This window comes from Brachionichthys hirsutus, chromosome 12, assembly GCF_040956055.1.
Source record: "Brachionichthys hirsutus isolate HB-005 chromosome 12, CSIRO-AGI_Bhir_v1, whole genome shotgun sequence".
Lineage (NCBI taxonomy): Eukaryota > Metazoa > Chordata > Actinopteri > Lophiiformes > Brachionichthyidae > Brachionichthys > Brachionichthys hirsutus.
The window spans coordinates 9,043,728-9,101,844 of NC_090908.1; the positions used below are offsets into that span (position 1 = coordinate 9,043,728).

The window sequence follows — 58,117 nt, forward strand, 5'->3', positions numbered from 1 at the left end:
AAGTGAAGGTTGGGTGTGTGTGGTGGTGTGTATGTTCGGATGTGTGGAAATGTTCAATCTCAGAAGCTTGTTTTAGTGCATATTTCCCTGGTAAAAGACTTAGATCACTTTATTCTACAGTTTGCATTAAACATGTTCCTGTGTGTGTGTGAGTGTGTGTGTATCTCCCACTCCTATAATTACATTGATTGGTATCAGATGAAACCCCACACAGAGTTGATCTCTAGATGTGCCCTTTGTGTAAGCAACATCTCACTGCTAGATTGATAGAGCATCGGAGGAGCGTTCACACAAATGGAAGATCATTATCGTGTCGGGTTACCCCTAAATTCTCTATCTGTGTGTCTTTTTTTTTTGTTATCTTTCCCTCAGTCCTTTCGTTTTTCCTCAATTCATTAATAATTTCCCCTCCCTTGTTGCTTATGCCTCTGCGCTGTCCCACTCGGATCTCATTTTTTATAAAATCTCACCCCTCCTATTTGCGTTATGGCTCTCTCCTCATTTGTTTTTCTCTGCAAGTCAACACACACACACATGCATGTAGAGGAAATGCACGACAAGTAAGAATAGCAGACAACCAGCACTCTGCACTGTAGGAGACAAGAGATAGCAAGATGAGGATTTATCTAGCAGATACCCAGAAGTGACTGCAGTGCAACACTTTGGATCCATTTACAGCAGCAACCCTTCATTAATGCTTTGTGTGGGGCTGTTTGTGTAAATCTCGGTGCACTTAACAGTCATTGGAGGTGGAGACACAACTCATTGCCAGTCGGGACGATGTTGCATTCCACAGACAATATTTCTCTCTCGGAGGGACACGTGGAAAAATACACCGATGCTAACCTGGCCACACACTCCCATGGACACACACACACACACACTGACTGACAAAGACAGACACATGCAGCCACATGCACACAGATGTCGACAGGCAACTATATTTACACCAATGCTCCAATAAATCTATCTGCTCACTTGTCTATTTTCTCTGGCTTCGCCCAGGCAACGCTGGAAGCCTGAGTGGAGAGCGGAGGAGAGGAGAGGAACAGTAGCGCAGACAGGAGAGCACAAGTACCCCATGGCAACTTCCTCCTCTTTGGCCTAGCCCTCCATATATAAAACACAACTACTGGCCCGAGTCTGCTGCACACCACCATGCAACAAATTCCTGGAAAATATGAACTTGTGTCAACTTGTACAACTCAAACTAATACAGGCCCACGTTTCTGCCTTCCCTCATCGTTTCATTTCTTCGTAAGTGCCTGAAAGGAAAGCCTCTATTTTAGCTCAGCGAGAATCAATCAAAGACAGAGTGGAAAAAAGCCGCGAAAAATCATCACTTTAATGAAACCCTAACTCGACCCTGCACATGTATTAAAGGAAAAATTTAAAACATGTGACAACTCACATAATGACTGGAAGAATTCTAGAACAGGAGTGATGCAATATGCTATTAAATGCCTGTAAATATGCCATTTCTGCATCAGTTTTGATAGATTGAACCTGAGCCGCAGGATATGGAATTGAGTGTTGGTTGATTTAACCGAAGGCTCATATGAATTTAAAAATGAAAGCATAATGACAAAAATACTGGATGTGGATATTCATGTCTTTTCCTTGACACTGGAAGTCAAATAAAATAATGTTCAACTGAAAATGCCAAAATGAATTACATGATATATTTGTGCAGAAAGAAAGACATAGAAATAACAACATGAGTGTTTTACTTTTTTATTTGGATAGTGTTGAATGTTTGTCAAAAACATTACCTTAAATGCTAAATGGAAAAAATAAAATAAAATGAGTTCTGAAAAAGGCAAACATAAAGAGCGTAATGTAACGTGACCGAAACCTGACATGTCTTCAACTGGATGACCAATCAATAACTTCTGTTCATTTTTTCTTTGTTTGACAATAGTACACGCTCGTTGGCCAGAAACGGGTTACTTTATGTATTATATTTACATTCTGTTGTTTCCCACCAAATCAGCTCAAATGAAAATAAAAAAAAAGAATTATATAACATGGAACAGGCTTAAATAGGCATTTTTAAACCTAGACATTAAAATCAAGCTCCCCTCACTTATGTCACACAAAATGCAATTCGACAATGCAACTTTTTCGTGAGTCATTCTTGCATATATTTGTAGAAGATACAGCTACATCAACCACCATGAGGTCTTATTTTAACACAAACAACCGGAACTGAAAATCATTAGAACCACCACTGCACCAGAAACAGAGGCGATGTTGGTTTGATACCGTCATTGATATCGCCAGTTCATAAGCTATATGTTTGTGATGAAAAGTGCCATTAATAATTGAACACGTATGACTGCACACACTCACTGCAACAAAATGTAGGGCCTTTTGGTTCTTTCAAAAGGATGCAAACTTCTTTATTTAAACAGGTGAGGGATTTCTTCTCGAAATTGACTTTTATTTCGGAAGTGTAAACACAGATAGCATCCAGTGACTCAACACCTAAGTGACCGGTACATGGGTATTTTTCTTTGGAATTAAATGTGCATTTGTCAAAGGCTGTACACACACGGATTGTTGAATTATATGGCGTTTGGGAGAGATTGCACGCGCAGCCGTTCTGTTTCTTTCACTGAAATAATCAAATTTGTTGATCCTTTGATGAGATAACTCATAACTCCTGGGATAAAATGAAAAACTGGCTGATGACTCTGCACCTACAAAAAACAGTTTCCACTTGTCAATGTGGTCATTGATTTTGGCCCTGCAAAAAAAAGAAAACTTCCGTACAGCAGATGTTCTCTGCTGGCCTTCTCCAAATCAAGCCATTTGCCTGATATATAAACACTAACGACTCAAGGTGGATGATTCTGACACCTGTAAAGTAAGACAAAATCCCACCTGAACATCAACTCAAAGGCAGCCGCAACAGCCAAGTAGAGGCAATGAAGCAGTATAGATTAATAACATCATAAAATCTGATCGTAAATGAGATGTTGAACGTAAATAAGGTTTCCTGTGAGGGCAAACACAAATAATAAAAATCTTGTCTGCCTCATGCAGAGACAGAGCGCCAAAGAGCAGCAGCGTGCTTTAATAGCCAGACAGCGACTTAAAGATATACACAAGGTGATGTCGGTCGAAGGATGCGGTGAAAACTGGCCAACCTGCAAACGCATATACGAAACACTTTCTCTCACACTTGCACACATTCAGTATCAAAAGAAAGCTAATATCCAAAGTGCATTATTACATTAGCCCTGTGTATCATAACAGATGAGCAACAACACACATTATATACATTGTCTTTATACCAAACAACACCAGGTGAACAAAGGCTTCTCTTTTGGGTTAGCAGAAAGAGGCAATCCCAAAAAGGTTTTCTCTTGATGAGCTTATTGAGAGAGCCCCCGGCAGCCGTCGTATCCAAAGTGCTACTGGAAGAGATGGAAGTGAGTCGTCTTGTCATTGTGTCCGTCTATAAATAAAGGTTTTTGCTTTCAGACTCGGTCCACTCCAGCAAAACATGGTGTTGACAGCATTCTTTGAACATGAAAATGGGATGCCCTTTATCTTTCTTTGCATTTCTCGTGCAATATTTGAAACTGCCGTCTTTAGATTTGGAGTGCCTGATGAGTCAAACTTCAGGGTTACGGTTGCTGAGAGACTGATTGATCTTATTATATATATATATATATATATATTTTAAAGATTTAGGGGTGGTGAAGTGATGAAGATATTCCTTTTATACCTACTGAATACTGCAGTGTTCTTAGACTGGACAAAAGTGTGGCCTGTCAATACCAGTGAAAAACACTCCCATAAACAGCAACTGGCTGATCACAGTCAAGCAGCCGTAAGAGAAGGCACAGCAAATGTATTAAGCTTCAGGCTTCTTGACATGTTGGAAAAAAGTTAAACAGAGTATTCACGGTGGTATTTTTAAAAACGCAAGTGAAAATAAGTGTAAATCAAACACTGTGTGTGTCTTACCATGCGCAATTATAAATATGAGCTACACAGAACTGTAACACAATTCAGAGTAACTTCCATGGCCAGGGAGCATATCTAAGACAACCATCCATTTGTTGTAACCAAGACAGATCGAGACTACTTTTTCCAATTATCTTGAGGTGTAATTTTCAGGTGAGCAGCAGCTGCTAAAATCAACCACTGATGGTTGTAACTGAAAAGTAGACCTCACTACTATTCAAAACTTTCATTTAGTGCTTCAAGACAAGCTGATGCCTGAAACCATTTGGCTCGAGGGATCATTTCTATGTTCACAGGTCTTCCATCGTTGGGTCTGACCCATAATTTAGGTATCAGAGAAAATCCAGCGGCTCTGCTCTACGACTGGGCGCAAAGGTGACCGCCATGCAAAGGTCCCTTTCTCTCATTGAGATTGAAAATGTCACATTCTTTGGTCCTTTTTTCATGTACAAAAAAAAAAAAATACAATAAAAGCAATTAAAATAGAAATATACTGTAGGTAGTTCACAAGGAAACATTTCTCAATTTGACTTTTTCAGTCCCACTTCCCATTTCTCCTTTCTGAGTTCATGTGATCTGTTGAACCGCTTGAATCAAACCAAAACTACCAGAACAGGGACCAGTAACATTTCTGGAACCATTGTGTGACCGTGAAAAGAAAATGAACACCACGGAAGTCCAAACGTTATCCTTCTGCAACTAAAGCGAAAACCCATCAATAACAGAAATAATTACAATAATTAAGTCCTGTCGACCGCTCTCCACCTCAGTTCGTCAGTGACAGAGACTGAGCTCTTTTCGGACCAAGCATTTCTTGCACTGGACCACACAACACCAGTGGAAACGACAGAGACAGTTCTCCTCGAACATCACCGTTTCCTGCCGGTAGCCTCGCTCACAGCACAGCAGGTCACAGCCACTGATGTCCATGGCTGTGCTGTTGCAAATGCGCCCCCGTGTCCCAAGGGAACCAGTTTTCCGATTTGCTAGGCAGAAATCGGGCGACTCATCAGAGTAGATCAGATCCTGCTTGTCCGGGGGCTTTATGTTTTGGCCGACGGGGATCAGGGTCTTGCCGTCGTTGCCGCCCATTACTTTGAAGGCGCCATTGAAGCGTTCGAGCAAGCGATCGCCTACCTCACGGAAATGAGGCATCTTTTTCCAGCATGTGCGCAAGGTGCATGAGCCAGAGAGTCCGTGGCACTTGCACTCTGTCCTCATGTACATTTTCACAGCCTGTGAGGGGGGGGGTAGAGGAAAGGGGTGGGAGGTTTTAGGGTGTCGGGTAAGAGAGGAGAGGTGAAGAAGGGCAACAGATGATAGAAGTAAAAAAGAGAGAGAGTTGATCAAACACAAAATAGGACAAAGGGAGCTCTTAAACTCTGAAGTGAATGAGAAACACTTCTGACAAACAAGTTCTCTAAAGAAGTAATTTATTATTGTTTTCTCCTGATATATTGCAGACGAAGTCAATGGATCTCGCTGTCACTCACTCACTCACTCACACACACACACACACACACACACACACACACACACACACACACACACTGATAGATAGGCAAGATAAAAGCAGACGCTATTCAGAAGGAATTTAACTCCATAACCCCCCCCCCCCCCTCTCTCTCTCCTCACCGCCTCTGGCCTTCCTACATCTAACAAGCCTTGACAACAGATCATTCACTTATACTGCACATAATTAACTCATCACACACGCACACACTCGCACACACACACTTGCAAATTGTATATTAGTACGCACGCACGCATGCATGCACAAAGAGACATTTGCACGCATCATAGCACACTTATTTCTCAATGTCTGGGCATTTGAAGGCAAGCCCTGTCCTTTGTTGTTCCTTCGCTAATGCTACAATTGGACTTTACCCAAAATCCTCCCCTCCCCTCTACCTGCCTTTGACCCCGACTAACGTGAACTTTGTGACTCCCGTGGTTTGCTTGTGCATGCGTCATCATTTCTGCAAGTGGCTGTAACAACAGACCAGCAGGAGGGCTGAACGTAAATGTGATCTGGTCGGTTTACCACATTCAGGTAAGCGGCTGACATCAAAGGTTGCTACTTTATCCCCTCTCTTTTGGTCGCATGCTGGCTTTTCAAGGCGCATACTTTCATATACGCAACAAAGATGGAACGTCAAACTTCTACAAGGACTGGAGAAATGTTAGAAGATACCTGCCTCGGAGGCTCGAAAACAAAATGTGTGGCACGCTCTTGTTTTTGTGTTTCAGAAACCCGATTCTTGTAAGAATATCAGCTTACGCCCGCTACACAAATATGGCTGCAGGCGATGTTTTCGTGTTCTTGGAATGATGGAACATTCCAGAGGACAAGGAGCACCTTTGCTGCTAAAACCTTCTAGCGAAACACGTTTAGGAGTAGCTGAGATGCATGTGCAGTGCATTGTTGCACTGCTATACCCAGCTGCACCCATTAGAGGTATAAAAAACGGATTCTCACCAGCCTTCCAGCCTCGTTGTTGTGCAAGTCAATGAGTGTCCTGATGTCACTCTTGCCCCGTCTTCTCTTGGCATCCATAAACTGTTTTGACTTTTCATAACCAAACTCCACATCATCTCCGCAGCCCCCCCACTCCCACTTGACTCCGTCCCCAGCAGAGGAGGATGAAGGCGGCCGCGGTGGTGCTCTGTTCCTGGTTGCCTCGCAGCCGCACTGCAGGAGGTCTCCCATGCTGCAGGCTTGTGTCACTGCATGGGTTACACCAGCCGCTGTGACGGCATAAACAAATGCCGTCTCCCGGATATCTGTGGTATAGGGGGGGGGGGAGAGGGCATTACGCTTATTGATTGGTTACTTCGATAGATCATTGCTAAAGGTTTTCCAGAATTTGCAAGAATAAAATAATAATCCTGTTGGAACGGGAATACAGAGCGTACCTCTGACGCAGGCAGAACAGTCTTACACATCTGTGTTTAGCTTGTCAGAAGCATCTGTCTACAAGGTTTTGTGGAATAAGGTTTTTCCGTAAATGGAGCGAAGCCCGTGAGCGACTTCGGGCGGACAACTTGAGATGTACTGCTGCAAACACACATATGCACAAAGCATGTCTGATTCCCCTCCAACATCATCCACACACCTCCCCGGGTTTATTTCAGTTGCAACAATTTCCCATCCATCTTTGCCACTGCTGCTCGTACAAGCGCTGCGTTTCCAGCACCCACCGCATTAGCATTCACCTGCAGTTTTCTTATCACTCCCCAATGCATCCATCCATATAGATATCTGTGGAAGTCGGAACCTAGACTGAAAAATCTAAATATGTTATGCTGCTGTAATAAACGTTTGAAATTTGGAGTTTCTCTGCCAATGTCTCGGCCACCAACAAAACATTTTTTTTTAATCCAGGCCATAGTTTTTGTATAATCCTGTTGACAAACAAAAAAACAACAACAACAGCAGCCAACCGACCATCCAAATGAATAACTGACCGACCAACATGAGAGAAGATAACATCTTCTTGCAGATCCTATTAAAAGCCAGCTACACAAATTGAGCGCAGAGGCAACCTCGTTTCCTGATTTCATGCTAACTAGCTAAATTAAATAAATGAAAGCTAAAAATATATATATATTGGAAGAAAGGGTTTTGAAGAAAATCAGATAGTGACACTTGTGGAGAGAGACCTGTGTACAAATAATAAACATGAGTGCATAGTTAGGACATAGACATAATTCACAGACGCATGGATGCATTCCATAATAATTCAAGGGAATCAATTACAGGTTTGATTTGCAGCTCAGCAAGAACAAATAAAAGAAGAGAAAGAATGTAACTGCAGTTTAATATAGCCCAACACATTCAGACATCTGTTGATCCCTGTGTCGACAAATCGGAAAAAGAGAAAGCACTGCAAGTGAAAGAATTTAGTTTCCATCCATCCATCTAGGCCTCGCGGCTGCCATTAAGGCAGTCTATGTCGAAGCTGCATGGTGGAGGATAAAAGCATCTTTCTGTCAATCCTCATCCATTACTGAGATCTCCAGCGCCACTGGATTTGTGGTGTTGAGAGGATAGTTATTGTTCCCTCTTACATAGACATTCGTAAACATGCTGGTGCATTCATGCACACCACAGCTGCTGCTTTATTTCTGGTGCAGCATTTAACCCTCATGGCTACAGACGAGTCTGACCACAACTGCAAATTGATTATCCATCCCCACCGGTGGCTCAAACTCAAGATGGCTTGTCCTTCGTTATTGCAGCCGTTCTCATTCAATTAACAGCAAAAGAGCAGATATGAATGAACCTCAAGAGACCCACTGGGATGAAATAAGAGAATGCTTGAACATCTTATTCATTCCTTGTCTTTATAAAAATAAAAAAAACAATGTGCAAACTATGATTTAAAAAAATGCCCTCAGCCCACATGAAACTTGTTTTAACCATAAACTTATCATTTTAAGCACATCCAATGAAAAAAAAAGAAATTATGTCCCAAACCTCTTTTTTTTCTATTCCACAAAATTGATTTGTGTCAGCTTATTTGTATTGATGATGCATTCAATGAACATAGACACATTCGTTTATTTAGAAAAGAATTAAGTCTGGCGTGCATAACTGGCTGTTGAGAGTAGTTCCTAACAATTGCAGTTTGTTCCTGTCTATCATTTGCTAAGAATCACCATGACAACCCATTTTGGAAAAATGCACACATACTAACATCTTGCAGAATTGGGGTCTTTTCAGGCAGATCTCTTCCGAGATACAGAAGATGAGACGCTCGGTACGAGTCGAGAAAAAGAACAGCTGCTTAGCTAGTCATTGTATGTTTGTGTGGAGACTAAGCAAAAAGGACTTTTATTCCTAAGAGCTGGAAGGCGGTGAGCGTGCAGTCACCACCACTGACACTGCCAACTCCATATCGCATGATTCAGTGAATGGGATTCATTAGGAGTGGTAAAACACACACTGAATGGGTGGCGTGCGACGAGACCTGCACACCCCAGCATGCCGTGATATCAATACCAGCTGTACACCCAAAGATGTCTCCAATGTAGGTGTGTGTGTGAAAACTATTGTTTTATGTACACTCAAAGCATTTATGGCACAGAACAGTCAGTTTCTTGAACATTTGGTGTGCTATTCTAACACTTAATGAAATTAACTTGAGCCACTTCCACAAGGCACGCCAAGAAAAGTGGGGATTAAGGTCTAACACTTGACTTAGATGAACACCGCAAGTTCAGTTCAAGCTCACGCAATCAGCGATCAGGCAGTAACAAGTTGAATGAGAAGGAAAGAATAAAGAAAGAATACAGCTGGTGAGAATTAAATGTTAAAAAAAAAAAATCAGAATGGTGCCTAAAGGCTTTAAAAGCAGTTTGGAGGAATGAAAAGCATAGGATTTAGATGCATTTGTGTCATTAACTTTTAATTTAAATATCATTATTGAATTTTGTGTTATTGGGACGGAGACTCTTTTTCTGGTGTACAACCCTAAGCCTTTGATATGACTTACAGATAATTAAACCCATATAAATGTCAATCGAATGATCAATTTGATTCATTTTCTATTGATAGGTCAAATGTTAGAGCACCTTGGCAGAAAGGCAGCAGCTACATAATGCCTTCTCTGTTGGTGTCAGTGTAACAGGAACTCTGAGGGAGAACCGAGGCCAAGCCTGACGACTGCTCTGGAACACGTTTTCCCAACATGCACTGCAACTGAGTTTGATCCATGTTAAACTTGCTGAATTGAAAATTACTGGTTAATCTGTTCAGCCTGGCCATGGTCCAGTGGGTCTTTTTTTAAAAAATCTAATTATTTGTTTCGGATTCACTTAATAAATCACTTAAATGTGCAAAAGCACATGTTTGTCTGTATGTAGGTATGAGAATATGTATTGTCAGTTCTCAAACTGTGTCTATCTGTGCTGTATGGCATCCTTGCAGCCCGGCTGAGACCACGCTTTGCTTCTCCGTTTCAGCGGAAAAGGGTTAAGATTTTCGGGAGCGATAACATAGATGAATCAAGATGTGGCATCTCAAAAGCATCCCTGGATCCATTTAAGAGACGTGTGGAAAACATTTTCTATTGCAAATGCTGCAAGAAATCTGCTTGAAACAAATGCTATGTTAACATAGTTTAATTCAAGAGATTACTTTGTGATCTAAATATCACAAAAATTGTTTGCAGATTTGATTTTGCAGGGAGCAACATTTTATTCAACTAAAAAAACACAGACATTCAGAAAGAGAAAGCTAAACAGTCAGGAATAGGAAATAAAGGGAAGGCATAAAGATGTATAGAAATGAGAGGGGGTAATGTTAAGCATTAAAAAGAACCAAAATGTGAATATGTGTTGCATTGTGTTTTCCTTGGAGACATCAACTCCAAACAAATTCTCTGGCATGGGGCGTATTTGGGCCTGTCTTCGTCTGCTTTTTATTCCAGAAGACCTTTGTGCAGGAATTAGCACATATTGTTTTAATACTCTGATTTTTAAGCAATGATCCTGGCAGTACTGGAATATTACAGCTGAAATTAGTTAAACGTGAAATTGCTTTAGTCCAGATGAGAATAGTTAAATATAAACATATTTGTCTATCTCTACTATGAGGCATTAAGGAAGATCGATTACTGATGGCCGGCGGTCATGTCAGGTACTTTTTTTTCAGGACACTGCAATGTTTTCTGTAGCATGTAGTCCGTTCTGTAAGATTTATTCTGGCTGAGGATCATTGCATGCAACACTAAATTAAATATGATGCAGCAGTAGGTCATTCACAATCAGTAAATGTGAGTAGGAGTATGTGAGTATCAGTAAATGCGAAGTATGAGTTAGTAATATTAATGATAATTAGTACAAGATGAATGCAACATTCAAAAATCAATAGGATGCACAAGAACAACTAGTAGTAACACTTGTCTAAAGTTATAATAAAAATAAAATGTGACTTTTATATTCAGCACCAAACTGACTATGCTAATAATGTCAGGAGGAAAAGAGGACATCATTTGATATGTCATATAGATTCTGACAATGAACCTCGCCTAAACTAAAATAGATATTTTAGGCTTTTTCTGTTATGGCGTCTGATTCTTTGTTTGTTTGTTTCATGGTTTTAAAAGAGGATTGTGAACAGTGGCGTGCAGAGCAAAGGATTATTTGCTGCTCATATTGAACACAGCTGCTTGTTAACTGTTGGAACATCACGCTCCTGCTGCAGCATTAGTGTCCCTCTCCATCAGGGTCAGCTATATTCTGGATCGATCATAATCATTTCCAGGTCTGTGCATGTGGATTGAGGATGACAGTCCTAAAGTCCTGTCAGAGCCACAGCCTTTCTTTTTGAAAATGTTATTTGTGCTCCTTAGTGTGGGTCGGTTTTCAAGTGATTAACAAGTTCAATGCCAGAACACACAAGCAAGTATTCAATAGTTTATTACTGTGTAAAATAGATTAAAAAAATTAAATAAATCTATTCTGTATGTATATGCAAATGAATGCAGTGCAAATACCATAATTGGAATCAAGGCCATAATATCTGTACACTTACTGTACTCCTTATTCACTCTCCAGAAGGACACACTCACACACACACACACACAGTACACCAACTATCATGACCTTTCAGTAAAATTGATGGCTTTTATAGCATCATTGTATGCTGGCTATGGCTGCTGCCGTGTTTTCACAATGAGAAGGTTCTGGATTTGATTCTGGTGCATGTCTGTGTAGGTTCCATCTGGGTGCTCTGGCTTCCTCCTACAGCCAAAGAAAATCCAATATAGGTGAGTTAGTGGCTCAAAATCTTCCGTAGGTATGAATGTGGCTGCTTGCCATTCAATATGTTGGCCCTGTTGTGAACTGGCAACCTGTCCTGGCCCCGGAGATAGAGTAAAACACAGAATAATAACGACAGATCAATGGCAAGAAAGATTTAATTCCACATGATGGAACTTTTAAGATGGAAATTAGTTTCCAGTCTTGTGCAGACACGTCCATTAATAGAATAAAGGTGTGAAAGGGCAGTATCTAAGATATGTTGTGAAATGAACAGTGAAAAAACACACGTACACACACACACACACACACCTCTGTCCTTCAGGATCTCTTCTAGTTTGCTCTCGTCTAGCGGCATCATCCAAAAGTCCTTCTGTCAAAAGTGGGTGTGTGTCGTGGCACATGAATGACTGAGTGCTTGGTATTTCAGCAATAAATCTGGAAATGTGTCATATAGCTTATTAGACAAATTAAACCCACACGCACAAACACACACCTGCATGCGTGCAAGTTGTTGCTTTTTTCACTCCACTGACAGATTTACAGACCGTTTCTTATGTGTTAAGCAGCAATGTTACCCTTTAATGTTCTGCAAAGCACAGCAGAGCTTCTGGTTCTATGTAGGAGTCTGAAGTAAGCCTGCAGTTTTAGCTATGCTCCAAATACTGTCTTTATTTGATGTTTCAAAATCAAAATAATTTATCAAATAAATTTAGACCGTATGCAAATAATCTTAACTAAAAATAATTATCCGAAACCCTTTTCAAAGTATGCATTTGAAGAGAGAAAAAAAAAAAAATCTGGCCGCATGATGCATCCACATTAAACGGAATATTTATGTCAAGCTCAGTGTGGTAAATTAATTTTGTGGCCTATTTAAAAGCTGTTTCATGTTGGCAAGAAAAGAGTAGGGGGAAAGTGAATGCCGCAAAACCTCCTAAAATACAAACAATGGCTGACACATTTTCCAAAGCCATCCACTAATAGTCCACCAGATGCTCCTTATCTCTTGCAGTTGTTGTTTTGGTGGGAAAATAAAGTTTGCGAGAAAGTGAGGCAGATCACGTGTTAGAGTTTAATTCAAAACATTTATAAGATATAATTAAAAACAAATGAAAAAGGAGGTGACTCGTGGACAAATATATGGACTGACATGCTCAGACTGCACAACATGTCACAAAAATAAATCATTTCCATATAAAGTCTGGAATAATTGGAAAACATCTATATGACATAAATCACTAAATGGAGGTCAGTGGGGTTAAGTAAACCACTCAGGGAGAGCGAGCAATAAATACTAAAGCACTTTTATTTTGACATTTACTGGCGCTACGTCATGATAAACAGCCATCAAGAGCAAATCAATGTAATTGAGGACAAAGGTTTCAAAACAGAGGAGCACTCCGGCCTCTTATGGACAAGACGGAATATAGGATTAATTAGGAGGCAGTCTTCTGCTGGTAGATTATTGCCCCCGCCTTCCTCTCTCTTCCACTCTCTCTCTCAATCACTGCATTATTTAACTTTCTTCATCTTTCTCTGACAGAGACTGAAGGAAGTGGTTTTAATCATGTATGAAAAAACATAAGCTATATTAAAGTTAAAATGTAAAAGAGAGACAAAGCTTGCAAGAAGCTCAATGACACAGAAATTAGAATTAAAAGTGTCCACAGGGGTTTAACCCTTTAAAGCTAAATGCATCATATTCGATGGCATTAAATTATTTTTTATACTTTTACATAAGTTTGAATTTTTTTTTCTGAGGTATACAATCCGAGACATGCATTCGCATTCTGCTCGCTCCAGAAACTCCAGATGTAAGAAAACTATGTAAATTAAAGTTCATATATGCAAATATCTTTTTTTTTTTTTGACAAATTTGTTAGAAGGTTCAAAAATAAATACTTTGGGTTTTTTTTAAGTAGATTTCTCTGGCAAGTATTTCATGGTTTACATGTTCTATTGATCTAAATCACTAAATTTAATGGATAACAATAAATAAATTAAAGAAAAAAAAGGTTTCAAATTACCCACTGAATCCTGAAGGCTTTCTGGACAAACTGAAGTTAATATACCAAAAATCTAGTTATTTTATAAAGCTCTCATAGACAGTACTAGGCAAAGGGAGAACACAAGCACACAATGAAACAAAAATGCAAACAAATGAAAAATGCAAGAAACTAAATTTGAGAGTATAAAGAACCAAAATGAACCATGTTAAAAGGAGGGTGAGCATAAAGTGCTTTCAATTAACATAACCGATTATACACAGATTGTCTTATGGAATACATTCATGGTATTTACAATATTCACTCAAACTATAGGCTCTATGAAGCGGAGCTTCCCGGAAAGATCAACAACCAAAGCAAAAATCTCATGAGGAGTTTCTGACTGACAATATTCATTAAGCTCAGATGTGCAATTTGACAAGGATGGATCAGAATGACCCGGCTGTGTAATTCCTTACTTAAGCCTTCAGATGTGTCACACCCTGATTGACCAAGAGAGCGAAGAAGCAAGCTGCTCCGGCTGGGTCATCAGTTCGGTCAACAAGTGATCTGATCTCTAATCAACTAAGGTGGTTTTGAAATTGAGATAAGATGAAAATGGAAAGGGAAATAAGGGAAGCACCAAATAGAGGGACTGCTACATCTTTACAAATAGGCACAGACCTTTCCTATGGTAGAGACTGAAAATAAAAATGCATCAGAGGTTGTGTACATTGAGGATGAAGAAGAACATTTATTTTGATTCATCCAATTGCTACTATTGAAAGTTCAGATTAATTTAGTTACGTGCAAAAAACATAAACATGAAAACAAATCTTCTAGAGTCATCTTGTTTTTAATGAAATGCTTAACACATTTTATCTTGTAATGTTGGTTATCCCCTGTTTGTTGTCTAAACGTGCAGAGATAAGGGCTCTCTGTAGTACCCAGTCAAAGAGTCGTCAGAGACAGGCAGCTCTCTTTGAGTCTAATCATACAAGAGTAAAACCAACACAGTAATTGGAGAAGACCCAACGGTGACCCAACATCAGTTATATTACAGACTTCAAAGAGCTGGAGGAAGATGTTAAAAGATCTTAAGAAAGATGTTAAGAGAAAAGAGCAATTTTGGCTGATCTTTTCAAGCATGCCCAGTCTGATGAAGATGAGAGGCAGCCAAGTGTGAATACGTCTAGTCTGAAGCACAACAGATACCCTTGTCTGCTGGACTGCCATCAGACAAGGGCCTTGCATCAATGACCTCAAGCTGGTGGAAGGCCCGTCAGCTGTGGTCATGAGGTCATGTGTTCAAATCCTAAAGTACTGATGGCTGAAAGATGGAACATGACAAGAGCCTCTAGCTCCATCTACCCATGTACATTCAAAGTGGGACCTACGCGCCTGCATTCCACCAACACATTCTGTGTAGAGGCAATTAAAGTGCAATGTGGGGGGTCAGACCAACACACTTGTGATGATTTGATGGTGCATCATGTGGGCAGCCAAAACTGGAAGACTTGAAACCCAGCCAGTAGCCGTTTGAACCCAAGTCAAAGAAGGAGACAACAGAACAATTAGGAGTTCCATACCTTCCGATTACTGGACAACATCAACAGTCATGTAAGCAGGAAGGAAAACCCGTTCAGGTGAAAAGAGGAGAAAGGCAATATCTCTATAGTGGTACCTCTTCCACTTTGCCGTTTTGTGTAAATATAGGATTATTCTGAGGTTTATACCAGCAGCATGTTTCAAAAAAGAGTTGGAATGGGGTCCTCAAAATACAGGGAAAGTTGTGGAACACTTTATTGGAGTATTCCACAAGTGAAGAGGTTACATACGTATCAACCTTCGTCAGTATGAATGTCTTGTTTTTCTACTTTATTCAAATGCATTTAATGTTTAAATGGATTTGCAATATGCATGTGTAATGACATTTTATATTATAATCTCAGTTTTTTGGAATTGGGGTTTTACATGACCTCAGGGTATCGCTCTGTCTTGTCAATAATTTCTATATGGAATTGACATTTTTAAGCTCCAGTAGCTCTATTGATTATACAAACAAGAAATAACATGTCAGTGATCTTGAGCAGGGCCTCCAGGCAAATTTGGGTACATTCAGATAAATCGAGGCAGGGTGTTTCTCTGTCAGGCGACAGAGCTTAGCTTAGCTTAGCAAATGGACTGGATCTGTCAAAAGGTAACAAATCCTTTCTATAAGAACATTTACAATGACAATGACTTGTACGTCTCACTGGGACGCCAAGGCTTGTGTGTTGCTTCATACTGAAAAGAATACAACTTGTATTCAGTTTTGAATGCGGTTCTCAGAAGCCCATTTCCTGAAATGCCAAACTATTACCGGTACTCTACATAAGTGATAACAACATCCATACTGAAATTATAGCAGTGAATTACAGGATACATTTTTTAAATGTCAGATAGTAGTCAACAAACAAAACACACCCATTCCTCTTGTACTCACCTTGCTGCAGTACTTTGCCAAAGTACTTGTTGTGGCTTGTGCAGTTCCACCGGCGGTACCTGAACTGGTACTGGCACTCCCTGACGCCCAGCCTGGCCCCTTTAGCCACCTCGCTGACAATCTCAGGCTGATTCTGGCACAGCTCAGCCTGCTTCCCTGCCAGACGCTTGGCTTTTCTGCAAATGCTGTTGGGATCCATCACTAACGGACTGCCCACTGCCCTGGAAGAATTTAAACAATGTCAGAGAATCAGGCAAACCAGTCAGCAACATGATGACAATGGAAATGTCCCACTTTTTCTTTTTGATGCGCGTCACCTGTTAACTTAATCACACCGTAAACAACGTGGCTGCTCTCATCACAAGCCACAAACCAAATGCAGTTTACTCGGCTTTCCAACTGTGCCCACCGCTTCTCAGCTGTGACGGCAACGCGCTTCATGAATAAACACGTGGGAGACAACAGACCACCGAGTTTCCCCGAGGCATCGTATAAGGCGCTGACGTCAGATTCACAAGTCTGTGTTTTGCTGTTTGGCCTGCTCTTGGGAGAACTGTTTGGTCCTCGCAGTTGGAAGTCTCTTAACAGACAGGCCTTTTGCATTTGATCTTAATGCTAAGCTGATTTTGGTCAACCAGAGGGCAAGGCGTTCTAGATTTCCGGATGATACCTCAGACTTCTCTGGAGATTTTGGACGAGTTGAGAACGTCACCGCTTAAACCACACATTTACTCCTCGAATCAGCACTGCTGAGAAACATTCCCACATTAAACCAATCTAAATTCAAAATGTACATATTATATTACGAGAACAAGTCAAAGGGGGGAAGGGGGGGTCTGAACGTGTGGGCACAATGAATCAAGCTTGCATCGGGTACTTCAAATATAAAAGCATTAAACAGACATCTTGCATTTGATGCATATGGATCCTGGACCTCCACAATAGACTTGGCAGATGAGTGTATATAATAAAGACAGATAGTTTATTCTAACTCTTAATGGGAAAGAGGGAATTGGCTTTGCCATTTAAAAGCACTGCCCGCATTTGTGGCCACTTCAGTGGCATAACAGCAAAGTGGTTTCATGAGATGACTCCATTTCCAATCAGTTCCTCCTCCTCCTCCTCCTCCTCCTCTCCTATCCTCTTCTATCCATCTACCATGCAGTTGTTCCATGTGTGCTGCTAGCATTTCTAACATTTTACATCTCACACAGAATTTCATTTGCACCGTCTCTCTCACGACTCGTCTCCCAAGTTGACTTTTAGTCACCTAATGTGACCAGACGTGATCCACATGAAATTGAAGTCAGAAGGGCGTGCGATGATAGAGAGAGAGAGAGAGTGAAAGCAAAGAGACTACCTCACAGGCTTTCATTCTGCCTTGTCCCTGTTAATCGCACCGCCTGATATCATTCATCTGCATTGAGAGTTTGTTTTAAGAAGCAGAACAAACACTCTTGCCAATCCCCTCTCCTGGCGGTCTGGTACAGAGCCACACACACACACACACATACACACACATCCTCTCACACTTCATTCTTGTCCACATCATGTTTTATTTGAGTGAAACTATTTATATTACAGACTAATGTGTCGTCACATGATGGAATGGATACACCGCTTCCCTTCCTCGGGAGTCTTGTCTCAACTAATAGCATCACGAAAAAGGAAGAAATCTTCTGTTATCCTCCAGAACGCTTGATAATGGGAAGAATGGATTATAGTTATGTTTTTATTTTTTCTAGTAATCTATTCTAATATCTCTGTTTCTCAAGATGACATTGGGAAATGCATTTGAACCTGCAGCGTGAGCCATAATATCTGGTGTTAAGTGTTAATCAGAACTAAAATTAGTATAAATGCTCTCTCACTCACACATACCTCAGGGACACCCGTTGCTGTATTCCTTCTATGATTATTACATGTATCACTATGACAACAACACTGTATTTTCAGCACAAATGCACTTTGCATGAGTCAATGAATGTGTGTTTTCCTCAAGTGTGTGCGTGTCTGTGTGGGAGTCGTTCAGACAATTCATACAGTCAGTCTGTTATGATTATTATAATTAGCAGTTACGGCTATATCACTTAGCAACAACTCAACCACTAGTCATTACCAGCAGCAATTGTGTCATGTGTGTTTATCTGTGTGTGTGGGAGAAAATGAATTTGTGATTATGCGTCAGATTATTTCCATACAATATCGAGTTGGGTTTTGTTTGTAAGAAAAATATGTTGTGTTTGCTCATTTGTGTATTTGAATGTGTGTGTGTGTGCCATGGGCACACTATAGCTGCTGGGTTTTTTTTTTTTTTGTAATGAGAGGTGTAGCCTTGTAAAAAATCATGAATGTACTCGAAGTCCAGGAAGCAAAAAAATAAAAATAATTTGACATTTGCAGAAGAGGTTCTTTATAATTCCTTCTTGAACCAAACCAAAGATATAAAGAGGCATACAGCAATAGCTTCTGGGAGATGGGATGAAACAAGAAACAACCTTTCTGTAAATCTAATGCCGTCATTTTCTGTGGAAATGATGAACCCTGTATTTAGTTAATCTATGATTGGCCAGTAACTGACAAATAATTAATATCAACATTTTATTGTAGGTGAACAGTTGTACAGCAAATGAAAGTTAAAAGAAACAAGAGATAATCAAGAATCAGCAGGACTTAAACCCGAACGTAGGATCATTAGCTCAGCATACGTCAAAACAAAGGGTCTTAACAAGTCAATTATTTTAATAAGAAGACAAGTGTTTAAAGAATTAACACAGATCATATCCATAAATGGATGAATTGCATCAAAACTGAAGAACCAAATCCTTTTGCAATATAAACCACATGGCCATGGCAGGAAGCAGCATCAATACGCACACAGTGCAGACGCAGCAGGTCATTTTGCAGCTGAATGTATGCAGAGGAAGCGGTGCACAAAAATGACCGTTTCCTAAATTCGGCAAGGACTTTTGGGCTATAACTGGAGGCTGTTTTGAGGACTCCACTGGACTGGAATCAGATAATAATGAGAGGAGAATGGTTGGAGAACATTTTTCCAGCAAAAACTGGAGTGAACTGAGGTGGAAGAGCGCATTGCTGGTGATATACCCAAAAATGGGGTGCATCGATTGGATAATAGGATACTTGCATGCACTTAGCATTCTTTCCCTTGTTTGGAGATGGGTACATGAAAGTGTGCCTCCCTGCAAAGTTCAGGAGAACATGGAAAGAGTTCATTGTAGACTCCAGAGAAGTGTCTGTCCAAAAGCTGAAGTATTTTAATAAGAGCCCTTTAAGGAAGTCAATGCATCACCCGGGCATGTCACATCGACATCTATTCATCACCTGACAACAACAAAAAACACACATACAATGTTTGCACAGTCTTTCTCCCCTGGCAGGTCGACTCAAACTGAACCTACTCGCGTAGACTCCGCCTTCGTTCACGTGTCTTTGGTTCACCTCTGCTCCACGTGTGTGCTCGAACTCTGAAATCTGTTGGACTACCGAGTCGTTCGAGAACAGAGGTTCCACTGTACTTGCTTTTGAACTTCAGAGAGTCTAAATTAGTGTTTTCCTTGTTAGCCCAGAGGAGACATTAGCCATGATTTCCAAGAAATAACCAAGTAGACATATTTTTTTTTCAGGAAATCATGGACTGTTTATATTGAAATCTTCAAATTCTTTGAAATCCTGCTTTGAGACACATTTTTCTTTAAAAAAAAGGTTGGGCTGTTTTTTCAACAAGCATTGAACCTCTCCTCTTCTGTGCTTGTGAATGACCGATCATTTAGAAGATGCCCCTTTTGTGCTCAATCACGAGAGCCTCACTTCTTACCAATGAACTTCTTTACCCATGGAGTAATCTCATCATCTTTTTTAAGAATTACAAAACCTTTTTTTTCTCCCCAAAAACTTTTGTCACCTCTACGTCAACTGTCTGGAAGGCTTGGATAGACTGTGGTTTGTGATGTGGCTGCAAATATCTGTGTGTGTGTGTGGGGGGGGGGGGGGGTTCAATTGAAGATATTGGAAATAGATAGCTTAGTCAGTGTTTCCTGGGCTCAAAGCTGGGTCACAAAGAGATTAAACATCGTTGCACAGAGAGACCTCAGGTTTCATTAAGCATCTCACAACACCCTAGATAAAGTGCTGTACTGTACGGAGCCCTTCTTTCTTTTCACTCCGCCCACGAATGAGTGAATTTCATCCCTCCTTAATCCCTCAAGTATGCCGGAGATGAAGACAGTCACGACAAGCGCTACTCTGAAATGCCAGAATGAGAGAGGAACAGAAGGTCAAAGAGAGACTGATAAACAGAGGGCGTCTAAGGGTAGGAAAAAGATGGAGAAAAACTTCTGTGTAAGATGAGGAGACAAAACTAAAACACATGCATCTGACTCCAACGAAATCAAAATCATGTGTGAATACAAGTCAGTTAGAAATAAACTAAAGAAGGATTTACAAAGCAATATATATATATGTTTTTGTAATTAGCAAAATATAGATTTTGCATCAGTAGTGGGCTGCATGTCAATGTACTTCAAAAGCAATTTCAGTTTTGCTTAAAAAAGGTTTAAGGTGCTGCCAAGAAAACAATAAAATAAATCTGTTCAAATGTCTAAATTAGAAAAAGCAAAACTTCAGCATATGAACAGTTTTAGAAATGTGATGAGGATAAACATTTGCAGACAGACGGACAGATGGAGAGAGCAATAGATATATCCCCGGGTATCATACGGTAGGGATAGCAAAGCGATAAAGCAAGGACAAAGGGATGAAAATAAATGTGAAATGCATCTGGCATCCCAGACAAAGATGATGGAGGATGGATGGGAACAAACTGAAGAACTTGCAGTGGCACCATATTTCCACTCACAGTAAATCACAATCTTGAATGATGCTGTGTTGGCAGTTTTAGCCAATACAATCCCAAACTTCACATTTAACCAAAAAGGCACAACTTCCTATTTATGTGCTCTTTAAAGAACACAATTTCACATATGCAATTATTGGATCATTGATAGGTTTAACCAGAATACGATATAAAATAAGGGATTTTGAAAAAGGCCGGGAAGAGAAAAAGGAGGAAAAGAGTCAAATGACACCTAATCAGGTATTAACATTCATTTTAAACAGCCTTTTACTCACTTACTTGCAATATGGGGGGAAACAAATAAAAAAAATACTCACTCTTACTTCACCCCCAAACTCCAAAAGGCATTAAAATGTGTAAGACTGCATGTTAACATTAAGGATAGGTTAGCTTACAATGTTTCAACCTAACATCTGTCTGTTCCAATAACTATGTAGCCCCTTTCTGTTGAATCTAGAGAGACATTTTGACGTGCTTTAGCCATTCGTAACTTCTTCCCTATATATTTCTGGATGCATGCACACACACACACACACACACACACACACACACTCACACACACAAACATATTTAATTCAGTTCTCTACCCTCTATCTGCTGCCAAACCCACAGAGTCATTTAATCTTTATCTGTACTCATCTCTCTGGTCCTGATTAGACATCTAGCGTGGCAGACCAGGAGTGGAGTGGACAAGATAAGATCAGTTACAATGAAGCTCTCCTCCCGTGATGATGCTTCTTACTCTAGGGTCTGTGTGTGATTGTGTGTGTGTGTGTGTGTGTGTGTGTGTGTGTGTGTGTACATTGTTCCCACAACTGTATGACTGAATGAGAGCATTTGTGCAGCTTTAAATTCATGCTAAAGAGAGTAACTGGAGTCCAATGGTTGTGGATGTATTTGGACTGACACGCATAAACACGCAAGACGAGATGAATGAAAAGCGCAGACACACAGAAATGCAGTGTGTCTGTGTGTGTGTGTGTGTGCGCGCGCACATGTAGGCCTGTTGCAACGCTCCGGGCGAGTCTGCGACACACACACACACACACACACACGCAAATACACTTATATACCAAAGTTGGCCCTGCTAAGCACTGCAGTCAAACCAGAGTAAGAGAGCAAAGACATTCCTCACCCTCCGAGTCTCTGAGCTGTGCTCTCTGCTCTCAGGCCAAATGATTAGAGCTCTCTAATCAGCAGAGGCTCTGAAAGGACAGCTATCATCTCTCTCACTCTCCGCCTATCGCTGCAGCTCCCTCTCTTTTCCTTCAGCGACAACCTATCTGCACGACAGGTATTTTCCTACAACAGACAAGTGCAGTTCAAGACGTATGAGATAGGGACACTGAAGTGCATGAGACAGAGAAAGGGAGACGCATGATGGTATGTCCAGAGGCTTTCGACAGAGAGAATCATTGTCCAGGCGGAGCAGGGTGCGAGGCACAGGTGTGGTTCTGGCCTGAGAGCCACTGTGTCCCTGTGTCTCATGCAGAGAGCTGTCCAACAAGCGAGTGACCGAAATGAGGATGACAACTTTTGTCAGTAGGGATAAAAGGAAACAATTGATTCCTCGGCGTTGATGCACCAATATTTCATGGCTTAATGTAAGATAAATGTCGAGCCTCAGAGGGTCTGATAGCAGCGGGGCACGAGCATGAGCACTGCAGAAATGTAATAGTGATCTCGAAAGGTAAAAGCGAATCGGAGTTGATGTAACTAGATTTGCAACTGATTTTTGAATCTGTAAATGGGGTTTTAAATGAGAAAATGTAATATTTTTCTGGATCTGATCCGGATGAAATTCAGTGATGAGATAGAGACCCCCACCCTACATGACTGTGTCAAATGCCATAAATATCGGTCAATAATCAACCGAGATATGTTACCGAACATTTCAAAGTGGTCCAGAATCCAGAATCTCTTTTAGATGGTCACCAAAATGTAATCATTTCCTGAAAATGTCATCAAGATCTCTCCAGACCTTTTTGAGTTATCTTGCTAACGGACGGACGGACAGACAAACAAACACCGGCGATTACATAAGAATGAGAATGTCACTTTTTAGATTAGGAGAAGTGTGTTTGTGGGTATTAAAATTACTGATGCTTTAGCTGCAAATGGTGTAAAAGCCCAGCATCCACATTATAGCCTCTAATTGCTCCACCTCCTTTGAAATTGAATTAGCCAGTAGATGAGAAGATTTTGCCAGATTTAACCTGAATTAGGTGCGTGAAAGTTGTCATATGTGAAGGCGGAGTAAACAAACGACCCCTGCAGGGGCATTGTTTTACCCTCCGTCCCTTCACAGCCGGGTCAGCACAGTTCAGCCACAGGCCAGAGCCCCTCCGGCTCAGTGAACCGTTGAGACCTAAATTTCATATTTCAAGCACATCTTTATCTTTCTATCCAAACTGTAATGCCACCTCTAAAAAAGGAAAAACAAACAACAACAAAGATATCCAGTCTGGCATTTTAGCATAGAAAGGGAAAACAGAGAATTTGGACGATTCCACAGACCCAATCAAGGATTTTTTTTTGTTTGTTTTTTTTATCTCTAACCCTTTCAATCAGTCAAGTAAATTTCTTATTTATATGTCAGTATCGCAAATCACAATTTGCCTCAAGGGGCTTTACAGTCTGTACAGCAACACCCTCTGTCCTTAGACCCTACAGATAAGGAAAAACGCCCAAACAAAAAAAAACTTCAACAAAGAAAAAAAAACAGGAGAAGCCTCAGGAAGAGCAACAAAGCAGGAATCCCTCTCCAAGCACGCAATCAATGCAATTAGATGAACAAAATATGGCAACATTTACACATTTTAATTACGAAAATACAAATAAATGTGGAGATTAGTCATCCCAAATGTCAATGTTGTCAGTTTATAGTCATTACAGCTGCGTAGGAGTTTCTGTGTGCCTGATCAGCAGTTGGCGTCGCCGAGCCAAGATCCCAATCCTGTTTCCTATTTAGTCCTTTGACAGAGAGCATAAACGGAATAATATGTGAAAGATGATGGAGAGCATGAGACGGACAGAGCGGAGGGTCGTCCAGCTGAAGCTCTGCAGAGCAAGCAGACTGTCTGCTCTGCAGCCGACCACTCCTTAAGCCTCATTGGATGTGAGGCGCTCCTGTTCGGCAAACACACGAAGCACATGTGAACTGTTCAAAGGTTTAAAAGACACATCTTTGTGAGCGCATCCTAAAAAAGTGTGGGTGTATGCAAGTTACTTTTTTTTAATCATCAACACAGATTTTGCATCCTTTTTAGTGACACCCAAAGACGATAGAAGTTGCTCACAGGAAAATCATAAAAGGGGGGGGGGGGGGGGGGGGTATACATCCTCTAAAAGCTGCCAATCCGCCTGCCAGTCATACAAGGACATTCAGCAGACCTCAACAGCCTCACTGACACTCCAACCCACAATGACCTTGACTGGGCTGTGAATGAACAGTGGGAGGATTCGCTGAGAGAGAGAGAGGAAAAAAAAGAAGAGAAAATCACAAAGCTCCACATTCAAACGCTGCCGCTTTGCAGAAGTGTGTGTGTGGGTAAAGGAGAGAGGGAAAGAAAGCCCCTAATATTAGATGTTGGCTAAGGAAACACTGCGCGTACGCACGCACACACACACACACACACACACAATAATGAACAGACGGAGACACACACTCGGACTGAAAGTATGTTATCAGCAGATCTGCAGAGGCTGTCTATCTCTGACTGTCTGTCTGACTGTCACACACCTACAGAGCTGAGCCTACATGGATTGTTTTATGATGACATATCCACAGCGCCTAAAGGGCCACCTGACATTCCTGACTCTGAACCCCCACTACACACACACACACACCTTCCTGCTCTCCTCCATGTATTTCGCAGCAGATACCCCTTTCATCCTGCCCCTGCTTCTTTGTCCCGGGGACCCATAACTCTGATATTTTCAATTGGTGGCACATGTTTTTCTGTCTTTATCTGTAGATTTCTGTACAATTTAAAAATCACAGAATAAAAATGACACAATAATTATAAAGAACTCTAAGTTTTACCAAACGGACATCTATTTTATTATCATTTGACTGCTGGCTGCCTATTTGGTCCATTTTCTTTTTTCTTTTTTCTTTAATAGATGACCTCTTGTCTCGTTCCAGAAACGTGATTATCACATTCAACCAAATACCCAGAAGTGAAGCAGACAGTTCCCGAGCTAATCCAGACTCGTGTTAAAGTGAAACGCCGGTAACGCAGAGGAACAGTGCTGCGGCTACGTTTGCGCACGGAAATCAAACACAAATACCTACATCTCAGGTTAACGTGAGGCACGGGGGGGAGGAACACGTGGTGGACGAAGAGCACTTACCACCACAGTCCGATGATATTGACGGGACACAGCAAGATAAAGAACAGGGCCAGCTGGATCCGCGGCAGACGAGCCGTCATGATGAACAGCGAAGGTTCTCCGGCTCAATGTAAATTACTGACGATGATTATTGTTGATTACGCACATATGGAGGACTTTGCGTTCTGACCCGGACGCTCAGCGGAAGCTCAGTGGGGAGCAGTCTGTGAACATGAGCGCAAAAAGTTCATCATCCAACTCCTCTTCTGTCGGGCGCATCTTTCAATGCGCAGGGAAGTTGGTCAAGAGGCGACTGGAGAGATGTCCGCGTTCAAAGGTGTGGTTAACCTCTTCATCGTCGCTCTGCTCCCGTCTGTCGCGGCGCGTTATGCTCTCAATATCGGACTCCGGGAGCGACTCCAAGCAGCAGCAAAGCCCCCGAAAAGGCGCACCGGACAGCTGGAGCTGCGGGGGTTTGCGGGAACACTCGGAACTTCAGTGGAAACTAAAACACTAGTTTTGAATGAAAAACGACGTCTCCTCTATCGTTAATAAAGACTTTAAAACAATTAAAGCCGTGGTTCGCGCGCTGCGCGACGACCTGACGCACTGATGACCTCCGTGAACGCACTTCCATTGCGCACCGGCTGCAGGTAGAGGAGAGGCGTGACGCGTCTGCGTGCCACCGTCTGCCGATGTGTTTTCCTTGGATAATAAAGGGAGGAAAAATGCGCTCGTCTTCTTCCACCTTGGTGTGACGTCGCTCTGGGCGAAGTGGAATTCTCGCTGTCACTCAAAAGAAAGAAAGAGAGAGAGAGAGAAACTGCCAAAGTTTTTGGAGGACCCGGTTGAGCAGAAAAGTAGCAGGCACGTGCACGCGCGCACAATGCACACATCTGACATAAATTGTGTTCCAAGGTGGACAAGTAAGAAGAGCGCGTTGCTTGAGGTGATGGTACCTCTCTGATGTTGGTGCCAGCAAACTGGCATGGACTGCAGCCATTCTAGTGCGTCTATTGTCCTGCGTGTGCGTGTGCGCGCGCACGCGTGCGTGTGTGTGCGGGGGTATTATTGACTATCTGGCCAAGGGCATATCCATTGAAATTCAACACCACTGTACTGTAGATGCCCATAAAAGCTCTGACACAAGACTTCGTTCCACTGCAGTGATGCAATCAATCACCGGCGCAGCAGAAGGTGAACTCACCCAGTCGAGGATCGGCCAAGATTGTCTTGCAGGAGAGCCTCGGTTCCAATCTCTATGCTGCTGTGCACGGTCCACGACCAAGCGCACGCTCGGACACCTACCCGAAGGTTAGCCATGAAAAGTCTTGACCAGCCGCGTGCAGTTTTGCGTGGAAGCTGCACAAACGAAGGTCGTCTTCCAGCTATCAGAGCAATGCTGGAAGTGCATGACGGGAAATGTCATCTTTTCCTTTGGGTCAAAGTTCAAAGTGTGATTTGAAATGAAAACCCAGGTATGTGAGCTGTCGAAAACACCTGTCCTTCCTGTGAGTTACCGCTTTCGTGTTTTATTCTTAATGCAAATACTGAGCACATTTAGCCTGCTTGTAAAGTATAGATGTATCTGTTTTATTTTTTTAAACCTACCTTACTGAGCTGCTTGGAAGACACATCGAACGCCTCAGCATGTCAGAGCTTTGCACGAGCTCACGAACCCTCTGGAATCCACTGGAACGTTCAAGTCAGCCAACACTCTGAGCCGTGACTGACATCCAGTCAAGCTGGTCCAAACGTGGCTTAATCCCCTGCGTAGAATAAGAATATTAAGACCAACGTTTCTCATATCTTCACCTGTGATCGTTTGCTGTCGTGCTCGCTGATGACTCGGTTCAGGTGTCATCATCGATATACTGTTGCATGACAAAGAGTGTCGAATCAACCAACATCGTCCCTGGTTAGCAGGGACATTGTACAATATGCAGTTTTTTTTTTTACCCTTGGACTTTGTTTCAAACTCACGTCTTCGTTCGGTAACAGTTTGTATGAGAATAATTCTAAATCTGATCAGTGATCCTGTGCTGGTCTTCTAGTCTGAGGTCTGACTTGATAACTGGAGATCAGGTTTATTGGCGCATGTCGTCATACACACGACTGTATAATATAACTCATTCTCTCTCTACATTTAACCCATATTTACTGGGAGAAGTTGGCACCAGCGGTGGTTTAAGTATTTTGGGCTCCAACACCCAATCAAGCATAAACCTCTAACCAGGCTTGCCATCTGGTGGAAGGAAAACAGAGTCAGTTGTTTCAGACTTCGACACTGCATTATGGCCTGCTGACTTGCCATAGAACCTCTGCATAGAACCGATGATAAATAAACTTCTGTTGGTGTTTTGCCTGAATTGCATGCATAATGGTGACAATATAAATGCATTTTGTTTTTTCACCTGTTGGAAACCAACATGTCTGCAGGATCTGCTTTTTCCTTTTGCTTTGGTTAGCAGAGTTTCCCAGTTTGAGCTTCAGTTACGTTTCATTCCAAAGGCAACATCCTCATGTCGGGTGGAGGGCAGATGAAAGTATGATGATTGTTTCCCTGTGTTTGATGGGCAGATGTGGTTGTGACTTTTGGGTTCAGTTTGAGTGATGGAATTTGAGAGATATGAAATTGATTTCCAAATACTGAAGACCATTTCAGTACTAAATTACATACTTTGTACTGCAGAAATATTCAGAGGCAGTACAATGCGGATTTGAACTTGGATAAAGGCTTGTAGTTTTGACTGCTGGAAGTTTAGATGTGATATTTTTTAATTTTTTGACTTTGACTAAGAAATTGAGTTCATGTTCGCGTAATCCGATCGAGATAAAACACTTATTGGCATGAAATATGAATGTATGAAATCTACTATACAAAATGACCGTTAATGGTTTGCTGAAATCTAAAGAGGGATTTTATTGCATACATTTTTGGCCTTTGGGCTGCAGATTGTGAATTATTATTTGTATATTAATAATGCATGAAATTACTATGTTCCCATGGAATCAAATACTGATTTGATGTATGTGTTTGGATTACACAACGGTATGGCAAAGCATCAATCAATCATCTTCTACCTCCTTTTGGATAATGGGGTCAGCGTTCCTGCCCCACTGCTCCCATCGGGGTCGTTTCCACTCACAGCAGGCAGCTGTTTAAAAAAAATAAGAGACTCCGATAAATGTCTGCACATGACCTGCAAATCTCATCCCATGTTGTCGCCAATCACGCCTCTCAGCGTCTTACAGAACGCTCTGTGGCATCGGTTTTTCTTACTCGACACTACAGTGGTTTGAGCTGTTCTCTGTTCGTGTCACTTTGACACGGATGCTGTTTTAGAGTTAGTGTGAGTCCTGGTGCTTCTCATCCAGGTGTTAGAGGTCACCTTCCTTGTCTGGATGAGACAAAACAGGAGTATTTTAGGCCCGGAGAATGAGGCTGGATCTGCAAACAACTGACAGACAAGGGTTAAAATAACTAGCTGGCAGTCATGACACATGTAGAGATCTTCAGACACAGATAGATTTTCCAGTAATTTATATATTTTTTTACTTCCTTTTCAGTTTCTCTCTAATGCAGTGCTTCAAATTGACGCTCATAATAGCATTCATGAGGCGATGGTAATGTGATTCAACACATTTATATAGCCAATTGCATATTATATGTCATCAATCATCTGTTCAGCTTTGGTATCAGATGAACGGACTTGTTCTTTGATAATTGGTTCATGTCAGCTGAGGCTTGCTGTGAAATCAGCCTCTGGCTGTCTTGTGATTGGGCCTTTTGAATCCACACTATTGTCTAGTTTCTTCCAAAGTGATCTATGTGGCATCTGTTAGTCCTCCAGGTGTGTCCAGGCCTTCTGAGCCAACATTCAAAGAGCATTCTTTTCTATATATATAATTATGCTATTCAAAACGTGCCCTAAACGTGTTTCTAAACCCTAGAACCTTGGTTTATTTTCTGTATTCCAAGCTGACATAACTTCCTCTTACTTATTGTCCAGTCAAAACAAGGTAAATATGTAGCGCTCAGTGGCCGAGCGAGAACTTACTGTGATGGAAGAGCAACTTGATCCCCGTGGAGAGTTCTGTATTGATATGTGGGCTTGGACCAATCACCACAAAATTAGAACGTTCTGAAAATGTTATCTTTCAATGACCTATCAATAACGGGAGCGTGAGCGCGGCCGTTGTTCTGTCCTTTGTACTCTCTAGTCATCTATCGCCCAATCAGCCTCTCCTTCTGCCCTAATTTATTTATCCATTTCTCTGTCTACATCTCATGCTCCCCCACCCCCCCCTCACCCTCCACACTTTCTCTCTCATCTTGTCCGTCTCTGCTGGATGAGTGTGTTTTGTTAGGGAGGGCTGATTCTTCATACTTGGCTGAAGCTTTATGGACAATAAAGATCTGATTTCAAAGTCCGGCAGGGTGTTGGGCCTGGGGTCTTGGCTCACAGCTTTAGTTGCCTGCTGGGAGGAGACACTGCACAGCCCCTAACCAGATGGCCACCGGCCCACATACAGTAGATTCATATTCTATGTTATGTGTATTGCACAAATTCTTGTCCATGCGCACGCAGCTCCACTCTTCACCATCCCAGACTTGGAGGGAGGCGCTGAGATACTCGAATGGATGCGCCAGTGTTTTAACTTTCCACAATGTGTGTGTGCAATGTGAGAAAAGGCATCTCACTTAATTTATGAATGACGTAAAGGTAAATGAAAGACAAATAAATGCTCATATAGATTTCGTATCCAAAGGATTGCAGCTAAGTCTTAAATGTCAACTTTAAGAAAGCGCAAATGAGTGTCATAAAACATACCAAATTGCAAAAAAATAAAAAATAAATCTAAGAACAAATTTCTGGGACTGCCTTCACTTATCTGTAAAATATTTTGAAAATCAGGCGATTCCATACCAAAAAGGGGGGGAATAGGTGACGTGTCACTGCAGTTCCTAATAGTCTCTGAAGACTGATGTGTGGTGACCAGACTTAATAAAAGAGATCACATCGTTCCCTCCTCACCTACAAACCCTTAATGGTCAGGCGCCAACATACCTTAAACAGCTCATAGTGTCGTATTACTAGACGAGAACATAACGCGCAGGACGCAGGGTTATGTGTGAGCGCTCTACAGAGAGCGCCTTCGGTCATCAGGCCCCCCGTGTGGAACCATCTTCCCGTCGTCTGGGGGGGGGGGGGGGGCAGACATCAGCTATTCAAATTGCAATCACCCTATCAAGGAGATCCTGGTAATTCTACAGAGACAATATGTTTCAAAAAATTGCATTGAAACTCATTGAGTGCCTGCTCATTTGCTAAATCCTTTCCCAAAACATGATAATAATTTGTATTTCATGTGTTAAAACCAACATTGTAGACCTTTTACTACGCATACAATCTTTGCGCTGCTCAAAGATGCTTCAGGAGAACAAACATCGGCCAACACAGGAGCTGGAACCAGAGTTCTCTGGTTTTAAGGGCACTACCGCAGCCTCCTTTCACATGACAGCATGCGTGTTGACCCTCACCAGCGTTGTGATTTAATTTAAATCCCTTAAGTTGTTTACTTTCTGACTCCTGCATCTAAATCTCATAGCTCAGGGTGAAGATATGTAACTCGTCCTTGCAGCGTGTGTAATACATCTGCAAGGACTTAGTTCAATTCTGTAAAAGAGAACGCCCTGATGATACAGGAGCTTCGCTAAACGCTGCCAGCACTGCATTTTTCCGTCATTGTATTTACTTTCAACATTGCTTTTGTTTTATAAGATGTTTTGCAGAGCGACAGGGCTACATGATTTCGTAGGGAGGAGGGAAAGAAAAGAATGACAGAGGTTAAACACATATTTATTTGGACATGACAAATCTTGCACGCAGCTGTTGGAGGCACGGATTCATGATGGCAACCGCGACTTGGTGATCGGCTGACTTTTCCTCTTTGGAGCCTCCATTGTGTGGTTTTAGAGTTAAATGTTAGGCGAATTTTGGATGATTTTAAAATGTTTTTTGGGATCTCTTGTTATCTTGAAAATGTTTATTTAAACAATATTTTTCATTATAATAAAAAAAATACATACAATTGTTTCCAAAAAATTTGGGAAATTGGAATTTTCCCAAAATGGTGGAATCTCACCCTGGAACCTTTTAGGATGACCTTTCATACCCGATCAGGACACAATCACCTGATATCGATGAAACTGCTTACTGGTTGAGTGTTCCAGGTCCAAACCTGTTTGAAATTTGTTGATGGAAAAAAAGCATACATTTGCCAAAATCTATTATTCTTAATTAACATATTTTTTATTTGATCAAATTATCACCTTCCTTTTCATTTTACTGCCCCCACTCTTTTGGTTTTTACCTGAAACAACAGCCATTTTTCGTGACAAAACTATGTCCAGCAATCTCGTGTCACATAAGTCACAGCCTGACATATTGTATTGGAATATTTTTGTTATATTTGCATGTCATAATGAACAATCTCGCATGAGAATTCTTATCTGTAGAGGGGAAAAATACACTGAATAAACAATCGGCTGCAATAACTTGTGCTTTCCCTTGGGTCTGTCGCTGACCGAAGTGAATCAGCATTGGTCAGTGTTATGACGTGTTCCCTCCCTCCACCTAGGAAAAGCTAACAGGCCTAACCCCTGTCCCGCCACACCTATCATGCGCAGGCTACGCACACATTCCCCCTCTCACACTGCTTTCATCTGGGCGTGAAATGGATTCCCACTGTTTTGCCAGAATGCACCACCTATCTCTGGATGTGATTCTCTTTTACGCTCTTTTCCTTTCTCTGTTTCCCGTGCCACACATGTACCCTTTTTGTTTCCACAGAAAATTGCCTCGCCCACTGTGAAGTCCACAAAAAAACACACACACATTCCCCGGATGGATATGACAAAAAAATGAGTAGAAATCCCATTGGAGCTAATATTTTATGTGACAACTTGAATTAGATCTAAATTAGAAACACATGATGCTCGCAACCTTTTCTAAAACAAACCACAGTCATCGTTGGAATCCCCACGAGAAAGGCATGCTCAAATAATTCCTTCACAACTGGCACACACACACACACACACACAGTATAAAATATTGACACCACTCGCTGCCATATGATTTTACATGTCCAGAATCAGTAAGTTTGTTTTCGGAGAGGAAGGGATGGAGATTAAGTAAAAGTGTGGTCTTGTTTCAGCAAGTAATGAAAGTATAGCCCATCCAGACAACCGTCTCTCAGCGAGAACGGCTGCAATCTGTCTGGAAAAGCTACATCATTTGTCATGATACAGATGCATCCTGCTTTTTGTCTCAGCCCAATGTCTCCTATATGGACCCTATAATAAATGGGCACATAGCTAACAATCTGCAGGCACTTTGAATGGACCAGGTATGTCTGCACAGAGGTAACGATCAGGAGCTAAATGGTGGAAGGTCCTAAGGTCTAGCATCACTCAAAATGCTAGAGTCATTTGAATCATTCAGATGATCTTTGATGGAATGTTACTTACCATTGATCCTTTATTGATTAGACATTTTGAACTTTTTCGAATCCGAACTGAAGCGTTTGTTAATGTTTCCAAGCGGTGCTTCTGTTGGGGCTCGCATTGCAGATGCAACTAACTTGCTCTCTGATTGACATTATGTCTAATGTGAAGTGTTAAATCGCGTGATGTAATGGAGTACCATACTCTCCCATTTTCCCCTTTAAAGTTAAAGGATTATTGTTGATCCACGAGCAGCAATCATTTAGAGACTGGGACGGCGAGGAGATGCTCTCCAAATGAGTCGCATCCATTTGTGTGACGACATCATCACGGCTGAATGTGTGACTAATAGGAAGGTGATGTTATTCCCAAACACTTGTGTGCATTAGTTGGTAACATTTTAGAAGTTCTATATTTTTTTAATTACCGGTACTGTCATAATCTTTTTTTTTTTTTTGAAGTACGCATGTTTGGAAAGAGCGTGCACCTTGGTCACAACAGGCTGGAACATAATGAAAACAGTATTTGCTCACTTTCCCCTCACAACACACAGACACACTGTCGGAGGGCCTATTTTTTTTCGGTGTGATTCATCAGCATTACCGGCAGAACAGTAACTTTATTATAACAGATCATATCTCGTCTGCCAGGCTTTCCATTTGATGGCTCTTCTTACCCTTTCTTCTTCATCCAACTCGTGTCCGAGGGGCTTTGTGGGGTTGCAAGGAGATAGAAAGGGAACCGGCCAGATGGTTAACACTCGCAGACTCACACACAGATTGCCTCAGAGACACAGGGCGCAGACGACTTTGGGATCAGCCTTCATTCACTATGTCGTGTCTCACTAGCCACACACAGAGGCATAGATTTTGTTACAGGAGCGCATCCCTGCACAGAAGACTGCAACGAGACCAATATCAAGATCATCGTAATTCAATGCCTCCTTTTAATATCTGAGAGTATTTCATGTTTGACGAACAGCATTTAAGCCACATCTCTGTTCCAAATAGATTAAAGTACAACTTTTTGTGCGAGAAAACAGATGCGACGATTTGAAAGTTCTGCAACTTTATGCAGCTTCAAAATGATTTCAGATGTTGCGCATATCAGAGCAAAAAAAATAAAACTAAACTTCAATGAAGGCAAACTGAAGAAACAGTGAAAACAGTGAGCTCAGCTGTTGAGTGCGACGTGAACCCTGACGCAGGTTTGTTTGCATTTAGCGCCATCTAGTGGGCGTTGTGAAAGCCTATTGCCAGAATGCGCCTGACGACAAGAGAGCCTCTACATTTTAGTGAATATGAGTTATTTCAATACAAACGCTCATGTGTGAACCTTTATCCTTTGTTTTATTCTGCTGTTTGCACTAGACTGTCTTTGGGACAGGGAAAAGCTCATTAACTGAGCCCAATGTTCAAATGTGAAATGTTTTTCTTTTATGTAAATTAGAAATAATTGTACCTTCCTGTGTACTAATGGTTGTTTATTTAAAACAGGGAAGTTGGTATTAATGTACAGAAAATAAATACTTTGAATAGATCTGATGCTAAAGAGCCATGAAGAAATTCTGCACAATTTCTCATTTACTTATTGATTTAATCAAAAATAGAAGCAACACTGAAAAAGGAAACCATGCAAATATATTGTGTCCTTTGTTATCCTCGTAGATACATTCATTTAGAGTACTTTATAGTAATGCCCAGGCATCAAAACGAGGGGTGCTTTAGTTCTATCAGAGAAATGTACTACCATCTCAGAACAACAACTGCACAATAATGTTTGAACTGTTTATGGAGAAATATTTTAGAAATGATGCTGCAAATATCAGGAAGAAGAGACAAATAGAGGAGAGATAAAAGCATCACCTGATGGGATCCAGATGTGATGAGTTATATGTCAGAGCAAAGTGAACAGAAAACAGGAGATGAACATCTGACATCGGGTAAACGGATTTAGGTCCCATCATTCAACTTTAGGGGTCTTCCCTCTGCTCTGTGCCGGCTTTAGGTGTCCTCCTGTAATTCACAAAATGCACAAAATCTTAATTTCCTTGCAAACTTTCATTTCTGACAAACACCATACGGAGAGAACGAGTTGGTACTCTCTGGTGAAGGTGTGTGAACAACATGTGCGTGTGTTCACCTGGTAGGAACAGGCGGTAGGGTTATGGTGCTGGGGTGTGCAGTAAGGGCAAATTCTCCACTGATGGCTTCCATCATCAGGTCCTGGAGGGTCTCCAACAAAACGTCTTCACTCAGGTCGAGAGGAGCGTGCAAAGCACGCGGTGTTTCCCCCAAACATCCTGCAGTCCCATCACCGACCACTGTGTTGCACTGTTCCTTCTGCTGGGGCACTGCCCCTTTCAAAAGAACTGTGTGATCGGGTGGAGTGGGAAAAGACAGGGATGATGGAGTTGTGGAGCAGTGAGACGGTCCAGGTTCTTTACCCTCATAGGCGATGGCTTTGGATGGGGAGGCAACCAGAAACTGAGCGAATGCTGGATCATGAAATATGCTCCTGTTAGGGAGAGATGGCATTGATTTTTTTGAGAGTTAACACACACACACACACACACACACACACACACACTCCTAGTGCCTGGGTGTTTGTATTACCTGAGCAGCGAGGTGAGTACGTGTGTGGCGACGGCTCCCACGGAGACATGTGTCAGCGAAGGCAGCTCAGCAGGGAGAGATAGGCTTGAAAAGGTAGTTTCCTGTGTCTGGGGCTTGAACGGTTGGTTGCATCTTAGGGAGACAGAATAAAGAAAGTTTCTCCTTCCATATTTGAAATGGAAATCAGGCTCGAGATGCTTAACATAAGCCCCAGCTGCAGATATCTTAAATTTGCATACAAAGATCTATATTTATCAGAATTCAGTCTATCTTTATGCGATTGGGAACTCAGAATGCTTCTTCACCTATAATGCTTATTGATCTGGTTAGGGAAGTGCATGAGGTACTCCAGGAGCTGATGGGAGTTCGCTGTAATCCCCAGGTGGAGAAGCAGCGGTTGAGGAGGTTCAGGGCGTCTCCATACTTTCGAGGCTTCTCGTTGTGCCCGTCGCTCAGCTCTCGTTGCCTTGGTGCAAATAGCACCAACCGTTTCACAACTACGACTGGTTCCGATGGGAGGAAGAGTCTGAAGAAGAGAGACGCGAGTCAAAGTACAGTTAAAATGAATCTGTGCGTAATACAAACGCATCCAATTTAAACTGAATGTAGACACACGTTATAAAAGACAAGGCTTATTTACAGCTAAGGTACCACCTTGTACTTTCTGAGCGGAGGCCCTTTTCTCACTGGAGCTGCTGCAAGTTCCTGAAATAAGACAAAGGGTGACTTAAACTAGAGACGACGTCGTCATTGTCCCACAATATGGCTCAGAATTCACAAGGACCTTATCGAACAGAATGCGTTGGCTTCCCGCAAGATTTCTGTCTGTGAAAGGGAATTCATTTTTCTGCCTCCTCTTCTCCTCCTCCCAACGATGCAAATCATTGTGATATTGGGTCAGAGCGGCTTCTTGAATAACCTGGAGAGAAGCGAAGAGGGCTCCAACTCGAGTATTTAAGGCAGCTTTAAATACACACAGATATTACCGCGTTACCTCACAGATGACGTCCAGCCGATATAAAGTGGGGTAGTCAGCAGAAGTGAAGGCAAGGAGGCAAAGAGCACTCTCCCCTGGACAAAGACGTCCTCGCTGTGGACAAATCTGTATCTCCTTAACAAAGAGTCTTCAGGTCAGTCATTATGAAATAAGCAGAGAAAAAGGAATGAATTCCACACACGTATGTAACATGATCCACACGCTACATGCCACCTGGTGGATGCTCTGGTCCCATGCATAGCGGTAAGTGTCTGTGTGGGATGTATTGGTCAGGAAGAGGATTCTTGAAGATCGTGCGCACACAGGGATGTCGCCAAGTGACAAGCTATCGTCAGACAGGAACACCGCCTGGACAAGTGTATACACAAACACATGCTGCGTTGAATGCATATCAAGTCCATTTTTTCACGGAGATCATCCATATACATAAAGGCTAAATAAACAAACACAGGGACGACTTCTGAGAAGAAGCCTGAAGGTACTCGAGAAAATAAAGTTGAATTAAAATATGTTTTGGAAAGCCAAATACTGCTCTCACCTGTCCTGGAAAAGGTAGCTTGTGGATACAGGATTCTGACACCTCAGTGTCGCAGCAGTTAAATGAGGTTTTGCAGCTCATTGCTGAGGGATTTAATCCACATCCCTCAAACCTCACCAAAGTGGAGTCCCCACCTTGGACGTGGATAGGAATATCCATCTGGTGGTGGAAATAAGACTCAAAGTCACATTTAGTTTGGATGTTTAGCGTTCCAGCCAGAACTCTGATATAATATCAGCTGCCCAGACCAGTTGTGTGAAGAGTTTCACGAAGCAGAAAAGGAGACCGAGTTCAGCTTGATTCTTACGTGGTACGTTTTAGTCTCCAACGGTGTGAAGATCCAATCCAGGATGCCGGTCGTCCCTGGTAGGATCTCTCCCTCTGGATTGAGGCAGGACAGAACTGGAACGTCAGAGTTGTCCGCCTGTATCTGTGACAACGCAGGCAAGTCCACCTTATAATGGACCGGCACAGAACCACCATTGTGTAGTTCATACGCCTGCAGGACAAATAAAAGATATGCAATACCACTGGAAGTATTTTTTACACAGGATAACATCTATGGAAGCTGTGAATAAGAGTAGACGGATATTTCAGAAGAACAGAGTGTCTGAGAAATTAAAGACTCACCTGCCTCGGAGGAGCAAAGTCTCCAATATCTACAGGAGTGAAGACATGTCTCTTTGAAGCAAAGTGGAGATACGCTCTGTCCCTGTCCACCGTGACCCCCTGAAGGTTCAGCTTCACATACAAACACATGAAGTTACAGAATACTTGCTTAATACTAAAGCAAATTATTTGTTACAATTCAAATTCAAATTTAGCCAGCAGTGAAAGTGAAGCCAAGTTTTCTTTTGACGTGTAAATTTCCTTCTTACCAAAATCTCTCTGCCATGGGAAAGTTTGAACACGACAGGAAGCTGATCAGTCCCAACAAAATCATGGCTGTGGAGGACACAGTCGTTATTATTTTGGATTTTACATTATCTGTCCACACATTCTAACTTCATTCTCAGAATTATTTAATAAATACATAAGTTTGAAGACTATAGATTTAGGAATCCTTGCAATTCTCTGATTTTGTCTCGGTGCTGCAGCGTTTAGTATTTTTTTTTTTTTTTTGGCAGTAATCTCAGACCTGTAAGTGAAGTGTACTGCCCTCTGCTGGTCAGGCAGTAAAGTTCCGGAACGTGGAGAAATGCTGAACAGATGATTTTCCTGCACCTGACAGGGAGATCAGAATATTTGGAGGGGGGTTGCATCTTCTTTCACGAGATCAAAATAGAAATATTTTGAAGTAATGTTATTTACACAGTAAAAAAAAGTCTGACCTTCATCTGGGACATTGTAGCACTGCTCAACTGTCCCGTCTCTGCCCAGTATTCCAATTCCATCTTTTGCTCCTCTGGAAACAAGAATGCCCTAATAGAATAGAAATACAAGCTCTACTTCACAGTCCAGGAGAGTAAAATCAGTCTTTGCGGTTTTATTGTGTGGCAATAATTAGCATTCCTTAATTTCTGCAAAACCTCAGAGGAGTTCCAAATGCAGTTATTATTATTGATTTGGATTCACTGCATTCAATTACATGTTGCTTTTTATTTACCAGTCTACAGGGATAGAGCCAGGGTTGTGGAACATCAACACAAATGTTGAGTGGTCAGAATTCAGTGGAGCGGCACTGAAGTTAAAATCCAGCGTGCTCGGACCAGGGCGCAGGCTAGAAGAAGAAAGATAAAATGTAAGCAATGGTAAAAAAAAAAAAAACAATTTGCATAATGATCCTAAAGTCGAACCGAATCTGGATGAAAACTATGCGAGCGATAGTTGGGTAAAGTTATGTTTTCCAACCTGTGCCTGGAGGGGTTTTTATGAAAGAGCTCCGTAGAGGAGGGGCTGGAGAGCAGGTGTGTGTTGAGACTGTCCAATGCAAAGAGTTTAAATAGATGCATCTTGCTAAGGTTGCCGACGCTGCCAAACCCCCTGGCATCGATGACCTTTAGGGTGGGAAACACACCTTTGGCACGCACTTCACACACAGCTTGAGGAAGGGATGAAAAACACCCTGAACAAAGAGACATACATATACTGTGTACACATAAAGGAAGGCAGCAGTAATTATCATTACATTAGAAATTATATATTAAGGTTTGTAGAGTTTTCTTCTACCACTGGCGTTCAGCATCTGGTAGCTGATAGTCCACAGGTACTGAGCTCGCTTGCGCGGTTTGAGAGTAGATCGAACCAACATTGTGGCGTTTGAGGCGACGGTACCGCTCTCACATGTCAGCTGGAGGTCTGACAGAACCAAACAGAACACATTTTATCTACGGCACTGATTCGCGCTCTGCACAGGTTTAAAATGACCAGTAAGAAGTCAAACAACAGAATACCATTTGGTTCAGTCTCTTGAAAGGGAATCGATTCCTCATCCAGAAGTGTCTGTCGCACAGAGAGGGAAAAGGAGACGGGACAGGGGCTGTTGTTCACCAGAGGAACTTCAATAGCCCGACAGCTTCCAACAAGAATCTCTCCAATCTCAATCGCTGCTCTCTCTGCCTGAAGAGGGATCCAAATAAGCAAACACTGCTTCGCTAATGCAATAGCATTTTTACATTTTCACCCAATTTGACACGGTTCAACTCCTCAAACAGAGCACACAAACACAATAACGGTCCCACCTCTATGAAGCCTTTGGCGCCTGTTCCCACCACTGTTAGGGTCATCTGTGACTCACTGCATCCAGGTGTCTGGATTGGCCAGAAGCTGAGAGTAGGCGTGAGTGTGTAGGTGTTTTCTGACAGTGGATTGAAGGACCATATCTGGGCCTGCAATATTGAGTCAATAAAAATATTTTCAATCAGTCGTGCTATTTCTGTCAGCGTGAATCTTTCAGTCTCTCTCTCACTAAGCTCTCATTTGGATGCAGTTCACCAGCCTCTGGTTCAACACAGATAATCCTCAGGTCTGGCTCTGGAACGCTCCAAACGAACCTAACATAGAGGAATATAAAAAAAAAAAGCCACCTCAGATCAGATAGTATTGACAATTTTGGCATAAATTAAAATCGCATCTCCAACCTTAGAGGAAAGTTACTGAGATTCCGAATGTGGTGGGAGCGCTGCATTCGTGAGCCCACCGCTGTTGGGTGGAAATATAAGCTTCCACCTCCTTCCAGAGACACACGCGGTCGTTCAACTACACTGATAACTGTCAGCTCCTCAAGGACAAAGGGACAGGAAATACCCATAAGAGCCATGTGGTGAACATTAAGACATTTTCTCTCCTGTATTCGCATGTAGGCTACATTTCACCTTCGTGTGTTCTGCTGCATTGAGCTGAAGGCGTATGCTGAACCCCTGTTTGGGGCTGTCTTCTGTGGGAGTTGCTCTGAGAGTCAGGATTTGATGATTCCCAGGCTGGATCAAACCACAGCTGGGCACTAAAGATACGGACTCTGCGGGGGCTGAACTGTGGTTCAGAACAAAAGTGAGCGGTAGTTCTCCACAATTCTGGAGGAGTACAGTGCGATAGGACAGAACACCGAGGGATGGGAACACCTGGGAAAAACAAAAGATTGCAGTCAGTATTCTTCCGATCTTTAAAACTTCCTGAAGAAAGAGTGTCTTCAACTTCGTAATCTTAAATATAATCTTAGTTTTGCTATTTATTTTGGAGAATGTCAACACAATAGATAAGACAGACGAGAAGAGCCAAATGAAATGGACAGACAGCTATACTGTAATATTTGTGTCTCACCACAAGAGGGGGCTTCAGGGAGCAGAATGGAATGAAATGCTCTTTGCCAGGCTGGAAAGAGTGGCCTATGACTCTGACGGTCAAACACCAGGGCGGCGACAGCAGTCGATGCTCTATGTCATTATTGTCCTGTAAGACGAGGAAACTGTTTGGCATCTCAACAGGGACCAGAGTCACATAAGAAAATGTATGTTTTTATATGATTATTCAAGAAAAGAGAAAAACGCACCGCTGCTTGATGGAAACTGTAGAATGTAAAACATTACCTGATGGTATGCGAAGCACTCAAGCTGCGCTGTGTGCAGGGTATTGAGCTGCTTGGGGTCATAGGTCACTCGGAACGAGGTGACCTTAAGTGGAGCCAAGTCACATGTTAAGGGAGACACGGAGAATGCAGAGTCTGGGGCGGCAGTCCACACCAGCCTGGGCGACAACCACAAGCACAGGTCTCATATCGAAAAATATGGTGTCGTGTTACATTGAGAGGCCCAAATCAATCAATGCCATGCAGGGGTACCTGAGTTTCCTGCTGGCATGGTTGGTGATAGAGACACACTGAGAGGATTTGATGGATGCAGAAGACGAGGAGGACCTTTTGTGGTTAAACTGCAGCTCGCTGGGAACCACAGATACATGTGGAGACGGGAGAGAACACCCCAAGCAGGATTGGTAATATTCTTCCATTGGAGTTCTTGACACACGAGCGCTGTCTGGTCTCTGGTGGGACTGAAAGCGACCGAGATTTTTAAGACACAATACCAAACATACTGCGCTCTCTCGTGACATCTGCCGTTTGAAAGTTTTCACATAAAATATTCAAAGAGAGAGATTGAAACATCTTTCATCACCGTTTCACACTTCACCTCTCCTGGGGAGCAGAGCGTTCCCCGTCGTTCCGAGCGTACTTCCGGATCTTGCTGCATGGCGCCGAGGGTGTCCGGCTGGTCCTGTCCCCTGGACCAGTTGAGTGTATAAAGAACCAAGTGTTCAGGTTTCAGTACGACAGGCTGCTGGAGCTCTGAGTGACAGGTACCAATCAGGTCAAGGACTACGGGGTCCTTCGGGGAAGAGGAGGAGGAGGAGGCATAAAGATTGAGCAGTCTTTAAGATGTTTGTGAATGTGTTGTGTCTAAGTGTTGTCTCCTACCCTGTGCAGGATGAGACATGCCACTCTCCTGTGATGTGCAATGGGCCGTGTGGGCCTGTAGACAGCTCTCAGCGTGGTTTGGCTATGAGGGCGCACGGTGCCACCTGCTGGTTGAATACCGAACACACTGTGGCCACGACAGTCCAGATCCCATTGGTAGATGGCCTCCACAGGGGACGAATTAATCAGCTCCACCGTCTGCGCGGCGGCTCCGCCTTCCTCAACGCAATCAAAGTCCACCACGGAGGACGACAAGGACAGTTTGGGACCTAGATGCAAAGATGAAAACATTTTACAGACATGCATTTAAGCTTCCTTTCAGTACAGAACTGCATATAGACTGAGCATGCGTGTGGCTCCTACCTACACACGTTCCAGTGAGCTTGAGCTGAATTTCACTGAGTGCTCCTCTACATTTGAGACACAAGTACTCGACAGAGACAGTGTCCACCACAGCCGGAGCGTAGGTGACTTTAGCCTGCAGTGAACCGCCAGGTACCATCTTACCCCTGGTCACATCACAACTGAACTCTGACCTCAATGACGATCCCGCATTGGGCAGCAGTGAAAGAGAGAAAGTTGCAGCGACCTGCAAGAGAGTGCCAAAAGCGGATTAGAATAAAGGCCATTGAGCGGGTAGTTTCTTTGTGGAATACTCACAGGAGAAGGATTGAATATGTCAATGTGTTTGTGCGAACTTTGACCGACTGCCACGGAGCCAAAGTCCAGAACTGGAGCGTTCTCCTCGGTACCCGGGTTTCTCAGCTGAAGATGTGGGTACTTGGCTGAAAAACGAAAACAGTGGTGTGACAAGAAGCAAGCTAGGAACTATCGGTTCCTTCAAACCCATCATCTTGAAGGTCCTTTCTGTCCTTATAAAATAGCCTTTGAGGTCCATATAATTGACCACAGCACACGCAGAATGTACGAATCGGTCGGTTTCATGATGGTCAGAGTACCTAGTCCCTGCAGCAGCACAGCGCAGCAGCTTCCTGCCTCGTCCTCGTCTCCTCCAAACCTACAGGAGGCCTGCTTCCGGTACACCAGCGCCTCTCGCGGTCGGAACACCACCGAGATCTGACACTCCTGGCCGGGCTTCAACAGCCCGTGCTCAGGGCTCAGCTGGAAGGGTGCCGTGCGCTGCCACTGGAAGCGTGTCTGGATTTTACTGTGGGAGGAAGAGGATTCAGGAAAATGGGGTCATCGCACGAAAGAAAATGGAGACGTAGAAGGGGAGGACTGGTGTTGAAAAAGCTAACAACGAAGAGCTTGATGTTGTCTCCTTGTGGCAAAACACAGACAGGAAAACAAACATTTAATAGAATGTTCTCTACATCCTTTCCTGACAGCTGATTCAAGCCTCTCGCTTTTATGCATCAGTCGAAAAAACAAACGAATCTGATCGTGGAGCGCAGAGTAAGAGCGATTAGTCAAAAGCAGATTCATCAGGAAACACCTGACCTCATGAGAAACTGATAACTGTTGAGCTGAAGTAATATGTACCTTAATAAAGAACGCTGGACAAGTGAACATCAGACTCAAAATACACGTTAGGGATAATTAGGCAACCAATGAAACTAATGTAAAAGATCTAAATATGAGCAAATGCACTTCCTGAGTTATAATTTTCCAATCTTTAAGTCTATTTCCAGCATGTACCTGACATTTCTGAGCAGGAAACAAGCTCGTGAGGAGTGTTGAACAGCACAGGGCGGAAGCAACACCGAGTCGGGAGCCTCCAGCGCGTGACGGGGCAAAGTGGCACGGAGGCGTACTGAGAAGCTTCCATTTTCACCTTGAAACTCAATGCTGTCGTCATACTCACACTGTCCCAGACAGACAGACAGACAGACAGACAGACATGTAGAGAACATGAAATAGTAGGAGTAGATCACGCGACGTATCTTTAGAACACTGTCAATATTTGATTTTGTTACCCTCTGGAGTGGTCTGAAGATAACCGGGATTGAGAAAGTCGTCCCCGGGCTGAGAGCAACCGTCTGCGGAGTCGAGACGATGAAAAACTTAGACTCTGGAGGTCTGTGAGGGATGAAAGATAAAAATATGAGCTTGTTTTAGATTAAATAATAAACTGCGCGAGCTGTCTGAATATCTCATTTGTCCGTGCATGTTTGTAAAACCTGACGTGAAGCTTCTGGAGCTTGGTATGGACATTCTTTAATGTTAAAGTCTTGGTGAAGTCTCTGCGCAGGTCCCAGTCGTCCCACAGCAGCTCGGGCTTCACTTCCAATCCCAGGAAGCAGCTTCTCTGGCTTGTTGCTTGTCGCTGGTGCTTTCCCCTCTGGTGAGTGGCGCATTCCAGGAGAGGCGCGTTTTGGAAAAAAGACAGAGATAAACGGCTCTAATGTTACGTTGCATCAATTGAGTTATTGAATATTGGTTTTATATTTAATTGTGGATGATTTATGTACGAAGGACTTTCAATGGAAACAAGACCGCAAGGGCTTTTTTGAAATGCTCCTCTTAGACAGGATGTTTGACTGTACTTGTACTGTAATACATGCTACTGTGTGACTGTACTTGTACTCTAACATTCTATCTAATAAATATATTCATTCATTCATTCACAGATGATGCTTTAAAGACATTGTGAAATGCAGAAAATACTGAAAACCTATTTCCTGTATAAACAGCTATAGCTATTTATAGCACTTTATAATTCTGGCTGGGACAGGCCAGCAAGAAAGGATGGAATTAGTCGTGAATCAACACGTTTTGTTAATAAATACTCAAATCTGGTCTTTGTTCCCGCGCTGTTTACACCAGTAGACACCAGATGTAAAGGCCTTACCCTCGAGTTGGAGGGCTGCCATGATGTTCCTACCCCCAGCTCAGCTAGCATGGCTGGATAAAGAGAAACGAGTATTATTGATCATGTATATCAGGGCCAATTAAGACCTCACGTGTGAGACCAACTAGACAGAATATCGCCACGCCTACAATCGACTTCTTCAAAAGCTCACCGCTTCTTTACCTTCTTTGAAACGTCTAGTGATAAAAGTTGCCGCTTTGTTTTTGTTGGGGTTTTTTGGTTTTTTTTTTGTCTATTTCAGTCGTGAAAGCGCCGCCAGCAGCTGCAAACGGGACGTGTTTGAGTCCGCTAGTCGATGTGGGCGTGGCGTTACCGTGGAAACCACAACTCGGTGAGGTCAGTACGGCAGCCGAGGAGGGACTTAAAGGTGAGTTTACGTTCGACACCCATTAATCGCGTTTACATGCAGCAGTAGTTTTTTTTTTTACCATCTGTTAATAATAAGCACATCCCACATTTGTTTTCAAAGAAATACACATAAAATATTATTATTTTAAACTGCAGGCTAAAAATGATTTAACTTATTAATTAAAGGAATATGCAGTATTTTGTGGAGCATCCTTTTGATTTCAATTTTGCCCGTGGATAAATACATCAGGTAAAGGAAAAGTGTTTCATGAGTAGATGAGATTGCCCAAACAATCAGAATATGCTAACCCATGCACGACTCGACTGTCATAACAATAATATTCACTTTATTGCTCTTATTGTCATTCTCTGTCTCAGATCAAATTACTAGACTCAACACAAGTCCATTCAACTTTATTTTTTACACTATTTCTCTGCACAAAATAACACTAGTTTGCTTTTAAATGTAAATATATTAAATATTATAATGTTAAATTATATTGACAACAAAGCGTGCATGACATAAAAACAGTTGACAAAATACAATAAACAATAGCATTATGACATTTTAAATATCATACAGTACTGTACATGCAGCCATTATTCCTGTGTGCATGTGTGTGTGGTATTAACTAAAATAGAGAAGCGCTTAGAGAGCGCACATCTCCGCTGAGCAGCTCATTCCTGATTTACACATCCACATGGTGATCTGGATCATCATCAAAAGGTCCTAAATTGTTCTTGGTATCTTTATAAACCAACCATGAAAAGGATCCAGATCCGTCCAGAACTTTTTGACTTATATTGCTAATAGATGGACAGACAGACAGACAGACAGATGCCTTTTACATAACCTTACATAACCTAATAAAGCATACATTCTTCAACAAGATAGCACAAAAACAAAGACTTAAATATTGTACAACAAAGTTCATCATCATAGTCACAAACCTAGAAAAGGACACCACACCTAATGCTCTTAAAGTTTAACTTAGATAAAATTAACCCATTCTTTTCTAAAGTCCTCTTGAAAATATATAATGGAATGTTTGCCCAGCATTTATAACCGATCACCGATTGTAATATGTAACACTGTAACTCTGTGTTAATAGCTTCCAAGGAACATGCACTTTCAATTTGTACTCTAGCGTCTCAGTCAAGCATGACAGCACCCATAAATAAGAAATATTTTCTGAACATGAGGTCATTACTCAGATGGATTATTGACCACTGAACCAATAAATGTTCAATATTCATAATCAGATCCAAAAGTTAAAAGTCATTTCAGTAATTTGGGAGCTCCAGAAACAGATATATATAGGTTTGATGTGAAAAATTAATAATCCTTTTCATGTTGCCATGTTTTTGTGCACCAGATTAGTCCTCTGAAGAATACCAAATTTAAAAAGATAAGAGTGAAAGTACAATGAATTATATAACTATGGGAAAATACTACTACTACTACTACTACTTGTTATTGGCCCTCCTCCCTCCAGCTCCTCCTCTGAGTAAGAGCTGTAGTGGCCTGTCCCATGCCTTATGAAGCCCACAGAGTCTAAGGAAACCGGCCTCAGCACCTCGATCTCCTCTTTTTCATCTTCATCCTCCCCCTCTAGCTCCTCTTCATCCTCTAGGCTTGAGCTGTGTGAATCGCACTGAGGTTTGGAGCTAAAATCCATCCTAGTTATTTTCATGTCAGACTGTGGAGAGGCTGGGGTGGCTTGCTCCTTGGCTTTGCGACTTCTCTTCCATTTCATACGTCTGTTCTGGAACCAAATCTTAACCTGATGGAAGAAAACAGGAATCATAACAAATATATTTAGTTGTGTGGGCTTATAGGAAATGTTCTACCTGTATTACCGGTAGTGGTAAACTCACTAAATTTCACATATTTAACCTTTTTAATCTAGTTTATGTTGCCAAAATAATTCTTATTGGTCAAGATAAAAACTTGTCTATTATTTGCATATCTTAAATCATACTGCAAGAATTTAAAGAGGCCAAATCCCGTCAAATATTTTCTTTTCACCTGACATAATGACATTCTTTTAAATATCAGCTGGTAGAACTCACCATTTCAATATTATCCACAACCCACATGCCTTTTACAGACCAAGGAGGGGCTGACACATGAGCAGAAATGTGAGTGACGTCACTGTAACCTTGGGAGTTCAATCGGTTCCAGTTTGCAATGATGCTCAGAAGAGTTTTGTTTGAAAGGTTTTGACTTATACCATAAGTAATTTAAAGATGTGTATTAAATGTATTTCAAGGATTGACATTAAATAAAAGTGTGACTGTGGTCTCTAAAATGCAACAAAGCCCAACTTTACTACAGAGTATGGAGACAACACATATCAAAATGATGCAAAGCAACACATGCAGCCTCTGTCTCACTCACCTGAGTCTCAGTCAGCATGAGCGCTGTGGCCACCTCAAAGCGCTTAGGCCTCGACAGGTACTTGTTGAGCTTGAACTGGTTTTCTAATTCCAGCAGCTGCCGGCTGGTGAAAGCTGTCCTGGGTCTGCGACATTTCCCCAACAATCCGACCTGGGTCGGGACTGAGTGGGATGAGCAGAAGGAAAAAACAGAGAGAAAGATGAGTTAACATAAGAGCAACGTCATCTGTTTGTATGCATTATTTCAATTAAGAAAGAACGATAGAATCGGATGCATTCTATTTGGATAAATTCCCAATAATCCCGACACCTTCGAGTACGGGTTTTATTTAATTGCATGGACCGATCCTGGTCCGGCCTTGTGTATCTTTCTCTCTGTTAACGTTTATGGTGCGCAATGTGAGGTGGTGGTGAGAGAATATTGCTTTAGACGGGTAATAAACCATCAAAGAGGAGCATTATCTTAATGAAAACACTGTAAATGTTGTCATTTGATGAAGTAGTTGTCTATTTCAGGTGTTAACTCTGCTGGTCATGTTGCACATTATTTATGTTACAAGATATATAGTACCCACACAGGTGTTAATGCAGAAAACTAAAAACCTTTATTTTGATCATTTTGCATTTCTGTTATTCATTCTGTTTCTCTCTCGGCAGTGTGCGTGGTGGAGGACAGACACACCTGTGATCCATTGTCCCATCACCTGACTGCCTTTAAAATTGCTGCTCCCTTGTTCACCCTTCACCGGATTATTGCTTTGCCTCTCATGCCTTTCTGTGATGACCAGTGTTTTTTTGCTCCGTGATGCCAGTTTGTAATCTGCCTTATTAAAGTTTGTGTTTTTGGATGGTAATTATTCTGTCGGTGATTTTAGGTTTCTGGTTTGGCACTTCCCGTCTTGCTCAATTTGATATTTTTTGGGTTTTACGTTATTGAATACATTTTTGGGGTCCTCTTATACCTGCCACTTCCTTTTTGAGACTTATCCCTAAAAAATGTATTAACACAAAATAGTATTTGACATGCACACTGGAAAAAAAAGAGCTCAACATAAAAATATATATTTTTTTTAATTCTAATCTAAGATGAGTCTAACTATGGATCCAATATCCTGTATTATTATTAAGTTGATATGTAAATTAGTTTATGCTATTGTTTGACAAAAGAGAAGAAGTTTCTGACTGGAGGAGGTCCGCTCACCTCCGTACTCTCCCATTGTGGGCATCATGATCCCGGCTTTGATCCAGTGTTCCAGCGTGTGCGCCGCGGCCACGCTCGACCCCTTCACCTGCTCCGGGAACGGATGGACCAGCTGCGTGAATCCAGGATACATGAAGGCGTGGTGTTGGCCTCCGAGGGCCGCCAGGTGATACAGGGAGCCCGGGTGCATTCCTAGCAGACCCCCCTGGTGAAAAGCAGCGATTCCTGTTTGGGACACATTAAAAGGTTGCGCTTTTGACAGGAGTGGGGTGGAACTGGATGAGGGGAGGGCGTCTCTGAGTCGCAATATGATGCCGCACTGCCACTGTAGCATAACCCGGACGCGCCATCGCTGTCCGCCCGATGCGCCGCGCCGTGCGCCAGTAACGCGTCAATGCGAAAGTTTTTAGATTTCTCCATAGTGGTGGACATTCTGCGCCACTGCGTCACCAATCAACAACTGTCGGTCCAGAATCCCTTTTCAATAAAATAACCTATATTCTGTGAATACACTTCAAGCGAAACAGAAAGTCTCTCCTCTTGTTTAAAGACGCGTCTTCTTCTCTGATCTACTCCACGAGTCCTGTGCGTCAAACAAGAAGACCAGTCCCTCGGTCCAGCAGCGCTATAAAGTTTGCGCCGTTTTGATTGGCCAAAGCCTTCCAGCTCCGAGGAAGGGTGTACTCTTTCATTAGTGCGTTCATTCAATCCTACATCAGCAGAAGAGCCGAGGTGGGATTCTAGACCAATACAGGACAATTATACGCCTTTATATTTGTGCTGTTACAGTAACACACTAATAGGAAGTCATTTATTTATTTATTTATTTATTTATTTATTTATTTATTTCTTAACTATTTGGCATTTCAGCATCACATTATTCACGTCGCAGGTGTAATTGACTGGTGGTTTTCTCACACACACACACCGTTTCACATGCAACATAACACGGCAAGTGATGCATGTAACACACACACACACACATCATATTTCTTTTTTTTATTATTGTAATAGCACTTTAGCGAATTTTATCATTTACAACTAACTCTTCATTAAATTTTAGTAGCTGGTGGTGGTCAGAAACTCGTCCTTTCTTATCAGTGGTTGCTGCTATGATTAGCTTTCATCACCAGACCGGAGCAGATAAAGGGGCAGTAAAGTGACAGAGAGCAAACTCATTTTCGCTCCCTGCTGTAGAGCTCCAACATAATGTGGGTAGTTATGACAAAATCTTGTCATAAACTCTAAATGTATATTAAAGTACGTAAATAGTTAGATGTGCACATAATAAAGCCCATCGATGAAACAGCATGACATTCCTGCAACAATTTACTTCTACAAGCAAAGACTGATTCTGAACCATTCATCACTTTAAGGTCGATTTGAGGTTGATTTATTCAGTTCCACTTGAAGCTTGCATGCAGACTCTGCGACAGTTACACCTGCACCTGGTTTATGCAGGACTGATAAGAGACAGTCTGGTTAAAAAAAAAAAGTCTGCTCTCACTTCAAAGACAAACAACACCTGCTGAACTACACAGTTAAACTTAACGGCTTATAAATGCATGGTTGAGTGTGTGTGTGTGTGTGTGTGTGTGTGTGTGTGTATGCAGGCATGTCTGCAGCTCAGTTTTTTACCACCTTTCTATTTGTTTTGCCTTTTATTATTAAGAGAAAGTGATTCGATTTCAAATTAGAGGCTATCTCTGATGAAACAAAAACCGTGTTTGTTAAGTAATTAGGTTTGTTTAATATCATTAACGCTCTGTGAGCTCTTCTACTTTAGATTAAGGAAAGCGGGACATGATTTATCTCACCTTTTAATACAGTTCAGATAATACACTGTATAATGCCGGCGGTACCTGAGCATAAATATCACCGTTTGAGATAAGGCTCTGTCAACATAAGACACAGCTTTTGAAATTTCACACCTCCGAGAGCTATCATGTTGGTAATATAATCTAATTATGATTGACTGTCATTAGATTTCCATTTTAATAACCCTTAACAAAAGGGTCTTTGTTTTCAGGTAACCCACGACACAGCTTTTATCTGTTCACAAACAGATAGCAAGTCTGAACTTGATACTTTGCACATGTATGTCATCTATGAATAGAACGATCAGGTTTATTACGTTGACTCTATACTGAAGTAAACTGAAATGTTGTTCTTCAATGACGTTCCGTCATCTACGACAGGCTTAATTAACTGAGGGTAGCAGTGATGGAGCACATGAAGATGCTTCGGTTTGGCATGACATATTTACATTTTGCAAAAGGGGGATACGAGCTGAGATGAGGTTTCTCTAATTCCCTCAAAATCAAATGTCTTGTGGGTTGTGGCCATCTTTCACACAGACAGGAAAGACATGCGCATTTGCAAGCGCACATGGAAAAGTGCAACAATGCAGATCACAGAGTCAAAATGGACAAGAGCAAGTCTGGGGAACTCCGACCGACCACTCAGGCTGCAGCTCCTCTCTTCCCTTAGCAGTAAAAGAACCATTCAGGGTTCCTCTATTCACACACAAATGTAAAAGAGGTTAACCCATTGGACGATTGTCTCGGACCTCTTTAGTTAAGAGGAATAAAAGGTTACATCATTGTCGAATGGTGCACAGGAATATGGCAGCGGTAGAGGCAGAGGCTTAAACCCAAAGCGATTTTATGATAAGAGCATTTTTATTAAACACATGAACTGCAGTGAAATAATAAAAAAGTTGCCATATAGTAAAGACATTTTAAATTGACAACAGTGCTGACCCGATGAGTTGAGAACATGGCATAGTTTAATTATTCTTTATAAATTAAATAGTCAAAAAAACAAAACATTTTTTTTGCCATGGTGAACACAGAAACGCGCCTACTTAGCACATGTGAATGACATTGTTTAACAGGGCGTTCTTAAGTAATGCATGATCATGTATCCCAGGAGACTCTGAGGTTATAAGAACATCCCCCCCAACTCCCCATCAGATAGAGTACAATAGAGCTTGTTGTTCTGCTGCTGTCTGTGTCCTATTGTGGTTTAAAGTCTAATATCTGCTTTTGGTTTCTATTGTTGCGCATCTATTGCCATGTCCCAGTTCAGCTCTGATTGGTCTAATGGGCCGTAGGGGAATAGAACACTTCCTGGTTGAGCTCGGGTGGGTGTTCGGGGGTTGCAAGGTTCAACATCGTTCAAAACGAGTTGATTAATGATGGCTGTCGCAACTGAGACCAGGCCATAATGAAGAGGACAAGGGGGGGAGGACCGGAGGAGGGACAAGAAGGGAGGCAGGAGGAGGAGGAGAGCCGAGATTGTATGATTACTACTTAGCACAGTAAACAGTGGGATGAGATGAGCCTTCGGGGGTAGAAGGAGAAGAGGCATATAGCTCATTATCGCTGAACAGAGGTCTGTGAATGTGGGGAGGGGACAGACACACGTAGAGCCGGTTGACACAAAAAGACGAGGCCTGCAGAGTGGTCGCAGTCAAACATCTGTTGCTCCGTGGGACAGCCAGACTGCTGCAGAGTAATCTAAGCCCAAATATGTTCTTGCTATTACACAAAGACATAGTCGCTGCCAATGTGTTGAAAGCCCTCTGCAAATGCATTTTCTTCCATAATTGAGAAGATCACTTCTGTGGATGCCCCCCCCCCGCGCTCTCAAACACCCACATGTCGAACGCACTGGTGCTTCAGTCCTTGGAAATAAATGATGTTATTAAGAGTTAAATATCTCATATCCTTCCTAGAGAGAATTAAGTTAAGACATAAACAAAATGTCATGAATTGTTCAATTTGTTGTATCATTTAGGTAATTTTGGCATATTATTAATTGCATATTGTACAGATGGTGAATTTCTAATACCAATATGATAATTATTGTGCGTCTGGTAACACTGTCTGGTTTCCTGGGTGAAAGTCGTGAGTGTGATCAACCATTCAATGCAACATTTGCTCACTTTGTAAATAATATTGACATGATGCGCTTCCATTGGTGGCATGTTAAAATCAGGTACAAAGGAAGGTACAAAATACATTGTTAACACTTTTCTTCGTTGGTATTTTTTTACTTGAACGTTCCCTGTTTGCTTCGTTCCTGTACATCTTTTATGTGACCATTACTCCTGCTAGTTTTAATCCAGTCCCCATCATTCCGTCCACGCCCCTCCACTCTGTCAGAGTGAGGATAGTTCAATTAGCCTCGTGGTCCAAAGACACCAATTCATATCGGCAGATTTAATCAGACCAGTACGCGCATGTGTTTGCATGTAGGTGCATGTTTGTGTGCAAAGGTTAGGGTTAGGTGATGAAATGAAACACAATTCTTCCATCACCACTGTCATAACGTCTCTCCTCTCTGCTTTTACTCATCTTCTTCTCCCCTCTTCGCTCCAGCACAGGATGACTTCGGATGAAAAACAGCAATGTTGTAGTATGTGTGGAAGATTAAACACTAAAAGGCTGCAGGGGGAGGAAGGTGAGCGAAGGTGAGCGTATCCAGATTGCATCGTCGTATACGCTTCAGCATTAGTTTCCATGCACTCAAATAACCTGCATGATAATTTATAGCTTTAAAGCAATTTGGATAAAAGATGAAATAAGCAATATTCCTGACACATGTCCTGCGCCATGATAACTTTATTTGTGGCTTTGATTGAGATGCTTGGTACTTGTCTCATTTTTTCATGTCATAATTTTTCACCTGATGATACCAGACATTAGAAAAAAAGTCAGTTCACTTCCCCAACAGATGATATTTAAAATGCCTTAGAAGTATAAGCATAGAATATTGCAAAGTCGCTCAAAAATAAAGTTTTTGTAGTTCACTGGGATAAATATTTGATGTGTTTATTTATCATCTTGTTCTGTTAGAGAGGCTATCCAGCGGTTAACAGGGGGATTAGCTCTGCTTTAATTGGCCCCTTTCACAGAGGAGGGACTGACATGCTGAGAGGAGGAGATCATCTATTTGATGTATGTTGTCACACTGACGATGAGATTTCGTTTCCCTAATTGGTCACCCCTCCCTCACAATGCCCCTTACTTTACCTATACCCCCATGCATGTTTGGTTCTACCTTCTGCTTCTCTTCTCTGTTTCTACCCTCCCATTGCTCCCATCCCAGATGTTACTTGTCGAAAAGGCAAGTCTGAACAATTTAATCAGCTACGCCGGCGTGATGATGACTCATTATTTCACTCTTTCAGTCTGGACTAATTAAAAGTTGTTTGTCCACCTCGCTTTGACAGCCTAAGTCCAGTTTAGTTTGGGATCTTCATCGGTTTCAGATGAGCTTTGCATGGATTGCTGGATTGATATGAAAATTGGATAAGCAGGCTTATTGGAGAAGGAGCCAGCCCGATTGAGTTCAGAATGGGGGGAAAGGTCTACCTTTTAGTTCAGCTCATTCCTGCTACTTTTAGATGAAATAAGAAGCAGGACTGGAGTGCAAAATAAAAACAGGGGGGAATGGAAGGGAAGAAGAACAACTGATGATTGTTTTCAGGTCTCGGATGTTGGGCTGGTTCATGTGATCACAGACATGTTTGCTCAGCGGTCAGTTACTTGATGTGTGTGCAACTATTGGCTTGTCCTTATCTGTTCCACAGCTGCTTTTGTTCACATGCACATGCAGTCCTTCACACGTCTGGACACATTACAGCCAATGATAATTTATAGTTGCACTTGGTTCAAGCAACAAAGGTTTACCCATTTCTTCTTTTTCGTACAGTCAATCAAACCTTTGCAACATAGGATGGGGGGATTTTTCCTTGAGCGGTTTGACAATATTTCTGTTGGTTGATATTACCAGTTTTCGCAAGCCTTTTCCTCTGTGGTAGTAAAAATCTTTCCAAACAAATGACCAGTTTTCAATTTGATAAAAAAAAAAACCCAAAATAAATAAATAAATAAATAAAAAAGGAATCAATTAAACTCATTCATCCCTTTGCCAATATCATTTTTTTCTTTTAACCTTAATCTTGTAAACAACCATGAAATAAAGATGTGCCTTTTGATATCGTGAACGTTTTAGAAATGCCTTAGTCTTTTTCCAAAAATGTTTGAACTTAGTTACAATTGAGGGCATTGGTCAGTGGCCCATACATGCAAAACGTGTGACATCTACCAGTTCCAGCTGTCACAAGAACAACAGGACCCGAGAGAGAGGGGAACACTTGTGTAAATTTAGATAGGGATCTAATACGAGGAAACGAGGGCAGAGCGGGAATAGAGCCTGGGTCCAGGGACGAGTTCCAAGGAAGGGGAAAGGCAACTGGAGCCCAAATGGGGAGATTGTACATGAGAGGCAGGATCCAGTGAGCAGAGGCATGGCAGCGACAGGGGAAGCATGCAAAACTAGAGGAGACAGTGGTTAAACTCACCTTCTGTCCTCACAAGAGCAAAAAACACAAGTGCCCAGAATCCACAACTGGGCCCCGCCTCTCCCACCTGGGAGTAGAGACATGGGGGCGGAGACAAGACAAACACGGAAACTCAGGGAGTTGTCCTACTTTGTTTTCAGTGACAATATGATGTTTGTTATGATTCAAAAGTGAACAAAACTAAATATTATGTCCCTAATAAACATCATTGTGAGCATGTAAAGTAAAGCAACGCTAAAGTAGAGCTTTAGAGCTGCTGTATAGCTGCAGGCATTTTAGTGAAAGTTCATGAAAGTTTTTTATTTATTTATGAAAATGGAGAATATGAGTGAAACCCAACACAGATCTGTCAAATCTCTTAGAATAACATTTCACCCCAATATGAAACTATTTTCTCTTATCCATTGTTTTGTTGCGAGTTGCTTATTTTCAGGGACATGACTAGTTAACTGCCTGCTCTTAAATTTAATGAAACTATTTGCCAGCTTGTTCATGGTGCTTAGCAAACTCAGTGTCTATAAACTTTGACTTGCCTTAAAGGTTAATCAGTCTGGATTGAATATACTGCACACATATAGGAGGTCGCTGAAGTGATCCTTCCCTGCTTCATCCACAGATGGTGCAGCAGAAGCCCGTTTCACAATCACAAACTCCCCCCCCCCCCTCCTCCCCTCCATTCTTGCCTTTTGACGTGATAATGGCTACAAATTGATGAAGCCATTGAGGGTTCTGGTGACACAAGGGTGAGTGGGGACACAAGCTCTCCACCACCCAGTAACAGTCATTAATCAGACCCCCCCCCCCCCCCCCAGACTGCCTGATTCATTGCCAGGGGCAGTAAAGTAGTGCTGAGTGTTTGCCTCCGTCTGCTGGCGTCCATCCCTGTCTGCCTTTAGTTCTAACCTATATCTGTATACTCATTCTCTGTTTCTGTGTCTGCATGTAGAGCCATGATAGAAAGCTGAAAAGGCTGATTAAAGAAAAAAAAAAAATCCACCTATATTCATGGTCAAATATTAATTTATGCCATTTGTAGAAATGTCCTTGGAAATGTGTTATGAATCCAAACTGAAATTAGTTTTTTATAACAGTGCATAAGGAAAGAACAGTGATGCACAACCATCAATATTAACCTTCGTTACTGTGCATTTAATGAACACGAAATCAATTTCCTCCAAACTACATCTACTCTGCTTCCGGTCTTGAAAGTGTAGATTTATCCCAAAGTAAATCAGAAGGTCAGTGGCCGACATCTAAACTCCCTGACTCAATAACGAAATCAGGCTTGATGCCGTGACAACGCAATACAGTCAATTGGGTTAACTAACCTTTGCTGCACAAAGTGCAACGTGTTTGTAACAGTGGATGTTTGAGGGCAGAAAAATACTTCAGATGTTAGATGTCCCTGCAGGCAGGGGAAAAAGTCACATTGGTACGGCTCATGGTCTAACATTTTACAACTCTGATTATATGAAGAAGAAGAAAAAAAAAAAAGGTTGGGAGAAGGAGAAATGTGGGGGAGGGGCGGGTTGATGTGTTGCATTTAAATTCATTAGTTCACACTGAACTTTGATCTTGTTGACTCTTGATGGCAGTAAATTTTGTAGTTGGAAATACACCAATGGATATCGTCCAGGGGCATAAAAATCACAGCTTCCTGGTTTTAATATCCTTTGGTTTATTTTGGGCTGCTGCAGGGGAGATAAAGTCTTAGCTTGGCGTTTTATCTCAGCCAGCAAAGGACAAAGGAGGCTTTTTGATTTCGACAAATATTGCTGAGATTTTGTTGAGGGGTGAATCTTTAGGAGGTGTTGGTTAAAGATTAAAGGTGCAGATCCCAGATCACTTTCATTCTTTCTTCTTGTGATTACTTATATCAAGAAAACATTTTAATTGGTCTATTAAGATGAATTAAAATGAAAAACGCCCTGCTATGGACATGTGACGCTGAATTAGGGACAAGAGACGCGACACTGCCGCCACAGTGTGGCTGAGATCAAGCAGATTCAGAGTCATTTAAACATATTCACGTACAGTGTCTTTCAGAGGTTAAAACATGCATCTAGATGGGAAATAGATACACTTTTCTTGAAAGAGAAGCAGGTCAAATATGCAGGGCCTGCTCTGGTAATCTAAAACATAATAAAAGCATGAAGAAAAATCACGGATACATGTTAATAAATGCAAAAAAAAATTACATTGACTCAAATAGGCCTGGGTTCTGGGTTTAAGGCTTCACAGCCTAATTTGCGTAATGGCCAGTTGTTGAAGGACTTCTAGGCCACAAGCATCTTCTTCAAGAGCAACTGCAAATGCAACGAGCTGAATTGACTGACCTCTAGTGTCTTGTGGAAGACACTAGCGCTCCATCATCCAGTTTAACTTGAGGAGCAAAGGGTTCTAAAACTCAGTCAATGCTCAACAAAATTATGTATATTATGTAAATGTAGTTCATTGATTTTTAACAGGAACAGTGTTGCCCACGGGGGATTGATAGACTGCGTGTCCAGAACAGAATAACCGATCGCCACCAGCACAATCAGCGCCGCACATTATCGGACACAACACTCCTGTTTATCTTCAGTGCTGCCATCAGGTGAATTATTACATCTCCCCCATCTGTCAAGAAACACAGCACTTATCAAAAACAGCTTTTATCCCAAGGTCTCAGTTCAGAGCCTTATTGTCCCTCATGGGTAAATTTGGTTTGCAGCAGAGGTCAACAACAATGGTAACACAACAGGTATGGTCTTCTCAACAATCGGGGAGAACTAATAATCACACCATTTATTATTTTTAATTTAACCCTATTTTTTCCTTGCGGATGTTTAGATATTTATTTCATTGTTTTCTGTGTGGAAGTTTGTGTGAGGAGAGCCGAAACTATTCTTTATTAATAATAGCTATCGAGTGTGGCTTTTACAGCAGGGACTGTATCCTAGAACCAGGATGTGGAGCATGCGCAGT

General features: G+C 41.9%; 3 protein-coding genes across 3 annotated transcripts; all 3 read right to left on the reverse strand.

Annotated features, from left to right (window-relative positions):
- Nucleotides 1–4,752: 4,752 nt before the first annotated feature.
- wnt6b (wingless-type MMTV integration site family, member 6b) lies at nucleotides 4,753–25,530 on the reverse strand. Its single transcript, XM_068746093.1, has 4 exons — nucleotides 25,451–25,530; nucleotides 16,219–16,439; nucleotides 6,458–6,762; nucleotides 4,753–5,214 (listed from the first exon to the last, which is right to left on the reverse strand). Exons 1-4 carry the CDS (start codon nucleotides 25,528–25,530, stop codon nucleotides 4,753–4,755), a joined length of 1,068 nt encoding a protein of 355 aa, XP_068602194.1.
- A 9,381-nt stretch (nucleotides 25,531–34,911) lies between these two features.
- Nucleotides 34,912–44,858, reverse strand: cfap65 (cilia and flagella associated protein 65). Its single transcript, XM_068746552.1, has 34 exons — nucleotides 44,808–44,858; nucleotides 44,137–44,297; nucleotides 43,933–44,035; nucleotides 43,655–43,821; nucleotides 42,955–43,163; nucleotides 42,656–42,780; nucleotides 42,359–42,584; nucleotides 41,996–42,264; nucleotides 41,712–41,906; nucleotides 41,366–41,574; nucleotides 41,115–41,271; nucleotides 40,849–40,977; nucleotides 40,404–40,649; nucleotides 40,170–40,309; nucleotides 39,998–40,082; nucleotides 39,771–39,917; nucleotides 39,483–39,648; nucleotides 39,259–39,387; nucleotides 38,941–39,154; nucleotides 38,696–38,809; nucleotides 38,421–38,511; nucleotides 38,228–38,313; nucleotides 37,968–38,034; nucleotides 37,720–37,830; nucleotides 37,397–37,588; nucleotides 37,090–37,248; nucleotides 36,765–36,899; nucleotides 36,549–36,665; nucleotides 36,314–36,473; nucleotides 36,209–36,246; nucleotides 35,860–36,080; nucleotides 35,555–35,686; nucleotides 35,082–35,456; nucleotides 34,912–34,954 (listed from the first exon to the last, which is right to left on the reverse strand). Exons 1-34 carry the CDS (start codon nucleotides 44,856–44,858, stop codon nucleotides 34,912–34,914), a joined length of 5,169 nt encoding a protein of 1,722 aa, XP_068602653.1.
- A 1,757-nt stretch (nucleotides 44,859–46,615) lies between these two features.
- LOC137902679 (motor neuron and pancreas homeobox protein 1-like) lies at nucleotides 46,616–49,209 on the reverse strand. The gene is given in 4 exon segments (XM_068746765.1): nucleotides 46,616–46,960; nucleotides 47,578–47,738; nucleotides 48,778–49,047; nucleotides 49,050–49,209. Coding segments are annotated over 4 exon segments (936 nt in total).
- Between the last annotated feature and the right edge of the window lie 8,908 nt (nucleotides 49,210–58,117).

Coding starts and splice junctions, on each gene's coding strand:
- wnt6b (XM_068746093.1), bottom strand. CDS start 25,530: ATGACGGCTCGTCTGCCGCGGATCCAGCTGGCCCTGTTCTTTATCTTG. Junction 16,440..25,450: donor AATATCATCGGACTGTGGTG/GTAAGTGCTCTT, acceptor AAATTCTTCCAG/GGCAGTGGGCAGTCCGTTAG. Junction 6,763..16,218: donor TGGCAAAGTACTGCAGCAAG/GTGAGTACAAGA, acceptor CCTATACCACAG/ATATCCGGGAGACGGCATTT.
- cfap65 (XM_068746552.1), bottom strand. CDS start 44,858: ATGCTAGCTGAGCTGGGGGTAGGAACATCATGGCAGCCCTCCAACTCG. Junction 42,585..42,655: donor ACATATTCAATCCTTCTCCT/GTGAGTATTCCA, acceptor ACTCTCTTGCAG/GTCGCTGCAACTTTCTCTCT. Junction 40,083..40,169: donor CTCAGTAACTTTCCTCTAAG/GTTGGAGATGCG, acceptor CCTCTATGTTAG/GTTCGTTTGGAGCGTTCCAG.